Raw genomic sequence first — 72,089 nt, 5'->3', positions numbered from 1 at the left:
TGGAGAGGTTGATGATTGTGCCATTTCTCTACCGACTCTTGTGCTTTTTGCGGTGTGGATTGGGTCGGCCGGTGTGTTTTTTTTTTTGTATATTGTTTAATTGTTTGTTGTTGATTTAAGGTCCCCTTCTGTTTCATTTTTTCCCTACCTGGTGGGACTGTCGGAATATGACATGTATAATCATGGAAATTATAGCAGAAATATTCTATAAGTACATGTATAATCATGTAAGCAGAATACTTGCAAGGTCCTGGTTCCCTTGGCTCTCTCCCCCATCTCTCTCTCTCTAGCACAGCAGAGCACTCAAAGATCTTAATCAGTGACCATAAATACTCACACACACACGATGGCCTAATACAAAGGCACAGTCATTTTCCCAAGACGCAGAGTTGGAGCGAATAGCTTTAACTCAATTAATTTGACACGAAATGCCACAAGTAACTAAATTATGACTTGACTAAGATTACCCCGCGATTAGGGGACGGGGCCAGGTAGAGTTTAAGTACCAACGATAAGACACATATCAATAAATCTTTTTCCCTCCCTTTCACACCAACACACACTACACACCAGCACACACACACTCTAGCACACACACCACACACACACACACTCTAGCACACACACACACACACCCACACACACTCACACACACACACACTCTAGCACACACACACACACCAACACACACTACACACCAGCACACACACACACTCTAGCACACACACCACACACACACACACTCTAGCACACACACACACACACCCACACACACTCACACACACACACTCTAGCACACACACACACACCAACACACACACACACTCTAGCACACACACCAATTATATGACGTGCCATGGAGAGGGGTGAAAAGGGATCGGAGGAGGGGAGCCAGAACACTTCTTTTTTCTTTGAGGAGCACACTCTGTGGCCGGCCGGTCATATCACTCTGTGTTCAAACTACTAGTATTATTGTTTATTCCACTTTTTATATCTTATCTACTTTTATACCTTGTTCATTCATTTTTATATAATAAAACTACCTCAAAAGTGTTTCATTCTTTACTTATTTTTGTAATCTTATTACCGATCGGGTTCTCAAAGGCTCCAGACCCGACATTATGTTTCGCGTTTTTAACAACCAACTACCAGATTCACTCGTGTATAAACAAAGCCCATACAGTTATGAAATGCGCTGAACTAGAAACCGTAACGTTATTATGTTTCGCGTTTTTAACAACCAACTACCAGATTCACTCGTGTATAAACAAAGCCCATACAGTTATGAAATGCGCTGAACTAGAAAGCGTAACGTTATTATGTTTCGCGTTCCATTGATTAACGCCATTACCTGCTGTGCTGTAGGAAGCAGAGGTACAGTAAGTTACAGTAGGTGTAGGTTACATGTTTAATCAAAGCCCATACAATTTTTTAGATGAATGATTGTGGATATAATATAGAAAACACATCATTATGATATTGTCAGATGGCGCAAAATACAATGGTGAGTGAGAAATATATCTCCAGTGATAAAACCCAGTGCTCTATGTCTCTATGATACACAGCGTGGATGGGCTTTCAGATGGAGAGGCATGACTTCGCGACAGCCATATTAGACACTCACTGTACATCAGTGTGGAACTGTAACGTTATATGTTATTTCGCCCGTGGAGGCTGCTGAGCCTGAAGCGCCAGCGGGGCGACGCGGTGGTTTATCCCCGGCTTCCGTGCGCCGCCCGCGGCTTGACTCGGTTCAGCTCCAGCAGCAGCAGCGGCCGTTCCTCCGTTGTAGAAGCCCTTCAATGACAGCGCTCTCATATTTTGCGAATGCATAAACTATATCTTAAATTATGGCTATGTGTCTAATATGGCTGTCGCTTATCAATGACTTCGCGACAGCCATATTAGACACATCGCCATAATTTAAGATATAGTTTATGCATTCGCAAATATGAGAGCTCTGTCATTGAAGTGGGTGGTGGCAGCATTACTAACAGTAGCGATTTTTATTGTTTTGTCATGACCAAACATAATCCCAACATAGATAGGAGGTGTACTGTATGTCAAATGTCGGTCATGTGGTGGAAGAGTTTAGTACAGTCACACAACAGAACACCGCTGTAGTACAGTCACACAACAGAACACCGCTGGTTCGACCAGCGCTTCTGCCGCGTCTCTCTTGCCGCAAGGGCGTGTGGTGGATTGATTGATTGGCCGTGTGGCCAATCAGAGAAACGCTGAACGAAAAGCTGAACACAAGTTGGTTGCCTTTAATATTCACGCTGCCGGGCCAGTAAGAAACTAGTCCATAGGAGGCTTTAGATATGTACAGTCTTTTACAGACGTGTGCACAGGGGCAGTGTTTGTTTACTTTCTTAAAGCAAAGAGTGACACACTCCAGGCCACGGAAACATTCCTGGCAGACATAGCCCCTTATGGTAACGTAAGATGTTTGAGGTCCGACAACGGAACCGAATTCACAAACAGAGAGTTCCAATCACTGTTGAGGAGGAACAGGATAAGACACGAGACGTCATGTCCATATTCCCCACACCAGAACGGAGTGGCAGAGAGGGAATGGCGCACTCTTTTCGAGATGGCTAGGTGTAAGCTAGTAGATAGTAACTTACCTAAGAGCCTATGGCACTATGCGGTGCAAGAAGCCGCTTACACCAGAAACAGGTGCTTTAATAAGCACACAGGCACCACCCCGTATACAGCACTGATAGGAAAGAAGTGTAATCAGGGCGGCTAGGTGGTGTAGTGGGCAAGGCACTCGCCACCAGTGTGGAGACGCTAGGATTCGCGTGTTCGAATCCAGCTCTCCACATTGTTTTCAGTTTAGCTGGTCGTCCGCAGTAATACACATTGGCCGTATTACGGGGAGGGAAAACTGAAGGGTGGGGATCGAATGTTGTGAACAAGCGACTCCTACAAGTCGGTTGGTGCGCCTGCGCAGTAGAATCAGGAAGTGTCGGGGGCAGCGTGAGCCTCCCACGCGTTACTCCTCGACACTGAGAGATCGAGCTGCGCAGGTGAAAAGATGCGACTGCTGTTACCTCAAGTACCGGAGGGGACTTGTGCTATGTATGACTTAGTCCACATTGCAGCTGGCTTGTGGGAGGCAAGAAACAGCGTTCGTGACAGGGGAGGGTTGAATTGGATGATACGAAATTGGGATGGGAGAAAATATAGAAAAATGGGAGAAAAAGTGGATAAAAAAAAAAGGAAAGAAGTGTAATCTAGCCAGAATGCACCGATTTGGATCAGTGTGTTATGCGTACCTGCAGGACAGAGGAAAGCTCGAGTCCAGATGTGAAAAAGGACTCTTTGTAGGGCATGACGAGGGAAGCCCCGCTTTCCTGGTTTATTATCCCGGTAAAGGGGGAGTGCAGAAACACAGGCTAGTCAAGTTTGTCACAAAGACAACGTGTGAGGGCGAGACACAGACAGAGGAGCCAGAGCTGGACTCCAGAGTAAGGTGTGTAGAAACAAAGACACGTCAGCCCAGTGTACTTAGCACAGTCGTGCAGGCAGACAGTCAGCCACCCCCAGAGGGCGATGACGAGGAGCACCCGAGGGTGACGTCGAGTGCCCCAAGCAGTGGGAGATATCCTTCAAGGGAACACAAACCCCCAAAGTATCTGACAGACTATGCCCGGAAAGGGAGGGACGAGGAGGACAGTACACCCACTACCGTTGATTACTGCTACAGGGTAGTTAGTGGGGTACCTCAGACCTTTAAAGAGGCCATAGTGTCCCCTGAATCAAGTAAATGGGAGAGAGCAATGGATGAGGAAATGAGGTCCCTAGAGGACAACCACACCTTCACTCTAACCAAGTTACCAGAGGGCAGGCAGACAGTGGGAGGGAAATGGGTGTATTCAATCAAGGAGGGTATTGAAGGACACGACAAATACAAAGCGAGGTTTGTAGCTAAGGGTTACAGTCAGAGGGAGGGGATAGACTATGGCGAAACGTTCTCCCCCACAGCCAATCTGACCAGTATAAGGGTAGTGGTGCAGAAAGCAGCTGAGGACAATTTAATTTGACATCAGATGGATGTGAAAACAGCATATCTGCACGCACCCATAGATAGGGAGATATATATGGAATAGGGCTGTCCCCGACTAAGGATTTGGATGGTCAACTAGGATTGGCCAAAATTTGCCGTTAGTCGACTATTGGTTGACTAAAAAAATATATATATATATATATATATATTTTTTTTTTATTCCATTTGGGCTGTGGGGGTGCTTAATGTCTGAAGGAGTCGACTGAAGGCTTCTTGTCCTCTGCAAAAGCATGCAATTGGTCCACTGATGGATACATCTTGATATTTGTCTAGTCTAGTGTGTTCATTAGATGGGTGAAATTCTCTTTCAGTGCCTCTGTGCCTGTTTTCGTAGGCAGTTAGCCTCTGGTATGCATGCCATTAGCGTTAGCCACGCTTCTAGGCCTCTTGTCTTTTGGAAAGAATGATAAAAAAAATTAAAATAAAATAAAAAATTAATAATATTTTTTTTATTATATTCAAGAGGTTGGCCAGTCGACTACGGCTCCTTTCGACCGATTAGTCGACTAATCGACTCATAGGGGTCAGCCCTAATATGGAACAACCTGAGGGTTACGAAAAGAAAGGAGAGAAACTAGTGTGTAAGCTGGACAAATCCATTTACGGCCTGAAACAGTCTGGGCGAAATTGGAACGAGATGCTTCATACATGTCTCATCGAAGATCACTTCCTACAGAACCCAGTAGACCCCTGTGTTTACTCGAGGGAGTCAAAGGATTCAGGAAAAGTGATCATCGTCATTTGGGTGGATGATTTGATCATAGCAACAGACAACACTAGAAGCCTAGCACAGGTGAAAGAGATGCTCTCCACCAGATTCAAAATGAAAGACCTTGGGAGGTTAAAGCATTTTCTAGGTATGGACTTTGAACAGTCTGCCAATTGTGTAAAAATATCCCAGAAGAGATATGTGGAAAAGATCCTGAAACGTTTTGACATGCAAGAGTGTAGACCAAGGGAAACACCATGTGATCAAAAACTAGACTATCAGGAGGATGCCCAGAAACGGACAGATGTAAAAATGTACAGAGAAGCTGTGGGTAGCCTCATTTATTTAACAACATGTACCCGCCCTGACCTATGTTTTGTAGTGAGTAAACTGTCACAGCATTTCGCTGACCCCACAGAGGAGCATTGGATTACAGCAAAACATGTCTTTCGTTATCTTAAAGGTACAGCAGACAAACAACTGTGTTTCAGAAAGAGCAGCGAGGGTCTAGGACTTAAAGCCTACAGTGATGGGGACTGGGCAGCTGATACCACAGATAGAAGGAGTACCACAGGATATTGTGTGAGTTTGAACACAGACAGCTCACTGGTTTCGTGGAAAACAAAGAAGCAGCCCACAGTGGCACTATCAACTTGTGAAGCCGAATATATGGCTCTAGCTATGACCATACAGGAGTGTATTTATCTGGAACAACGGCTCGAAGGGATGGATACCTATGTGTATAAGAAGACTGTTGTTTACGAGGACAACCAGGGAACCATTGCGATTGCTAGAAACCCTGTGTGCCGACAGAGATGTAAACATGTCGATATAAAATATAATTTCATCAGATCTGTCATCAGAGAAGAAAGGATGACACTGACTTATTGTCCAACGGACGACATTGTAGCAGACGCTATGACGAAACCTGCCTCCAAATTGAAGAGATTTGCAGAGGTCATGTTTGGCATGTAGATATTGACTGCCATATTCTTTTGATGTTTTTGGATTCTATTATTTCCTTTGTAAAATGTTTTTCGATGAAGTTACCCAGTATGCTAATACAAGCCTAAGTGGGAGTGTTGAAGTCAGAGGTTCTAGGTAGGATTGTTATTAACTGTCTAACTGCATATATAACTGTTTCCACTAGAGGGGGCTCTAGGCGGAGCCACTCAGGAACACCACCAGGTGGCGAGTATAAATATAGATGTCTCCTCCCACTCTTTCTCTCTCCCTCACCTACCTCTCACAGAGAAGGACTCATACAGTATGTTACTGCTCATACCATGTGAATAAATAAACCACGCCAGTTAAAGGCTGAAGATAGAAACCATGGGCCCTCATTCATCAACGTGTTCTACGCACAGATCTGTGCTTACCCTGTGCGTACGATCATTTCTAAGCAAAGAGTGGGATTCATCAATTTCGATTTGAACTTGACTCCGTGCTTACATCTACGCACAGGTCAGACCAGGCGTACCTGGCGCCCAGTGGTAGAATATATTATTACAACAAGGAAATGAGCTTCTGTGCATAATAACACTGGCATGTTCTGTACGAACCGTAGTTCATTGTAAAATAGCAACAGTAGTGTAATTATGGTCAAAACCCTATAAATAGCATTTGGAATAATAGATCTTTCTCTCAGAATGAATGCAGCATGGTTTATATAGCGTTATCGGAATATACGGGGTGTAGGCTACTGACTGACTGCGCTCCGCGTAGCTTGATTGATTGATTGATTGATTGAAAAGTTTATTAACAGATTGCAGAATGGGTACAGTACAGTACAGCTCAGTACATACAATTGTTAATTGGGGATGCAGACCAGAGAAAGACTTTCGTATTGTTTACATCAGGGTCCCCCATTTTCAATTCATCATAAATCATAAAGCTCAACTCGTTATTATTTTGCGCAGACCGCAGAAACACAGGAACGTTTTGATTATATTTAAAAGGCTTTACGTTAAACGAAACAAGTGGAATTTCGAAGCTGTAAGCAGAATACAAGTCATATGAATATAGTGTTCTTCCCCCTTTTTACTGTATAAGAAAGAATAGAAAACGCATTGCAATGACACCAGATAGTGGACAGACTATGTATATGATGGGATTCAAGTTCGCGTTTTTGTTGATCATAGGCATGCTGTCAGAGTATGATATCAGAACATTTGTCGTCACAGATCATGTCCTAATAGAACATAGGCTATGGCATGGATCGTGATATTGTGTGGACTGTTATTATTACTGTCTGTACCGGTACCACCCATTGTGACAACAGCCTTGTGAGTCCCGCACACAAACATGATGGAATTCAAGTTCATGTATTGAAAGGCAGGCTACATCATACATGCAGTGAGATTCATTGCTACCCAATACTGACATCAAAATAGATTGTAGTATGCCTCTAGAAATCATATGCAGCAGGTAGAAAATTGACGGGAGATCCAACGCGATTTGGAATAAAATTGAGGAGAACTTTAATCCCTGGGTATTAATCAAACAACACGGGAAAAGGCAGTCATATTCCAGCGCGGTATTTATTAGTGTTTGCGCTGCCCAGGCAGCAATGGTTAATAGATATCATATCCGACATCACCGTAAGTGTACACGTCTGTCAGCCTGTCTCATGACACGCTTCCCTCGGCTTAGTCCATTTTTCCACATTTCATGGGTGTATTCCATTACCGTATATGGTTAATCGGGGCGTTTCTGGTATGCAAATACGTGAAAGCGTGCACGAGCCGCGGCGCAGAGCCAAGGTGGGATTCATCATGACAGGTGTGCGTAGAGCCTGCGTACGCACGTGTGATGAATCCCGACTTCCCTGTGCGTACACTAGTTCTACATTCCGTGCTTACGCGTGGAAATAGAACATGTTCTACGCACACATTGATGAATGAGGGCCCATGTCTCTTGACCACATTATTGTCACCCTATAGCCTGATTCTGTCAACATGTTATCACCCCATTTTAGAGGTTTGACAGTCTGCCGGGGAATGCCACCCATTTCAAGAATTCACATGTTTTCCTGTGCCCCAGGACAGTTCAGTCAGTATTTGTGAACACACGCCGCTCTCAGATGCAGTTTTATTGATGCATGACATCTTTGTCATATTTCTCATACAAAAAGAGCTAAATTCTTGGGTCTTGCCCCCTCGACCTACAGCATGGCAATAAAATACACAAAACAATACAAACCAGTATATAAAAAGTGCAACAGTAGAATAAAATGTACGTAAAGTACTTAAAAATACTTAAAATACTAAATACATAAATACACACAATAAAATCATAATTGCTAGATAGTGTTGATGAGTCTGATGGCTTGATGGTAGTATGAGTCCTTGATGCTGCTGGACCTGGCTCTGAGGCTGCGGTAACGCCTCCCGGAAGGCAGCAATTGGATCAAGCTGTTGTTGGGATGGCTGGGGTCTTTTATGATTTTCCGGGCCTTAATTGCTGATGCACCGGCTGTTATAGATGTCCTGTATGCAGGGGAGCTCTCACAGCCGCAGATTTTCTGAGCTGTCTTAACTACTCTCTGTATTGCTCTGCGCCGGCTGCGAGCAGTGCAGTTCCCGTACCAAGCTGTGATGCAGCCGGTAAGGACACTCTCTGTGGTGCCCCTGTAAAAAGCATGCAGGATGCTAGGCCCCATGCCAAACTTTTTGAGTCTTCTCAGGTGGAAGAGGCGTTGTTGGGCCTGTAGAAAAGATGAGAGGTAGGCAGGTGAGCATAGATGGTGATTTAATATAGGTAGCTTTCAGGGGATGACACGATACAGACTAGTCGTATTGCTGCTATCCTGACCGGTGTTTACTTCCTGAGTGACGTCAGAGTAGTACGGAGGCCGTCACGTATCAAGCTTGTGTATCGGACTAACACAATGCTCTACATCCTTCCTCTTATGTTGTGCTCCAATGCAAATACTAACAATACTCTACAGGCTAGTAGGCTATAACAAATTAAGCAATGAAAGTGATTACTACTAATATCTAGCATGTGGCTATTTGAACAAACCACAGGTTAACTGTACTTCAAAGTGGTAATACACAACAGGTGTATAGTATGAACATCATTACTCTTTCTTTTTTTTTCTTTTTCTGAACAGTCCTTGTGACAACCACTACACATATCTACTGTTTGGCATGCAGACGCGGCCTGCCCGTGAGATGTGCGGAGACTGAGTGAGTGTTTTGAACAGTCTTTTGTACTCAGGCGTGTTGTTGAGTGTCTGCCTCCTCGGTGACGGGGTGACTGTTGCCTTCGGGTTGGCCAGTCGGAGGTTGGAGAGTGATGTTGGGGTCGCAGGGGTCGCTGAGGTCACCCTGTGGCGGTTCCGAGACGGGAAGAAGGTGTCTCCGGTTCCTTCTGTACTCTCCTCCTTCTGACTCCACGACGTAGGACCTTGGTTCCTTACAGATGCTCTTGATTTTGCCCATCCCGGGCTGTACAGTGCAAGATATATATCGCACGTGCTACAGCAACATCGGTCTGTGCGATGAATGGATTTACTTCAGTAGCACTGGTGCGATAGGCATTCGGTTCATGTCGATACTCTTATTTTGAAAATCCTGTAGCGGGTCTCATTTCCGCCTAAGCGCAGCTCCACCTATAATAACTATGGCTCCGGCAGCTAGTAACGCTCAGTTCATATCGATACTCTTATTTTTTAAATCCGTGGTGTCGTGACTCATATCCGCTCTACAGCACACAGCAGTACTTGTCTCAGTAGTAGCAGTAGCGTCTGGAACACGCACATTGCAACATAGCAAGGCTAGTGTGCCTATTTCGCGACCCAAAACAAATCCCTGCTGTTTTATTCCGCAACGGGTCAAATGCAGACCTACTCCTATCCAAGCTCCGGGAGGGTCATCAAAGAGAAGTCGCCTATTCTCAGTCCTTGCCCCACAATGGTGGAATGAACTACCCACCCCAGTTAGGACAGCCGAAACACGTCCAATCTTTCGCCGTCGACTAAAGACGCACTTCAACCATTATCTGAATAAAAAAAAAAATAAAAAAAAAATTATCTAACCCTAACTAACCGCGTTTTCCTTAATGCCAAGCAAGCAGTGCAAAAATGCTTCCGCATTCGTCACCGCACGCCAGTGCGGTAAAGCGCCCTTCTTTTCAGACAAATGCTACCGTGCGTGCACCGGCGGCGGCGTGCTCGCTCAGGTGCGTGCGTGCGCCGGCGTGCTCGCGCGAGGTGCCCGCGCATGCGCATGAGATCCCGCCTTGGTTCGACACGAGCGGAGCTCAATATATATAAGTCACCGCCCCTTATTCAGTATCTAGCAATAGCTCAATTGGCAAGGCCACATGGCTGTGGATCCTATGGCTCGTTTGCTGGCGAGTTCGAATCCCATCGAAAATATTTTTTAACGTGATTTTTTTTTAACGTGTATTCTTTCGCCGGTTAAGGTTAGGCATGGTTAAGGTTAAGGTTAAGGTTAGGCATTGTTTCGGAGTTGGTTAAGGTTAGAACGGTTAAGTTTAGGCGCTGTTAAGGAGCTGGTTAAGGTTAGAGTTTGTCAAAGAGAATGGCAATATAATTTCTATGGTTAAGGTTAGGCATGGTTAAGGTTAAGGTTAAGGTTAGGCATTGTTTCGGAGTTGGTTAAGGTTAGAACGGTTAAGTTTAGGCGTTGTTAAGGAGCTGGTTAAGGTTAGAGTTTGTCAAAGAGAATGGCAATAGACAGCCTATTTCCGCGCGACCTGGGCGCTGGGCGGCGGAAAATGAAAGGCGCATTACTGCACGCCACTACGGTAAATTTTTGCACTGCTTGCTTGGCATAAAGCTACACGCTAACTAACCATACTGTCATGCACTTGTCCTAATAAACTAACCTACACTGTAGCACTCAACACTTTGACGAACATTGTTACTCAGCTGATAGAGTTGTGCCCTTCCTGATGGCTTGTCGTACAGAACTTGTAAGTCGCTTTGGATAAAAGCGTCAGCTAAATGACTAAATGTAAATGTAAATGTATATAACATGCTTTGCAATCCTCGCCATTCCTTTATGACCACGTCATGTTTTTTTTTTTTTTATCCACTTTTTCTCCCATTTTCTATATTTTTCTCCCATCCCAATTTCATATCATCCAATTCAACCCTCACCTGTCACGAACGCTGTTTCTTGCCTCCCACAAGCCGGCTGCAATGTGGACTAAGTCATACATAGCACAAGTCCCCTCCGGTACTTGAGGTAACAGCAGTCGCATCTTTTCACCTGCGCAGCTCGATCTCTCAGTGGCGAGGAGTAACGCGTGGGAGGCTCACGCTGCCCCCGACACTTCCTGATTCTACTGCACAGGCGCACCAACCGACCTGTAGGAGTCGCTGTCCACAACGCCCGATCCCCACCCATCAGTTTCCCACCCCCTAATACGGCCAATGTGTATTAGTATGAACGAGCAGCTAAACTGAAAGCAATGTGGAGCGCTGGGCTCGAACAGGCAAGCCCAGCGTCTCCGTCATTCGTGGCGAGCGCCTTGCCCACTACGCCACGTAGCCGCCGATGACCACTTCATGTTTAAGACTGGAATTAACGTTACGTTAGCATAAGCTAACAACAAGCTAAAGCCCTGTTCAGAGCGATAGAGAACAGCAGAGTGGGGACTGGGAAGGAGGGGGGGGCATTCTCCCTTCTGTGTGTGTGCGTTTGAAAATATATGAAGTCAGACGAGTATATTATATTGATAGTAAATGTACTGAGGGTGGACAGATAATGTTGATATTTAAACATAAAAAATACAATACATAATAAATGTGTGCATGATCATCATGCAACATAAAACAATTGCAGGAACGGTTTGGGAGAGGAAGGGGTTTTAGGTTGCGTGTTCCAAAAATAATTACTTAAAGGGGCTATGCACTGCTATTCCTAGCACTATTTGGGCAACTTTACACAATTCCTGTTAGTCTATTGAAGACATTTGTAAGGTTTTTTTCAAAAAAATTCATTGTTTTATATTTCTAATCAAGTACTCGAAACCATCATTTTTCAGCCTCAAGAAATCAGGCTGTTATGGCCTGGCTCCGCCCATAAGCACTTTGAGTGACAGTCAGACCACAGTCTGCACTGGTAGAGGGAGGGAGGGAGGGGGGGGAAGAGAGAGAGAGTTCAGTTCAGTTCAGAGTTTTTATTTGCCACATGGAATAATACAATCATAGTTTCTTCATTAAAAAATCATAAATAGTCATTCCATGGACAAAAGGAGCAGGAAGAAGAATAAATCTTATAGTTACCTCACCTGCCCCTTATTCCTAAACTAACATGTATTTTCTTAATGGTCGGCGTATAACCTTATTTACACAAATAATCATTTATACCATGAGAGAGAGAGAGAGAGAGAGAGAGAGAGAGAGAGAGAGAGAGAGAGAGAGAGAGGCTCTCTCTTGCTTTTTTTTCTTTCTTTCAATCTCCCGTGTGGCGCGCGGCCGGCAGGTACCCCCCCCCCCCCCAAGTGCCCCCTCTCTCTCCCTCCCTCCTTCTCTCTTCATTTCTCTCCTTTCTCTCCCACTCGGCTCTCGCTGATGAGACGGGGCAACTTTTTTCTTTTCTTTCTTTCAATCTCCCGTGTGGCGCGCGGCCGGCAGGTACCCCCCCCCCCCCCCCCCCAAGTGCCCCCTCTCTCTCCCTCCCTCCCTCTCTCTTCCTTTCTCTCGGCTCCCTCTCGGCTCTCTCTTCCTCTCGGCCCCGCAGCCCCACTCGCTGTCTAGTCTAGGTAGAATGGGGGCGGGCATTAGCTCCAACCACAGAGCCAATCGCATCACTGTGCGCCTAATGACGTGACTCAGGACTTCAAATCAAAATGACCCGATTTACTAGAGCACGAGAGGGGCTGGGCTGAATCGGAGCAATCCGCCAATATGGTATTTAGACCCTAAAACACATTGATACGAACTCCTATTACTATAATACAATGCTAGAGACTGAAAAATGACATTTATAATGCATGGGACCTTTAAAGTTTAAAGCTCAATATATCAAAACGTGGCACTTTATAGTGAACAGGAGGTCTATTTGTATTAAAAACAATAGTTTTTCATTTAAATGTCTGGAAGAGCTAAAAAAAAATTCTCCAAATTATATTTGTTACCTTTTTTGAGTTGATCTAAATGTTACTGATTGTGTTAAATGGGCTTATGATATCATCTCATATCGATTGCAGGCACCTGCATTGTATCGTATCGTGGCAGATATCGGCAAATATCGTATCGTTGTCCAAAGAATCGATATCGTATCGTGATGAAACTTGTGATTCCCACCCCTAGTAGAGTCCATACACCCAACACCAAATCCCATAATTCCTTACACGTAACGTGTCTGGCTGTGTGACGTCAACTTGTCAGCATGAAAATGACAGCCAAACATGGCACTGCAACTAAATAACACAAATACAATAGGCACATTTGTGACTGTTACAAATATAACACGTTTTATACTTGTGCTACAAGATTTTGGCCTGTGCTACAAAACTATCAACCTCTGTAGCACCAGTGCCATGTGCAAAAAAAGTTAACGTACAGCCCCATCCGGTCGAATCCATGTGGAGTCTGCAACCTCACTACATGTCCCTGGGCCAGTGGCTGGAGGGGCCTGCTTGATCTGTCATAGCACGACTTCTGAACGCTGCGTTTCTTCTCGAGCTGTGCTTTGATCATCTTGTTGTCCTTCGCCTTAGGAACCAGTAGTGTCTTGCAGATGGGTAGGGTGGTACGTGTCTGTCTTGACATGAGCCGTTCAGCCGGTGACCCAAGTGACTGGTCACGTGGAACGTTACGGAGGTTGAGCAGAGCGTCTGTTCCGTCCCGTCTGGACCTCTCCATGAGTTGCTTCGCGCTGTGCACAGCTCTCTCCGCTAATCCATTCGCCTGCGGGAACTCCGGGCTACTGGTCACATGGTCGAAGTCCCAGGCCGAGGCGAACTCCTTGAAGTGCTGGCTTGTGAACTGGGCCCCGTTGTCCGATATCACTTTGTGTGGGGTTCCATGCACAGCGAAGTGTCTTTTCAGTTTTGTTATCACTGTGTTGGATGTGATGTCACGCAGCAGGTCCACCTCGAACCAACCTGAGTATGCATCGACCAGCACCAGGTGGTGACGTCCATTCCACTCGAAGATGTCAGTCGCCACGGTTGACAACGGTAAGTCTGGAATGGGATGCAGCTTGAGTGGCTCCCTTTGTTGGTGTTGTTTTGTGCTGTTGCAGACGTGGCATGATGCCGTTTTCTCCTCGATATCCTTTGCCATGGCAGGCCAAAACACAATGTCCCTCGCCCTGCACTTGGTTGACTCTGTGCCAGGGTGGCCTCTATGCAGGATCGTGTAGTCCATCGTGAGGGCCCGCCAGAGCGTGCAAACGAGTTCAACTCGTTTTTCAACCGCTTTGACCAGAGTGGCCTCCCCACACCCCTCCCCCCACCCATCGACACCAGCACCAGATCACACCTACAAAGCAGCCCCCCCACCCCCCACCCACCCACACCCATCAGCAACGGCACCCCACCCCCAACACCAGCAGACTGCCCACCACCCCCAACCCTGACGATCACAACCAGTCAGGTCAGTAGGCAGCTCTCCAGAATTAATGTAAACAAGGCCAGAGGACCGGACAACACCAATCCCAGGGTGCTCAAGGTATGTGCAGAGCAGCTGGCAGCACCGCTCCAGCATCTTTTCAACCTCTCCCTGAGGCTGGAGAGGGTGCCCCAGCTCTGGAAGACCTCCTGCATTGTCCCGGTGCCCAAGAAGGGACGTCCCAGCACCCCCAACGACTACAGGCCAGTCGCTCTGACGTCACACGTCATGAAGACGTTTGAGAGACTGGTCCTGCAACACCTCAAGCCCCTGGTGCGTGACTCCCTCGACCCCCTGCAGTTTGCATACCAGGCAAACATCGGGGTGGAGGATGCCATCATCTACATGCTCCACAGAGCGTACACGCACCTGGAGAAGCCGCGCAGCTCAGTGAGGATTATGTTCTTTGATTTCTCCAGCTCCTTCAACACCATCCAGCCGTCACTGCTAGCGGAGAAGCTCTCTGCGATGCAGCTGGAGCACGGCTTGGTGGCCTGGATCAAGGACTATCTCACTGAGAGGCCACAGTACGTCAGACTAAAGGACAGTCAGTCTGACGTACTGGTGAGCAACACCGGCGCCCCCCAGGGAACTGTGCTGTCACCCTTCCTCTTCACCCTCTACACCTCAGACTTCTGCCGCAACTCCAGCGGGTGCCACCTGCAGAAGTTCTCAGACGACTCCTCCATCGTAAGCTACATCACCGACGATGATGAGGAGGAGTACAGAGCCCTGGTGGAGAGCTTCGTGGGGTGGAGCGACAGCAACCACCTCCAACTCAACACCAGTAAGACCAAGGAGCTGGTGGTGGACTTCCGGAGGGGCAAGAAGAGGCCCCCCCCGATTCCCATCTCCATCCGAGGGGTGGATGTGGAGATGGTGGACTCATACAAGTTCCTTGGGGTACACCTGAACAATAAACTGGACTGGTCGGACAACACAGAGGCCCTCTACAGGAAGGGACAGAGCAGGCTGTTCTTCCTGAGGAGACTCAGGTCCTTCAATGTGTGCAACAAACTGCTGCAGTCTTTTTACCAGTCTGTTGTGGCCAGCATCCTCTTCTATGCTGTGGCATGCTGGGGAGGCTACATCAACTCAAGGGACACCAACAAGCTCAACAAGCTGGTGAGGAAGGCTAGCTCCGTGGTGGGAGTCGAGCTACCTAGACTTGAGGTGATGGTAGAGAGGGGGATGATAAGGAAGCTGGATGCCATCATGGAGAACCCCTACCACCCCCTCTACGACGAGCTAGTCAAGATGAGAAGCTCGTTCAGCCACAGACTCATTCCCCCCCGACACTCAACTAACCGCCTCGGACAGTCCTTCATACCAGCGGCCATCAGGCTCCACAACAGTGGGCAGCGACTAGCAGCCTCCACAACAGGGGGCAGCGACAGCGACTGCTACCAGACATTGACCTGGGACTTATAGGAACCCAAGGGGGACAACCTACACTACCCTGGTACTTTGATTAATGTATACTCAGTAGATAGTAAATTATAACACTACCTCATGCATACTGCACCTTATGTGACACTGTGAATAATGTGAATATTCCTCAGCTAGTCAGATAGTAAATTATATTGACCATATTGATCAAATTGTTTACACTGCCTGTGTTGTCTTTTACTACCTGTATACTGTGTTGTTTTACTACCTGTACCCCTCCCCCCTCCCCCCATGCTGCTATGATGCCTGAATTTCCCCAAGGGGATCAATAAAGGAATATCTTATCTTATCTTATTTGCAGCGATTTGGGAATGACGGCTCTTGAGCCCTTCATGATGACGCCATCGTCGATTGTGAGCTCATCTCTGAATGCAAAGTATTGGCGAGCCTCTGCTGGCAGCGTCGACTCCCTTGCAGGCCATCCGTGGTTGATGATTTTGCATATTTTCTGCAGGGTTGGGTCCCTTTCTGTGTGTTCCTTGAGCTCGTTCAGGCGTGATGAGGAAATGTGTCTCACTGCCATGACCTCAAAGTCTGTCTTTTCACCACTAAGCCGGTCTGTGGTTTGTCTGGGAGCACGTGACAACGTGTCCGCGAGATACATGTCCTTTCCCTTCTTGTACCTCAGCTCGAAATTGTACCTTTGGAGTCTAAGCATCATACGCTGCAGTCTGGCTGGAGCTGTGTGTAGGGGCTTTGACAGGATGGTGACCAGCGGTTGATGATCCGTTTCGATTTTGGATGTGCTTTCCGTATATGTAGTCGTTGAACTTGGAGCATGCGAACACCACTGCGAGAAGCTCCTTCTCAATCTGTGCGTATCGCCTTTCTGTCTCCGTCAAGGTGCGGGATGCATAAGCGACTGGGACACCGTCCTGTAGACATGCCGCGCCTAGGCCATACTGGGAAGCGTCACACATGAGTGTGACAGGCTTGCGGACGTCGTAGTACATCAGCGTGGGCGGGTTTGAGAGACACTGTTTCAGCGCATTGAATGCATCTTGGTGCTGCTTGTACCAACACCATTCCATGTCATGGTGCTGTTGTATCACTTAATGATACAATACTGTACAATGTACTAGCGTTGTTGTCAGATCAGCACTATACTCTTGTGAAGAATGGGATGTCCAGACATGCGCTCCTGACTTTCTTGCAAGTTTATTAACAAAAGCACACAATGACTGCTTCTTAAAAACACTTGCTGTCTCTCAAAAACACTGGATGTTTACAATAATTCAAGGTTTGCATCGGCGTTCTCCAAACTAATCTAACAAGAATGTCCGGTGATCGTATCTCGTCCTTGGCAACGTAGATATAGCTTATCCTTCATCATTGGGGCAGTCCATCCGACGTAATTTTCTTCTTTTTCATCATCATCTTCTTCTCTTTCAACCCTCCTCTAGTGTCTTGGTGGCCCTGTATTTGTAGCAGGCCAGGGTCCAGCTAATGACATCACAGCTAGTGACATCATAACAGGTTTTCCTCCAATCCACAAGCAATTCGTTTTCAGTTTGAAAATGTAGGCGTGGCTTATCCCTAACTCCCGAGCTAAAGACAGTAATTCTTTACAACTCATTTTAAGACTAAAACATTGTTACTATTACATTTATAACACATGATATACAAATATTAAGGTACTTCTCTCAAAGACACATATTTCAACATAACACATTAACTGTTTTGTCCCAGAGTAAATCACAAAGCTCACATTCACAGGAGTTATTTTCAGTTCAGAGTATCTATACGGTATTTCATATTATTTGACTTATTCAACTTGTTTACCTAGATTCATTAAAGTCTTAAACCATGCTTTTCTAAATAATCACCTTAAATGATATTAATTCAATCAGTTATCATGAATACTCAACTTAATAAGTTTACACCATATTCTTGTACCTTAGTAAAATAATCCTGTACATTTGGCTATAAACCACTCCATGTTTACTATCAAATGTTTCCTAGGTTAAACACATCATTCCAGTAATAATTGTACTTTAGTCTGGTTTAAATTGAATATGGAAAAATACATTTCTAATGTAAGCATTATCTCCTCCTGTGGTCTCTGTGCCACAGCAGAAATAGGTGTCTCATACCTCTGTGAGAAACAGCTGATGAGCCTGCTTCTATGCAAATGTGTTTGTCTCCCTTCTTCAGTTACACTTACTGCATATTCTGATAAATTGCATTAGTTAAAAAATAAGTTATTCTTAAAAGATATATACTTTATCCCACATAATACTTTGGAGATGTATTATTTTAAGTTACTTCTTTAAAAAGGCTTGATCCAACCAGAAGCTTTTATTTTCTTATTATATTTTAAGTAATTTTCCAAAGCAGCATAGCTACTCACACAAACACTGTTGATACAGCTGTTTATCATGTATACATGTGATTTGAATGTTATCACCTGTTTCTGGCCAAATCATTGTGTTTAGTCTTCAGGGGTGAATCACCCCTTCTGTGGGTTGCTTTGAAGCTCATTGAGGTGTTATGTATACAAAACTGGTTTCTGTGAGACTTCCTGGCTCCCGTGATCTGGGACAGCTGGTAAGGTCACAGGAAAATTTTCTCTAAATAACTTCCTCCGGTATTCCCACTTAGAGACAATAGCCATTTAAGAATATGTGTGCGTTACAGTGCGTTAGGTGTCGCAAGGGGGCTGAGATTTCACTGAAGTTTGGGACGAACCTGGCCAAGTAATTTACCATGCCGAGGAACCGCTGCAGAGCCGTTACATCTTCTGGTGCAGGCAGTTCGCTGATCGCTTGCGTTTTTGATGGGTCTGGCTTTAGACCCTGACTTGTGAACAGGTGTCCAACATAGCTGACTTCCTTCAGTCTGAACCTGCATTTCTTGGAGTTGAGCCGTAGGTTGACTTCACATGCTCTGTCGAGGACTTTCTTGAGATTTTCGTCATGCTCTTTCTCGCTGCTTCCTCCAACGATGATGTCATCGACTATCACAGCACAGGGGTATCCTGTGAAGATTTGCTCCATTGTGTGTTGGAAGACTTCACTGGCACTGCTTATGCCAAAGGGCATTCTGAGGAAACGGAATCGTCCGAATGGCGAGCTGAATGTGGTCAGTAGCGATGATTTGTGATCCAGTGGTATTTGCCAAAAGGAACTCTTGGCATCCAGTGTTGAGAACACGGGTGAGTTTGGCATATGCGCTGCTACTTCCTCCACGGTGCGCATTGGGTGATGTGGGCGTTACACATAAAGTCAGAACCTGATCGGTCGTCTACGGAGAAGCCCAGTTTTACATTCCAGTTACACCATCAATTTGAAGGTTCTCTTTGATTACTTGCTGTGGTGTCATTTCATTTCAAACCTTTATTTATACAGGTAGAAATCTCATTGAGACAGTCTCATTTACAAGAGCGACCCGAACCACCAAACACATAAAACAAGTTAAAGACAAGTAACTCAACAAAAAAATCGAAGAGGCTAAAATCTAGATAAATTAAATTAAGAGCAAGGACAAGAACAGGCGCCCATGGATGCCCTCTCAATATTGCGTATATTCGGGAGCCTCAGTTCCTTTTGCAATAAGTTCCACGTAGATGGGGCAGAATAGGAAAAGGAAAATGGTAGAGTTAAACGTTCCTGTGACCACAGGCCAGAATGACTGTTTCTGCACCATGAGGGATGATATGTAAGAGGGGAACACAGACCCGAGGAGAGATTTATAGATGAATCTGTACCAGTGGAGAGTCCTACGCAAGTGTAGAGATGACCAACCTAGAAGTGAGTAGAGGGTACAATGATGTGTGTTCACAAATACTGACTGGACCGTCCCAGGGCACAGGAAGAACATACTGTATGTGAATTCTTAAAATGGGTGTCCTTCCCCTTCATGATAAAGCTACGTTCTGAAGTTAACCAAAGAAAAGAACACTTGAGGCAATAATGACCAATTCTGATCATTCAAAGGGAGGGGGGAAAAACACAGATGCAGTAGTTTCATATCATTAGTTTATTCCACAGTGATATTTACAAAGTACGACAAAAGAAAAATATATTAGAGGGAAAATAACAGTTTTTGCATTTAAAACGTAACCCTGGGCGTTATCTTTGCATCAGCCCTGAGCGCTGTAGTAGAATCACCCCCCCCCCCCCCAGTTATAATAAACATGCGTAATCAACAGCTCCCGTCAGCTTTGAGGTAAATCTAGTCTCTTTTCAGCGTGTGGCTCGTTTAATCCTCTCACAATACACACTAGCCGCGCGGCCGTGGATGGCGAGCCGGTGGCCTCGCCGCCTGTATGCTAGCTCTCTCCCCATTGTATCCGTAGAGCTATCGGTGTGTTTACCGTTTTTCACACAGCCCGTTGGTGAAGGCCATAGGGCTGGGGGAAGGGGGAGGATGGGGGGAAGGGGGGGAAGGCGGGCAAAACTTCGGTAGAGTGCCACAGGGTAAAAAAAATAAAGAGAAAACAAATCTAAATATTCAATGTGACACCGGACAATATTTAGAAATGCAACTACTACACGTGGCTCTTCAGTCTTGTGTCAAGTCATTTATTATATAAGCCTTATAATGAGTGAGTTATTTTCAATATCTCTCTTCAAAATATTATTCAACTGCATCAAAATAGAATATCTTAAATCACTTTCTGAAACACAATGCCAGCCCCGGTTTGAGGATGGACACATTATCAACACTCAAAAAACTAAAAAGGGGCGAATCCCCAAAAGCCTGTCAGGTGTTCTACTTTCCTCGTAGGACTCACCCACAGCGTAGGACTCGAGCCACACTTTCTCTGCACTGCAGAACAGTGGCACAGGGCACAGCGCTTACTTTTGCAGTCATTCTAATTCTACGGATCACTGTACCCACAGCAAAGGCATCTGGGAATCGTAATGATTTACACGTCACTTCAAATCAACGCTTGGATTAGACAGTAAAACACAGGGTCATGTGACACTAGTTGGCTGATACAGGTGCTGTGGGGATTCATCTCGAGGCTTTTCAAACCTCAAATCAATATCATCATTAAATCACGAGAAGTTTGAGAGTCTAAAATGTATAGAAGCGGAGGTGTGCGTATGTTTATTTATGAAAGATACAACTACCCCCCCCCTCCCTTACTTTTCTTTCTCATATTATTTTAAACTTCACGTCTTATTAAAATAAAAATCCTCTGAGGTGCTTGGCTGAAAGTTAAGCAGCATCTTCACTTTGCTACAAGACCTGTAACAATAATGATATAAATTCTGAACCGTTTTGCAAAAGGCACCGTGTTATTTTTTGTAGCTCTACCTGTGTAGCGGTTCAGCCGATATTACCACACGGATTAAACCGTCAATTTAAAAAAACAACAACAAAGTGAGTATTCTCGCACCAAAAGGTAAACGCCGCTCAAATCAAAACGGATCGACTTGAGATGCGAGAGCTGCTGATGAACTAGAGCGGAGTTGTTAAGAAAAATAAACAAGTCGCCAGTGACGTATTATTGAGTGACTTTTACAGACACGAAAAGGAATATGTGGACCACGTTGGTTTCGGCGACGCGTCTCCCGTGTGTCCTCGTCTAAGGAGACTCGTCCCCTCCCTCCCTCCCGGGGGAGAGCGGCGTCAACAGTCTTTTTCTCTTCCTGTCCTCGCCGAGGTCCTCCTTCACCTCCCGGACGGACAGACGCCGACTTTTCCAGATGCACCTGATGAAACAGAGAGGCCCACCGCCGGGTCACATGACGGAGCACTGCTCTGCCGCGCCCGCCCCGCCGCCGGCCATGCCCGGCAGGTTCAGCGACTCCATGTCGAAGTTGAGGCCAGGCGGCTGAGTAAAAAAAAATAAATAAAAAATGAAGACATTGTTGTCACCCGTTCATGTCTCTTCAGTGATTAAAGGAACGCGGCAACATTTTGGGAAATTAGCTTACAGTCTTCTCCAGAGAGAGACAAGAGGATGGATACCAGTTTCCTCTCCGTGTTCAGTAGAAAGCTATCTGGCTGCACGTTAGCCTAGCTTAGCACAATGAATGGCATTGTCCAACTAACACCGCTAGAAAACCAGATAGCTTTCTACTGAACGCACAGAGAGGAAACTGGCATCTATCTTCTTGTCTCTCTCTGGAGAAGACGGTAAGCTAATTTCTCCAAATGTTGGCGTGTTCTTTTAAACTACATTTGAGGCTAAAGAAGCAATGGTACAACTCACCGCGTCGCCGGCTAGCTCTTTAGGTGGCTGCCCCAAGTCTTGTAGCTGTAAACAATAACACCATAATCCACAGTAAGTTCCATTGACTTGGTCAGAGTACGGAGCGTTCGAATAGACACACATCTTCTTAAAGCAGCAGTAGGCAACTTTTGGAGAAATTGTGTTGCACGTAAAATGGGCTTGAAAAGTGATGCGGAACTTGCTCCATTTCTGCTGAGCAGGTAAACTCACTCAATGCAAATTCCTCAGAAGTTGCTCACTGCAGCTTTAACCCTTTCATTGATTGATTGAACATTTTATTAACAGATTGCAGAATGGGTACAATACAGTACAGCTCAATACACACAATTGTTAACACATTGTGCGCCAAAAACGAGTATACTCGTTATTGCCCGCCATGCGTTGTGCACCAGAAACGAGTTAACTCGTTTTTGGGATCAACATTAAATTTTTTCACATTGGCATTCATAATTCATCCAGCCTCCCTCCGGGACGCAGCTGGACCCTGTTCTGATATTGCAACGCCTCAATACCGCCGCCTGGTGGATTTCGGGCGAGTTACACTCCACGCCAAACCGGAAGTGGCGTTCTGTGCATCTGGGAGAATCCTCCGGTAGTAATATCTTGTAACATGGATCAAGAGACACAATCGAGTGCATTGGGATCGCTTTCGAAACGCAATAATCAATATGATTTCGGCGTTTATTGCGTCATACAAACGTCAAATAATTGGAATATTTTTCCTCCAGTCTCATCGGCGAACGGTAAGAGGAATCTAACGTTATTTTCAGCCCGATTGTTTATTTATTTCACTGCAATCCATCTGATCAACGTATCAACCCATAGTAAAAAAAGACGCTACTGACAATCAAGGAATTATAAACGACCCCCCCCCCCCCCTTTCCTTCACACACGATGAAGCATAACGTATACCGATCATATACATTAAATTTTTTTAATATAGCGTGTATAGGAAAGAAACGCCAATTGATAATCTATCATATGTGTCAGGGCCTATAACTCGCATTTTAGGAATTACTGCAGGAAAACTTTAAAAACATACTTATATTCACGACGGTATTAACACGACAATGTATGAATGAAAAAATATAACGTTACCACATCCGGAACGATAGATGTTGAATGGGCCATAGTAATGTCGATATAGCTATAATATTAAAAAAGTTATAGCCCTGCAAAGAAGGTAAACATCTCCACAGCGTTACAGCTAGGGATGGGTACCGAATTCGGTACTTTTAAAAAGGTACTTACCGAAACACGTCGGTACTACAGAGTATCGATTCACGTGAGATACAGTTTAAAAATATATATATATTATTTTCTTTTTTTAACACTTTTTTCTTTTCATGTCAACGTTCACACGCACAATACAAGCTTACCTAGGATTTGACTTGATTCAACAACAAAGCAGTCGGGGCAATGGCAAGCCGAAAACTGTCGAAAATGTGGTTATTTGAAGTTTGGATTTTTTTTCTTCACAACTGAGATTACATTTTTAGAGACTAATGCCTCTTTTCCATTGCATGGTACCTACTCGACTCTACCCTACTCTACTCTACTCTACTCGCTTTAGGTACCTGGTACTTCGTTCCTTTTCCACTGCAGGTACTAAGTACTCAGTTTGTCTCCGTGTGGGGAGGCGGGCCGCTGGTGTACAGCATGAGAGCTCCAGCATAGCTATGTCCGTGAGGGCTTGGCGCAAGCCAGAGTAAAACACAGTTTTCAATCAATATATTGATCACGCTATGTACGATAGCCATGCTAAAACGCTAGCACATTAGCACCTAAGCACAACAAGCACAACAAGCTTAACAAATCAGCGATGTTTTTTTGTGAGACTAAACTCTCCGCTCTGTGGCAAATTGTGTTGATGTCGGTTTTGTTTCATCAATAAATGAGGCAGAATACAGTGACCGTATCCTTTTTTGTTTATTGCACTTGTTCCTGCTGCAAACATAATGAAATCCTATGAGAGGCTAAATAAAGATGGCGGCTTTCTGTTTTTGTGCAGACGCTCCAACGAGTGACACGTCTCTCTTCTGACCAATCAGTGGTATGCAGTGTTTCACGTGACTTTTCTGGTACCACTTCTACCTGCTTGGAACCTCGACAGAGCAGGGACAAAAAAAGTACCCAAAAAGTACCTGGTATCAGGTACTTGGTAATGGAAAACCGAAAATGCAGAGTAGAGTAGAGTCGAGTAGGTACCGTACCATGCAGTGGAAAAGGGGCATAAAGTACAGAAAAAAGGTACCGGTATCGATTCACAGGTACTGGTACCGTATCGGTTCAAATGTGAACGGTACCCATCCCTAGTTACAGCACTCGCAGACTGGGCCCAAGGATGGGTACAATGCATGGCGGACAATGTGTTAAGGGCATGCAGACCAGAGAAAGACTTTCGTACATCAGGGTCCCCCATTTTCAATTCATCATAACATATGACATACATGACATACAGGTAGACAGTAGGGATGGGTACCTTTCACATTTGAACCGATACCGGTACCTGTGAATCGATACCGGTACCCAACGGTACCTTTTTTCGGTACTTTAGTCTCAAGAAATTTCATTTACCTACCTCAGTCGTAAAAAAAAAATCCAAACTTCAAATAACTACAATTGACAGTTTTTGGCTCGTCATTGCTCCGACTGCTTTGTTGTTGAATCAAGTCAAATCCTAGGTAAGCATATATTGTGCGTGTGAACGTTGACATGAAAAGAAAAAAGTAAAAAAAAAAAAAAAAAAAAAAAAGTAAAAAAAAAAAATGTATAATTTTTTTTCTTCTTTTTTTTCCGGTTTCTCACTTGATTCGATACTCGGTAGTACCGACGTGTTTCGGTTCGGTACCTCAAAAGTACCGAATTCGGTACCCATCCCTAGTAGACAGTACCAGTACGAGTTCACTGCCGCACTACCAAACGGTTAACCCTTTCACTGCGACAATACACAGACGGTTAACCCTTTCACTGCCACACAACATCAGGTTAACCCTTTCACTGCCACACTACAGGTTAACCCTTTACTATCACACTATAGTAAAGGGTTAACCTTCTGTAGTGTGGCAGTGAAAGGGTTAAGGACGTTTTAATCCACAACGTTGTGGTTGACGCCAAGTAAAAGAAGGGGAAGAGGAGGTCAGGGTGTGTGGCTCCACCTCCAGTCACAACTACACGTTCCTTATCAAAACAACCACGAGCAGTCAAAGTAAGACGTCTCACCTGTTGCATTAGTTCCAAGATGCTTTCGAACGTATTCTCCTTGTCCCCATCCCCCTCCTCCTCCTTCTCAAAGTTCTTGCAGATGTCTCCCATGACTTTGGCCTGCTGCTCATAGCGCTTGTACTCGTCCGGTGAGAGGGTGGGCTTGTTGGCGTCTAACCACTCAGGGTACTGCGAAAGGGTGATTGACAATCAATGATCCAATTGGAAACAGGAGACCGATGGGTAAAAGAAAGAGATTAATCAGCACACACACACATATCCGTACCTTGGCGGTGATCTCTTTGAGTGACGGGTAAAGCACATCCTTGGAGAGAAGGTTCTGCATGATGGACTGCATGATGGGAAGGATGTTTCCATCATCCCCGCCCCCTTCCCCGCCGCCCTCATCCAATCCCATGCCTTCCAAAGCCTTGACAAGGTCCTCTCCAGCCAATCCTGTGCTCTGTAACATAGCAGGAGTAAAAATTTTGAGCTTTCATTGTGCAATTACACAAGAACCCTGGGCCCTCATTTATCAATAATGCGTAGAAAGGGTTCTATTTTCGGTCCTACGAATGGAATTTAGAATGTCTCTACGCACAGAAAAATCGGGATTTATCAACCGTGCGTACACAGGTCATACGCACACTCTGTGTTGATAAATACCAATTGTTCTTACCGTCTATGCTCGTGCATTATTATCCATATATGGTAATGAAACACCCCCATGGGATGTGGAAAAATGGACTAAGCCGAGCAAACTCTGAGAAACTTCACTGAGAGCGAGATTGATCACGGAGGTCTAAACAACTAATTTAACGCACTGTCGAACCAAGAAGACACAACGCGTGTTACGGGAGAAATACGCGACAGGCTGACGGACTTGTACAGGGTGATGTTGGATATCAACGACTCCCTAAAGACCCTTGTTGCCTGGGCAGCGCAAAATACTAATAAAGACCGTTAACCTGTTTGGCGTTGGTGTCATAATAACAATGCTGGAATATGAATGCCTTTTTTCGTTTCGTTCTTTTAAAGTTCGATTGGCTACCTGGTATAATATGATTTGTAGAGGCATACAATCTATTTTGATGTCGGTATTAGGTAGCCTATATAAATGATATATAATAGCATATACATTATGGAACAGTAAGTAACTTGCGCATATATAATGCATGGCACATACAGACAGAGCCCTGCGAGGCCTGCATACAGTAAACTAACTTGATCATTAATCTAACTGTTGTCCTTGTATCTTTACGCTTATGAAAACATTAAATAATATGTATAGGCTATAGGCCCTCGTTTGGCCATAACCTATTCTCAAATGGCTATCCGCTGTGCTGGGCTATATCCTCGCTGACGGACCAGTAGCCTTTATCATATCATATTCCTATGTCTCCAAGGAATTGTGGGGCTCTGGGGAAGAAAGGTTGGGAACCCCTGCTTAGCCTATCCTTTATAATGTTATAGGCTATTTTATTTACAGTAGTATATTTATTTTTTTGGTTTTGATCCACTTTTTCCTCCCCATTTTTATTGTTCTCCCATCCCAAAAGTTACAGTATGTAGATGGTGACAGTCAGTAAACCGTTGTAAAAAGTACCAGTTTATTGAATTGAAAACGTAAAAGCAAACTGGCAATAGAAAAGATGTTCAAAATAATCTAGTTCCCTTAAAACACTAACGCTATTAAATAAAAAAAATATATACAGTGGAGTTCTGCTTTAACCCCTGAATATCTTGCATGGGTAGATTTACATAAAACTGCTCTATTAGCTCTCGTCTGCATTGCTGTGGCGTTTTGGAGGTGGCTGTTCCACGTCTGACATGCGTCAGGTCTTGGGGGTTCCAGCAGCGGGATGCCATTTCTGATGGCCAGATTATGGAGCACACTGCAAGCCATGACGATATGGCAAACCTTTTCAGGCCGGTACTGCAGCGTGCCCTGCAGACAGGCAGAGCCATCGACCTTTCAGCAGGCAAATTGCATGCTCCACAGTGACTCTTGTGTGCGAGTGTGCCCGGTTGTAGATGCGCTCCTGTTGGGGTTGATCAGAGGAGTCATCAGCCATGGCTTCAGTAGATAGCCCCGATCCCCTGCATTTAAGTGATGTTTAAATTACAGATACCCCAGTAATAACATTACAATTTAATGCGTTCCTCCCGGCTACCGGCAATGACTCATCAGCCAAATGCAACAATAAATAAATAAGATGCATTCATTTGGAAAGACCTAGTCCAAATGCTATTTATAGGGTTTGACAATAATTACACTAATGTCGCTATATTTTACAATTAACTATAATGAATTACGGGTCATAGCGAACACGCCAGTGTTGAAACTAATGCACGAAAGCTTATTTCCGTGTGCAGTCTTCATATTCTACCGCTGGGCGCCAGGAATGCACGGTCTGAGCTGTGCGTAGATATACGCACAATGTCAAGCACACGTTCAAATTGATAAGTCCCACACTTTGTTTAGAAATTATCGTACGCACGGTTTACGCACATATCTGTGCGTACGCACCATAAATGAGGGCCCTGGTTTCCTATATATATATAGACCTTTTCTACATCGTGTTCAGTCGCTAGAGCGGTGGAACTGGAGAGGTTAATAATGCGCGTGATTTTAAAAAAAATTGCCTTTATTTAACCAGGTTAGTCCAATTGAGACACAATGATCTCTTTTCCAAGGGAAGCCTGCCAAGACAGCAGCTTAATTTCGACAGTTAAAACAGACAATGCTAAATTTGTTACACAATAAAACAATACCAAATCAACAACAGATAGACAAGATACAATCTGGTCAGAGCAATAGAGTTAAATAATGGGCCTTTCTAGGGCTGGGTGATATGGCCAAACATGATATCACGATATCGATATCATATCACTCGATATCCATAATTATCAATATTGTTAAAAGTATTATTAAAAAAAATATATATATTTTCTTTTTTTAAACAACAGATGTGTTTATTTTGCAGCAATTCTTTGTCGTTGCCGCCATCTTTAGTGTTACATCCCCTCACACTCCAGTTCTCAGGCTGCAGCTGGTTTGAAAGCGAAAGTAAACCGGCTTCTCTGCTGGCTGTGGCTCCGGGGGAGTTGAATAGTTCTGGCTCTGCTAGTTTCTTTTCTATCTTTTGGCGCTCTTTTGGTGGACAAACCACCGCACATGTGCACCGTGACTCGCAACTGGAGACTAGCTCTGCTAGCACACATAGCTTACCGTGTACAGACGGTTTCAAACTGTATTTTAAATAAGAAAGCAAACTAAATAAATGGACAAGAGAAAAAGAAATCTCAATTTGGTCAGTCAGTATTGTCATTTGGACAAGCAAAGCCATTACTTTAAGTTGCAGGCAAGAAAGACAAGTCTGTCCACCGTCTCTGGTTTTAAAACTGCCCTGTTGCAGGTCACACAAAAAATAAAAAAAATAAAAATGTTAGATTTTTTTTTTATTATCAATCGATATCGATTATTAAAATATATCGCGATAATTATCGTTTTATCGCCCAGCCCTTTCATATAAAGCAGGAGCAAGAACGACATACGAGGCTGATTCCAAGTTACTCACAAGGTTTTTAAATGTTCTAAGAGAAATGAGCTCCTTCAGGTCCAGAGTGCTCTGTAGTGAATTCCAGGCAGCGGGTGAAAAGTGCATGAAGGAGTGCTTGCCGAATTCAGTGCGAACTTTGGGGATATGTAGCAGATAACAGTCGCTGGAACGTAAGGAGTAAGTACTCTGGGTTCTTAAAATATAACCACATAAATATTGGGGGAGTAGGCCTAAAATGGCTTTATATATAAAGGTGTGCCAGTGAGAGAGACGACATGCAGCCATTGAGGGCCACTCAACTCTGCCATATAAAAGGTACAGTGGTGAGTGAGGGCTTTGCAACATGTGACGAACCTCAGGGCACTGTGATTGCAAATATTTTGCAGGGGCGTGCATACAAAGAAGGTCGCCATAATCCAGAGGCGACAGTGAGGGAGGTAGAGCAGTCGTCTGGCAATCCGGAGGTTCCCAGTTTGATTCCCGCTCCTCCCGGGCAGCGTGTCGATGTGTCCTTGAGCAAGATACTTAACCCCTAATTGCTCCTGATGAGCAGTGTAAGAGCCAATTTACATGGTTGTATTGACATCTGTTATATTTTATGAATTTGTTTTGTATTTATGTATTTGTGTTGATTTCTGCCTGTAGACAGCCATGCCTGATATTGGGTTTATGGCATCAGTTCCCATTGCTCACCAGTAGGTGACTTACGTGGCTACTTAGTGGGTAATGGGACTGATGACGGTGAAGGATTTGGGGTGCTTTTTCAATGTATGTGATGTATAGATTGGGGGGAGGTGACCACAGCTAAAACGGTGAGATCGAAATGTGCATGGAAGACGGTGATAGAACGGTGACCAGTGGATTGAATACACTGCCAGCGAGGGTGTTTGTTGACATTCCTTGTAAGAACATCTGAGATAAGAGCGAGTGTCTCCCAGAGCAGGAGGGAGAGAGGTTCATCTTAATGAAACGTGAAATGTGTGTAAAGGTTATTAACGCAGTTGTCATGACAACACGTCGCATGACAACCAGAAGGCGGGGCCGTCGTTGCGACGACGAACATCTATAAGTCGAACGGTGTTTCCGGGTGTAGGGCAGACTAGAATCTGACCAAGAGCGAGTAGGACTGAGATCACACAGAAGACACTCTCTCCTCTCATCACAGAGAGGAGGGGGGGGGGGGGGGGGGGGGGAGAATGCCACATCATCATTAGCTTCGGCTAACGCGAGGAGGGTTAGGCTAAAGACCAGGCCTGACCACTATTGGACTGAATAACAAAAGGACGATAGACGAACACCCCGAAAGATCATTAGAATAGACTCTTCAAGGACAATACAATCTGTTAACATCTGAGCTGAGGTTTCTGTTTATAGCAATAAAACAACGCTTTTCCTCATAAGGTATTTCACGGTGTCGAAGTGTCGAATTCTTACGGAGGTGGAGAATTATTATGGTTTGCGGATTGTACTGACTGGGTGAGATAAGGATCTTATCAGCCAGTATCTGAGACGTCAGGACCATTAAAATGACACAACGCAGAGGAATTGGATGGAGGGCCAAACAGACAAAGACGTGATACTGGCCAGTTTGATCAGGATCTAACAGTTGATGCCGTTTGGACCCGGATTATTGCTTGCTTTGAAGTTGCTTGAAAGGAAGAGACTGTGTGCAGTGCCGAGGCGTGAAGGGGTAGCCATGGACGCGAGCCAAGCCAGCGAGCGAGCAAGGCCAGCGCCATGGACCCAGCGAGCGAGCCGAGCAAGGCCGGAGAGATAAACAGCGCCATGGACCAGAACAACTGACGGTGAAAAGATAAAGTGAGTCTCAACAACTTCACAAGCCAATAAGAAAACAAACAATAGTGTATCCGTAAACGTAATTAGTTTGACAGAGAGAATGCCAGCTCCATAGTGTGTTTCGGGACAGAGCAGAGTGGCACAGTTTTGTTTTGAAAATCGAAGGTGTTATCTGAAAGGGAACCAAACCAGTCATAGATGACGAAAGAAAGCAAAATAGGGCAGAAGGAGCCATAATGAGAGAGATGAGGAGGTGCTGAACCAGACTGAAATCTGTTATGGCGGGATTGTTATGACAAGACTGTCGCCTGAGACGGCCCACCTTAAACTGGTCGCTGTGGTCTCAAGACGGCCGGAATTTGTTTCGACGGGAGGAAAGTCGGTCGGGAATTTACCTTAAACTGTGTATTATGTCCGATAAGCAAGAGTTTAGTCCGGGAGAAGCGTCCCCTGATAGGAAAGAGAGGAAAAACAGCTGTGTTTTTAGGCCTTGGAAGGAAGGGCAGCGTTTGTTTGTTTGAGAGAGTAGCCATTATGAGCGAGACAAGATGGCCGCAAAAGGGGCCACGAGGAGGATGATACAAGATGGCCGTGAGCCACGAGGAGATAACAAATAAGAACCAGGAAGTGACATGTCAACTAAACCACCATAGAGGAGTAGGTCGCCACCTAGTGGCGGAGAGGGGGTAGTGCTGGGGAGTTTTCATTACCCATAGGGGAATATTTAGATATAGGCCTGTACTACCATCTAGTGGCGGAGTGATTAAATAGTGAATCTAATGAGCACAGAGAGTGGATTATTATTATAATAATAATAATAGATAGAGTTTAATTATACAATGGATTAAATAAGAATTGCACAGAAAGAAGGTGCAGTTATTTGAATGGGTTAATTATGGAATAAAGAGGGAGTTTGAATTCCAGTGGGGCCTTCTCACACCTGATAGATAGGCAGGGTCTTCAGAAGACATGTCACCAGAAGAACTGGCGCACGCTGGGGGTCAAACTGGGATGAAGAGTTGCGCGGAGTGGGTATCGGAAGCTGCAAGTGTCACGCCGGAAGACAACAAACAGGGAACCGCCCTGTAAGATGGATAATAGGTGTGGAGAAGGTGGTAGACTAATAGCAAAACAAGGGAAGTCGAATGAACAGACGACTGCTGGTGTTGTGTTTCTGCTTTCAGCGGGGGGAGACACAGACAGCGGTGGAGACGACCAGGAGACAGACTGGAGGAGGAGGAAGCAGCAGGGGCCAGGCACCGCAGCCTGGTACACAGATCATCCACGACGAGAGAGAGGAGACGGCGGCGGTGGAGGAGCAGATGTGGAGAGGACAGCCAGAGACACTGAGCAGTAGCAGACCAGGGGAGACATTTTTGCCTAGGGGACCACGCCTTGGAAGGGGGACCAGCTCAGGAAAGGAGCAGTCACTGAAAGGGGCCCTTGCCCTAGAAGACGAGACCGGCCCAAGATGGGAGGTGTACTGTAAGAGGGAAGGGAGCGCTCTGATTTGGACGTGGGGTACCTAATAGGGGGGCCGAAGGGTTTAGGTGTGTCGTCTGAAAAGTTGCAATCTGTGTTTTTCTCTGTCTCTCTCTCTCTCTCCTCCATGACCGTTGTTTATCCTTTCTGGTTTGGGTGTGATGCGGGTAATGGAAAACAAAAGGAAAACAGCAGACGGCGGGGCCCTAATTGTTATGAGTCTATTTTTTTGTATAATTAATTGAAAAACCAAGTTTGTTTGTTTGTTTGTTTGTTTATTTACACATATAAAAACAGTTACATATATAATACAATATAGTCCACAAGGGATGTGTAGGAGAATTGCCTAAAAACCCTCAAGGGGCTTGCATGTGGCATTCACCAGGAAGCAAAATTACATTATATCAAGATAAATATAAAATATAAAATAAAATCCCCCCCCCCCCCCCTCTGAACAAACAAACACACACAAGCAGGCCTACATAGACACCGAAGTAGGCACCCCATGCCATACGATTTCTGGTATAGAGAAAACAATCAATGACAGTAAGAATATATAATAAAACGAAAATACAATAACACAATACATCAAGCCATCAGACTACAGTTTGTAAAGGAAGTCCATATGGGAAATATTGGTGATCTAGGAGATGAGATTTCAGTGCTCTTTTGAATTTCAGAAAAGAAAATTCCAAAATATGTGGAGGCAAAGAGTTCCACAACATTGACCCTCGGTAGAGCAAACAAAACTGAGATTGGGAAGTGCGGGAAAAGGGTGGTCTAAGCAAACAGGAACTACGTGTGGGGTAATTATGAATTTGGTGATTGTGGGCAAACATGTCATGAAAAAAAGGGGGAAGGGCTCTGTTTAAAGAACTATGCACAAATAAACCAGTCTGAAGATGATTCACTTGATAAACACTGAGGATACCTAACTTATGGAATAGAGGCTGAGAAGAATGACTTCGATGTACACAGCTGATTATTTTTAGAGCTCGTTTCTACAGACGGTATATGGGCTCAAGTTTGGTCTGATGCGTACTACCCCAAACTAAATTACAGTAATTGATATATGGGTAAACCATAGAGTAATATAACATTGTGGCAACCTCGGTGCTCAGCAAGTGACGTGTTTTTCCAAGAATACCAATACTCTTGGCCATTTTTGTAGTTATGGCTGTGATATGAGGTTTCCATGATAGGGATTCATCAAGCAGAACACCAAGGAATCGTGTAAAACACACCCTAGCTATGGGGATGTCATTGATCACTACTTTAGATGAAGAGTTAAAAATCACAGATTTGAGACAAAAAAAAATGAAATTCGTTTTTTTAATGTTTAGTGATCATTTGTTGCATTTAAACCAAATTGATAGTTTGTTAAGTTCTTCATTTATGACCCTAATGATGGTATCAGGATCTTTATGTGAATAGAATACACACGTGTCATCTGCAAATAAAATTTTCAACAGCCTGTCTGAGACGTTAGGGAGGTCATTGATATATAACAAAAATAACAAAGGCCCAATAATTGAACCTTGGGGCAGACCGCAAAGTAAAGGAAGAAAAGGAGAATTTATCCCATTATAGGATACAGACTGACGTCTATCTTTAAGGTAACTGGTGAACCATAGCAGTGCATTGTTTTTTATTCCAAGATGTGAGAGCTTCTGCAGGAGGATATTGTGATTGACTGTATCAAATGCCTTTGATAAGTCTAAAAAAATACCTATAGTGTTTTCCTTTCTGTCTTTAGCTTTGTATATTTCATTAATTAGATGTGTTATTGCCATATATGTTGCATGTTTCTTTCTGAACCCGTACTGGTGAGTGTAAATAATATTGTGCTTATTAAGATGTTCAATTAATCTTTTATAGACCAGCTTTTCAAGTATTTTTGACAAGGTAGGAAGGATGGATATAGGTCTGTAATGGTTGAAGACGGCTGGGTCATCATCTTTATAAATAGGGATGATCTTAGCTATTTTAAGTTCCAGTGGGACGATTCCCTTCTCCAGTGATGTATTAAAAATATGACATAATGGCTTCACAATGGATTCTTGAATGGATATCAGTAATCTGCCTCCAATACCATCATAACCCGGAGAAGAGTCCCCCAGGTTGATCAAGATCTCCCGAACCTCATCCTCTGTAACCGGCAAGAAGTTAAAACTGTCATTGATTGGAGGATTCATAAACTGAAGGGGACTATGGTTACTAAATGGAATCTTTGCAGCCAGTGTTGGACCAACTTCTGAGAAAAAGTTATTAAAGTTATTGGCAATTAATTGCGGGTCAGTGATAATAACCCCATCAACCTTAAATTCATTAGGCAACTGATTACGTTTATTTTTTTTGTTGAGGATAGAGTTAATTGTTCTCCATAAGAGTCACGTTATTTTTGTTTTTAGATAATTCCATATTGTAGTAATGCTTTTTAGCTCCTCTGATAATGTGGTTTAATTTATTTCTATAGTTCCTAAATTGAGCAAGATAAAATGGAGTGGGATTGAGAAGATATTTTTTATACAATCTACGTTTAGTATTTAGGGATTTGATAATAGCTGGGGTTATCCATGGTTTGATCAGTTTATGATGAGGCTTGGGAGATGCCTGTACAAGGGGAAAACATAGGTCATACCTAATAGGGGGGCCGAAGGGTTTAGGTGTGTCGTCTAAAAAGTTGCAATCTGTGTTTTTCTCTGTCTCTCTCTCTCTCCCTCTCTCTCTCCTCCATGACCGTTGTTTATCCTTTCTGGTTTGGGTGTGATGCGGGTAATGGAAAACAAAAGGAAAACAGCAGACGGCGGGGCCCTAATTGTTATGAGTCTATTTTTGTGTATAATTAATTGAAAAACCAAGTAGTCTGTTGATTCTGAAGGTTGATTAAGAATCAAAGGGGGGAATGAAGGATTTGGGGTGCTTTTTCAATGTATGTGATGTATAGATTGGGGGGAGGTGACCACAGCTAAAACGGTGAGATCGAAATGTGCATGGAAGACGGTGATAGAACGGTGACCAGTGGATTGAATACACTGCCAGCGAGGGTGTTTGTTGACATTCCTTGTAAGAACATCTGAGATAAGAGCGAGTGTCTCCCAGAGCAGGAGGGAGAGAGGTTCATCTTAATGAAACGTGAAATGTGTGTAAAGGTTATTAACGCAGTTGTCATGACAACACGTCGCATGACAACCAGAAGGCGGGGCCGTCGTTGCGACGACGAACATCTATAAGTCGAACGGTGTTTCCGGGTGTAGGGCAGACTAGAATCTGACCAAGAGCGAGTAGGACTGAGATCACACAGAAGACACTCTCTCCTCTCACAGAGAGGAGGGGGAGGGGGAGAGGGAGAATGCCACATCATCATTAGCTTCGGCTAATGCGAGGAGGGTTAGGCTAAAGACCAGGCCTGACCACTATTGGACTGAATAACAAAAGGACGATAGACGAACACCCCGAAAGATCATTAGAATAGACTCTTCAAGGACAATACAATCTGTTAACATCTGAGCTGAGGTTTCTGTTTATAGCAATAAAACAACGCTTTTCCTCATAAGGTATTTCACGGTGTCGAAGTGTCGAATTCTTACGGAGGTGGAGAATTATTATGGTTTGCGGATTGTACTGACGGGGTGAGATAAGGATCTTATCAGCCAGTATCTGAGACGTCAGGACCATTAAAATGACACAACGCAGAGGAATTGGATGGAGGGCCAAACAGACAAAAACGTGATACTGGCCAGTTTGATCAGGATCTAACAGACGGCCAGGTGTGTTTAGTTACCGGCAGAGCCCAACAGTTTTTGACCGTCACATCACGTCGACACAGCACGTTGTTTGGTTTGATTGATTGATTGAATAGTTTATTGGTTTAGAATGGAAAATCACACATATACATTGGATCACAATATGAAAACAGGTATACATTTTCTCCATTTACCAATAGGATTTCATAAAACACAATAAAGCCATAGGCTTGTTTCCATTGTGGTCCTTCATCATTGGTGTCAGTGGATTTATGTACTGGTGTGTGGATGTGGGTGTTTGTAGTGTCTGTATGTCAGGATGTGTGGTATAAAAACAAAAAAATACATACAATAATATTCCATTTTATAGACAATAAAAGAATAAAAAAGGAACAACACATATTAAAACCCTTTGTTCACTACTCCCAGCTTCTGCTACTTATGATCCACCTCTTTATAGCTAATTTAAAAGTGGAGAAGGGGCTTATGGTCTTCAACTCCATTGGTAGGCTATTCCATTGTACTGCTGCTGAATATAGGAATGCGTTTTGGCCTATTTTCCTATTGCATATCACTGGGACGATATCTGTAGGGCTCCCCCTGGTGGCGTGTCCGTGTACATCCCTTACCATGTTAAAATATCCACTGAGGTACTGAGGGACAGTATTCCAGAGTATCCTATGTGTTATGTTGAGTTTTATTTGAGAGACCCTCTCCTCAACCCTGAGCCATTTGAGGCTGTTAAAATGTGTCTGTGTAAGGTGAGTCCTGGGATGGAGTTTTAAAATCATTCTAACTAATTTGTTCTGAGCTGTCTGTAGCCTACCTTTCAGTGCTACTGTGATGCCAGTGTACCAGGAGGAGCATGCATAGTCATAATGACATTGGATCAGTGCCCCTGCCAGGACTTCAAGTTCAAGTTCAAGTTCTTTAATAGTTGTCATACAGAAGTACAGAATACTTTCATACAAAATGCTTCTTACTGTTACGCTCCAGAGACTGTGCTAGACAAGATAGTATCAAATAACATAATAACATAATATAGCATGAATTTAGAAGAAGAAAATGAGGTCACAGTGTTCGGTATAGACATATGTACAATGTTCTGAGTTACCATATAATATACAATACACAATACTATGCAGTGTACTAATGTACAGTACTATCTAGTGCAAAGCAGAAATGGGATGAGGTACAATTTTAGGTACAATTTACAGTAAGGTGTACGAGTTGTAGTGCAATCCTTCATCCATAAATATAAAGTGTGGGGAGTGGGTGCTACAGTGTGTTTGTTTAAAGTGGGTGTGTGCTATAAAGTGTGTGGAGTGGGTGCTACAGTGTGTTTGTTTAAAGTGAGTGTGTGCGTGTGGATGTGTGTGCTATGTGCGTTTGGTGGTTGTTGTTGTGTAGTGTTCATTCATTGTTCGTTTAGCAGCCTGATGGCCTGGGGATAGAAGCTACTTCTGAGTCTTTCTGTGCTCGCCTTGAGACTCCGGTATCGCTTGCCTGACCGCAGCAGTTCAAAGAGGCAGTTGTTCGGGTGACTGGAGTCTTTAATGATTCTCTTAGCCTTGCCCTTGCAACGCTTGTAGTAAATGTTCTGGAGGGTGGGGAGCCCCCCTCCAATTGTGCGTTCGGCTGCACGTGTCACTCTTTGTAGTCTGCTTCGGTCTTTTGCAGTGCTATTCCCAAACCAGGAGGTGATGTTGCCGGTCAAGATGCTCTCTATTGTACATGAGTAGAAGTTCTTAAGGATCTTCTGGCTGACTTGGAACTTCCTTAGGCGCCTGAGGAAGTAGAGGCGTTGTCGTGCCTTCTTCACCACACTGTTAATGTGTGTGGTCCATGTCAAGTCCTCGGATATGTAGGCTCCGAGGTACTTGAAGCTGTTGACTCTCTCAACCGGTGCCCCGTCGATGCTGAGGGGGCTGTAGTCCTTGACCCCCGACCTCCTGAAGTCCACAATCATCTCCTTTGTTTTGCTGACGTTCAGGGAGAGGCTGTTTTCCTGGCACCATCCCGCCAGGACCTTGACCTCTTCCAGGTAGGCCCTCTCGTCGTTGGCAGAGATCAGGCCCACCACCACTGTGTCGTCAGCAAATTTGACGATTGTATTGCTACTCCGCTGAGCCACACAGTCGTGTGTGTACAGGGAGTAGAGGAGGGGACTCAGAACACAGCCCTGGGGGGCCCCTATGTTGAGGGTGATGGATGAGGAGGTGCAGTTGCCTGCTCTCACCACCTGGGGTCTGCCAGTCAGGAAGTCCAAGACCCACTGGCAGAGGTCATAGCCCAAGCCCAGGTCCCTGAGCTTGGCTATGAGTATGGAGGGGACTATGGTATTGAATGCCGAGCTGTAGTCGATGAATAGCATTCTCACATAGTTCCCCTGCCTCTTGTCCAGGTGTGATGCTGCTGTGTGCAGCACATGGGATATGGCGTCCTCCGTGGACCTGTTGGGGCGGTATGCAAATTGCAGGGGGTCCATGTTGATGGGGAGGGAGGAGCAGATGTAGCCCTTTACTAGCTTCTCAAAGCACTTCATGGCTATGGAGGTGAGAGCTACAGGGCGGTAGTCGTTGAGGCAGGCAGGCTTGGATTTTTTGGGTACAGGGATAATAGTGGACTTCTTCAGGCAGGTGGGGATGACAGCCTGACAGACTTCCATTGCTGACCTGTTAATATAGGTGGACACTCTACCGAGACATTTTATTCTCTGATTGATCTTTGTGACCACCTTTTGTGCCATGCTCACCCCTGATAAGGTGTTGTCCAAAATACATCCTAAGTATGTGACTTCCTCCTTTGCCGTTAACTCGATATCTCCTACCACTACCTTGAACCCAGGAGACCTCTTAAGTCGTATGGCCGAGCCAAAAAGGATAGCTTCGGTTTTACCCAGGTGTAGGGATAACCTGTTTTCGACCAGCCAATGACTGATCTTGACAAGCTCTAGACTGAGTGACCTCTCTACTTCTCTTTTGTCCTGATGGGAGACCATGAGTGCAGCATCGTCCGCAAATAAAAACAGTTTACAATCACATGCAGTTTTCATGTCATTGATATATAAAAGAAATAAAAGTGGTCCTAAAATACTTCCTTGCGGCACCCCGCACGTCTGTTGGAGTGAGGAGGATATGGTCCCATTCATTTCCACTACTTGTTTCCTGCCTCTCAGATAAGACTCCATCCACCTTAAGGATATACTGTTAAAACCCATAGCCTTCTGTTTATATAAAAGTATGTTGTGGTTAACAGTGTCGAAGGCTTTTTGGAAGTCTATTAAAACCATCCCACAGAATTGACCTTTGTCCACCTCTGTTCTAATTTGGTCTGTCGGATATAATAAACATGTGTCTGTGGAATATGATGTTCTAAATCCAGACTGGAGCTCGTACAACAGGTTGTTTGTAGAGAGGTATTCGTTTATTTGATCATTAATGATCCTTTCTATGACTTTGGATATGATGGTTATCGTTTTGTTTGTAGTGTATAGTGTTTGTTTGTTCTTTTGAAGGTATTAGCGTTTACTCATATCACATGCAAATTGTGCATATGGTAATTATGTGGTAAATAAACCCAGTTGGGGTGTTATTGGAACGGACCTTGTGGACATTCATCCTTTCACCAGACGATTACCCAGCACAAGCAACAGACGCGTCAACTATATGTTTTAGCCGGTATCAGCCTCCTCAGGGCTTTATAGATGTATTGTTTTTGTTTAGTCAAGTTAGGCCCTTACAAGCAGGTTGGCACCTTGCATGGTTGCCTCCGCCGTCGGTGTGTGAATGTGTGAGTGAAATGGGGTAAAATGTGAGGAACAAATTGTAAAGCGCTTTGGATAAAAGAGCTATATAAAAAAGCAGCCATTTAGCCATTATAATCCAATACAGGAAGAAAGGTGATGAAATCATCTTGGTTCATAGAAATGTATTGTTAAAACACAGTAAATCGAATACAATTTAGGTTAGGAGTTGGGTAGAGGACTTGACGTTCTCTGGCCAGGAGAATTGAGTCAAGCACCCCCCCCCTCTCTCTCTGCGGAGTCACCTTGTAAACTATTTGGGATGAAAGGGGGCGGGGAAGGTATGGCAGATAGAAACGTACGATCCCATATCAATGACATTTTTCTAAAGAAACTATAGAACTGGACACTGTCCACAAACTCCAGAGTACGGTGTAATTGTTTGTACACAATCTCTCACATTGATGAGAGAATTAGGACACTCAAGCTTGTTTACAATAAGCAGAAAGACCAACTACTGCTCTCAATTTCAGGGGTAGTTTATGGACCTTCAGGGTAATCTTTGCCCCGAGTCTCTGTTCATTTCCTAGCCTGACGGTACTATATGGCCAAAGATATGTGGACACCTGCTTGTCACCAACATCTCATTCCAAAATCATGGGTATTAATTAGGGCTGTACCTCATTTTTTAACATTCAAAGATTCTATTGAAGTATTCGAATGAAGCTTCGAATGTCTGTCATCATATTTTATGACATAATCAAAACAATTTTTTTTAATTTATCCTCAAACTAAATCCTCAATTTGAATAAAGTGATTAATCCGATTAAATGAGTAATTTATTTTATTAAATCAACTTTCTTTAACACATTGGGCGCCATGGGTTAAACCCATCAATATACCCAGTCTGCCACCACTGTGAGCCTATGGAGATGTTTACCTTCTTTGCAGGGCTATAACTTTTAAAATGTTATTGCTATATTGACATTACTATGGCCCATTCAACATCGATTATCTATCGTTCAGGATGTGGGAACGTTATATATTTTCATTCATACATTGTTGTGTTAATACAGTCTAGAATATAAGTATGTTTTTAACACATTCCCCGCCATCCACGCTGTACAGCGTTATTGCCCGCCATGCGTTGTCTGCCAGACCACGCTGTACAGCGATATTGAGATCAATATTAAATTTTTTCGCCATGGCATTCATAAGTCATACACCTCCGGCACTGCAGCTGAAACCTACGGCGAAATACAATGACGGCTCAATACCGCCGTCTGGTGGATGGTCGGGCGAGTTACACTCGAACAACAGGAAGTGGGAGGTGTGCGTCGATTAAATTCATCCGGCCGTCAGACATTGTTGCAAGGCTCCCGACAGATACTATAGTACATATGGATCGCTTTATAAACTTAATAATCGATATGATTTCGGCGTTTATTGCGACATACAAACCGGAAATGGACCTAGGCGATCCGACGTCCTATACTTGGGATATTTCACCGCCAGTCTCTTTGACGCACGGTAAGAGGACGCTAATGTTATTTTCAGCCCAATTGTTTATTCATTTCACTGCAAACCGATCTGATCAATATATCACCCATACTACATAAAGCATTTACTGACGATCACGGAATTATAAACGACCCCCCCCCCCTTTCCTCCACGCATGATGACGCATAACGTATAGGATCATATACAGTAAAACATTTTAATATAGCGTGTATCGGGAATAAACCGCAATCGATAATCTATATATGCGTTTAGGCCTATAACTCACGTTCTAGGAATTACTGCAGAAAACGATAAAAACATACTTATATTCTAGAAGGTATTTTTGTATGAAAGTTTGAATGAAAAAGTATAACGTTCCTACATCCTGAACGATAGATAATCGATGTTGAATGGGCCATAGTAATGTCAATTTAGCAATACAATTAAAAAAGTTATAGCCCTGCAAAGAAGGTGAACATCTCCATAGGCTTACAGTGGTGGCAGACTGGCTATATTGATGGATATAAGTTATGGCAGGGAATGTGTTAAGCTTTTCTGCTGTAATTCCAAAAACGAGAGTTATAGGCCCCGACGCATATGATAGATTATCGATTGGCGTTTCTTTCCTATACACGCTATATTAAACAATTCAAATGTATATGGGTATACATTATGCTTCATCATGCGTGAAGGAAAGGGGGGGGTCGTTTATAATTCCTTGATCGTCAGTAACGGCTTTATTTAGTATGGGTTGATATATTGATCAGATGGTTTGCAGTGAAATGAATAAACAATCGGGCTGAAAATAACGTTACTGTCCTCTTACCGTTCGCCGATGAGACTGGAGGAAAAAGATCCCAATTATTTGACGCCGATCTCCTAGATCCATTTCCGGTTTGTATGGCGCAATAAACGCCGAAATCATATTGATTATTACGTTTAGAAAGCGATCCAAATGCACTATAGTGTTTGTCTGGAGCCACGTAACAAGATATGACTGCCGGAGGGATTTCCTCGACGCACCGATCACCACTTCCAGTTTTGGCAAGAGTGTAACTCGCCCGACCATCCACCAGGCGGCGGTATTGAGGCGTTGCAATCTCATACAGGGTCCCGCTGCAGTCCGGAGGTTGGCTGGATGAATTATGAATGCCATGGCGAAAAAATTTAATATTGATCCAAAAAACAGCGTAAGTCATTCTTGGCGTTCAACGCATGGCGGGCAAAAAACGGCATAACTCGTTCTTGGCGACCAATGTGTTAATGAATATAACTCATCAGTTTCGTCAACATAAATAATCCAATAAGGGCACGGTTGGTACGAAAGTGATGGTGACGTCTTGATGGAGCGCCGAGTGCCAAGCGGATGCAGATAGGCTACATAATTTATGATAAATGTTTTATTTAAATCTTTATGACTAGTCATATACTATAATAGTATAATACTATAATATTAGCGTAGCCTAATCTTTATCTGCAACTGTGAAGAAAACCCCCATTGGTTTAAACAGAATGAACAGACACACACAAAAAAGATAAAATATATATATTTTTTTATTAAAAATAAAAAATTCGAATGTTGATTTAGAATTCGAAGCTTTGAAGCATTCGGTACAGCCCTAGTATTAATATGCTTTTTGGTTTCCCCTCTTGCTGCTATAACAGGCTATAAGTTCTGGGAAGACTTTCCACTAGATGTTGGAACATTGCTGCAGGGATTTTTCTATCATTCAGCCACAAGAGTGAGGTCGGGCACCAACGTGGGGTGATTATTAGACTGTTGACGGGCCGTTTCTGTGTGGACCTCGCTTTGTGCTCAGGGGGGCATTGTCATGTTGAACAGGAAAGGGCTTTCCCCAAACTGTTGCTACAAAGTTGGAAGCACAGAAGCACCTAGAACGTCATTGTATGCTGTAGTGTTAAGTTTCCCCCTTCACTGGTACCAAAGGGCCTGAACCATGAAACACAGCCCAGACCATTAAAGGAACACGCCAACATTTGGGAAATTAGCTTATCATCTTCTCCAGAGAGAGACAATAAGATAGATATCAGTTTCCTCTCGGCACGTTCAGTAGAAAGCTATCTGGCTGCATGTTAGCCTAGCTTAGCACAATGAAATGGAAGCAGACAGTGCCGGTTGAGGTGTTAGTTGGACAATGCCTAGGCTAACCGGCACTGTCCGCTTCCATTCATTGTGCTAAGCTAGGCTAACGTGCAGCCAGATAGCTTTCTACTGAACGCAGATAAGACAGTAAGCTCATTTCCTTATTTTTTTTTATCCACTTTTTCTCCTTATTTTTTTTTCTATTTTTCTCCCATCCCAATTTCGCCTTGCCAATTCTCCCTTCAATTCTCCCCTCCCCTGTCTCAAACATTGCTAGACTATGCCTCCCACTGGTCGGCTGCAGTGAGGACGAAGCCTTGTGTCCCCTCCGGTACATGAGGAGGCAGCAGTCGCATCTTTTCACCTGTACAGCGCGATCTCTCAGCGGCGAGGAGTAACGCGTGGGAGGCTCACGCTGCCCCGTTACTTCCTGATTCTGCTGTACAGGCGCACCAACCGACCTGTAGGAGTCGCTGTCCACAACGTCCAATCCCCACCCACCAGCTTTCCCACCCCTAACACTGCCAATTGTGTTAGTATGAACGGCCAGCCAAGCTGGTAGCAACGCCGAGAGCTGGGCTCGAACCCAGCCTCTCCTGCGTTAGTGGCGAGCGCCTTGCCCACTGCGCCACTTAGCCGCCCTACAGTAAGCTAATTTCCCAACATTTTGGCGTGTTCCTTAAAGTCTGCAGATACTTTCTGCCATGTAGCGTCAAATCATTTCCAAAACACAGCTGACCTACCTGGAGGGTGTCTGCGTTTTTGGCCAAGCCACTCAGGGTGTCTTTCAAACAGGAAGTGAACTCTTGTTGGGAGGCGACATCGGTGCCTGTTCAATATAAATACAGTTTAGGTTACGATATCAATAGACAGCATGAACACGCACACAAAACATAACGAGACCCAAAATAACTGACGCACCAGACAAAATATAACGGCACTTTGCCAGAACATGGTACCGGCTCGACCCAACTCACTTTTGGTACCGGGTTCTTTGATTTCCCCTGCAGATGGTACTCCAGTCAATGGGGGCGGGTTTTGACTTCCACTGCAGATGGTACCCCAGCCAATGGGGGCAGGGTTTGCAGGGATGACCGTCGCTGATTGACACAGTGCGGCTGCTTGTGTGTCTGTGTACCGTTTCATTCATAAAACAAGGAAACAAGTGTGCTGTCAAAACAGCCATATGTTGGCAGCTTAAAGGGGCACTTCACCAATTTATTTAGCACATAATCTCACACATGTGGGGCGGCGTGGCTCAGGGGTAGATCGGGTCGTCCAATGATCGAAGGGTTGGTGGTTCGAATCCCGCTCAAGCCCATGTCCATCCCACTGCCGTGCCGTTGTGTCCTTGGGCAAGACACTTAACCTACTTGCCTCGTATGAATGTGTATGCATGTGAATGAATGTTGGTGGTGGTCGGAGGGGCCGTAGGCGATGATTATTCGCCACGCTTCCGTGAGTCTGCCTCAGGGCAGCTCTGGCTGCAATTGTAGCTTACCACCACCGGTATGACTGTGTATGAACGAATAATGGACTCTGTAAGCGCTCTGGGGTCACTGGGGTGTCACGAAGAGCGCTATATAAATCCAATCCATTATTATTATTATTACATATCCCAAGGCTATAAACTGTTTTGTACACGTTAATTTAGTTTGACAATTATTGAGAGTTAATGAGTTTTAAATATCTCCTCCTGTGATGTCATCAGATGCTTGTGCTGTGTTAACACTTTGATTGCCTAAGGCTAAATTCATGATATACCATAGGCGGCACGGTGGTGTAGTGGTTAACACTGTCGCCTCACAGCAAGAAGGTCCAGGGTTCGATTCTCGCTTGGGGACCAGGTTTCCATGATGCCAGGTACCCAGGTGGGGTATCTCCCAGGCCTTTCTGTGTGGAGTTTGCATGTTCTCCCCGTGCTCGCAAGTGTTTCCCCCCCGATAAGATAAACCCAATGGAAAAACATGCACAACAACAGATCGCTAACGCTGTGGCGTCCTTGACGAAGACGGACAGGAGCACTTGGATTGGTCCCCTGGCGCGGCTCACGTTGACGCCTGTCTGCTCCCGGCTGCCCTTGGGGGGGAAGGACGACGGGATGGGTTAATCGCAGAGACAAATCGCATCGGCGATCCTAAAGAGACAATGCATGCGTGTGTGTTCCGGTGTGTGTGCTATCCTAACCACTGTGTGTACCACTAAAACATTGAGTGTCGTTGCATGCCGAATAAAGACCTCTGCAACAGGTCCTGCATTATTATTATTATTATTATAGGTTGCCAGCTCTATTTGTCTATGGAGAAGTTCCCCTTCTTTGCAGGGCTATAACTTTTTAAATTCTATTGCTAAATTGCCATTATTAGGGCCCATTCAATGTCCTATATGTATTGTTCAGGGTGTATGAACGTTAAACTTTTTCATTCACATATTCATACTAAAATATGATCTAAAGTATAAGTATGTTTTCATCTCTTTCTGCAGCTTTCTCCAGAACGTGATTTATAGCCCCAAATGCATTATATTGATGATCAAATACAGTTTGATAGCAATCGGCGAGATATAAAAAAATCCAACTGGACGGACTTCTGGAAGTTACTACACGTCATCTGATGTTGACCGGATGGGCGAGGGGGCGTTTATAATTCCGTGGGCAGCGTTATACCATTCATCTAATGTGAGTCAAATGTTCATCATAGCAGTTAGTGTCGAACACGGAAATATTACACGCTAAAACTCACCCCAGTCTCCGCGGGCCGTTGGGCGATCAGCGTGGGGTAGACAGTTTTCCATTATGGGATGTAAAAATATCCGGTCCATTTCCAGCTTGTATAATAGTATATACGTCCAAATCATGTTGTTTATCGAGTTATTGGCAACGGATCGCTATGTATTGTGACGAGCTAGAGTGCCGGAACCTATACCGAGTGCCCGGAAGTAATATGGGTGAACAGCACATCGTCCAAGTAACTTCCTGTTTGGCGATTGCGCTGATCGGCCACCAGATGGCGCTCTTGAACCGCTAGAGGGTTCAGTGGGGCTTTTTGGTGGGTCTCAGGCCAGCGGATGGGAAATATCACAGATCACAGATTTTTGAAATATTGATATCAAAGACGAGTTACGGCGTCTTCGGCAACTTGAGCATGGCGGGGAAGGACGCCTAAACTCGTCTTCTGGCAGTTAAAGTGTTAATTACAGCTCAGTGAAATTAAGTTAATCTAAATCATTTAATTGAGCTGTAATTAACAGGGCTCTACAGTGCGACCATATTGCTCGCATATGCCCCTAGAAATATGTTTGTGCGAACCGGAAAAATCAATTACTTGCACGGTGTGCGAGTGAAGATTACAGCCTCAGTCGTGCTTTTTTTCTCCCTCCGCTGATAAATAGTTAAAAAACTACAAGTCCCACATTGCACTCAAGCCAACGGTCCAATCACAGTAGAGTGACGTGACTGGTTTCAAGGGAAATAAAGCAAATGACCAATCGGAAGCTCTCATTTGCTTGTTTACTTCCTGAAAGTCCGCCATTGCGCTATGCAAGACTTTCCCGAGACAGTAACATTAAGTTTTATGTAACTTATTCTAGTCTTACCAATAGCAATAGATTTTAGAACATCTAGATTTATCGATAGCAATAGTAATATAACGTTAATGCAACAAAACGAATGCCTTGCTTTGTTAATCATAACGTTGATGCAGTAGCGTATGTCGTTGTGTTGACTGTAACGGACATGATAATAACATTTTCAAATCGATGCAGTTGAATTTTCCCCTTAGGATCGATGCAGTGCGATGCATTGTTACACCCCTACACCAAAGTCACTGGCCCACTATGCGTGTGCTAACTTGGCTAGCGTTATCAACAGCAGAGGTGGATGCAGGCGGTGTGACGTAATTGGCAGAATCGACTGTCAATCAATGGTCTACCTGACACGCAAACTCATAAACAATGTTTCTGTACTGGAGGTGTACAGTATTTCAATAGGCAACCCTGAAAGGATTTATTTTCTAGAAGAGCAACACTAGCCAAAACATAGGCATTGTATGCATAAAAGGGGCAAAAGCTAAAGTTAAGTGACTGTTACTTTTGTAGCAGTAGTTTGATTTGATAGTTTATTTGATAGGGACAGCACATGTTAATGAACATCAAGTACAAAATACAAAATGTAAACATGCAGGGTTGTAGCAAGAGCTAATTTACACCAGGAGACCGCAAAACTCATTCAATAAATAAATAAATAGCCTGCTTAGGGTAAAAGCATTGTGACAATCAATGATAAAAACAATAAAAACAAGAAACAAGTTACATAAACTAAATCAGATAAAAAATTATCACAGTTCTGGTTTGCCTTAAGATGCAGTTTAAGATGAGTCTTGAACATGGAGTATGTGGGGCACTCTCTAATCACAACTGGTAGGCTATTCCAGTAGTTACCACCTTTAACCCTTTCAGTGCCACGGACGACATATCTCATTTTATCAGCCCCCCCATTGAGTGCCCACGACGACAAATATCGTTTTATTTTTTTATTAGCGATCTGAATTCATATTTCATCAACCGAGTCTCCCGTTGGTACACCAGCCCCTACAGGAGCTCAGATTGAAAAGAAGCGCCCCCTATCGTCTATCCCTGTGTAACTGCAGGTCAGTTGCTTAGACTGACCTGGGATCTGTAGATCTCTGGGGGGGAGCCAACTGGCTCCTTGTGCTGGCGAGCAGTCTGCTCAAAAGGGATCTGCTCGCGGGACGGAAATCAGCCTGGAATATATATTTACAGCAGCCAATAATCAATCAATAAGCATGATCGATATTTGGAATGGCGATCAGGAATTGGAATACTTTTTGGAGAACATCTGATCTAAGGTAAGGAGTCTATGTTACCAGTCTTGGGGTAATCAGAGCTGTATTCGCGGAGATATCAGCGTGTCCCCTATGTGTGATGTGGCTGTTTGGCTGTGATCGCTGATGAGGAAATCGATTTTTCAGCTCGCGTCTATAGCGTGTATACGTACACATATACTATCGATAATCTAGCGTTTATTTGAAAACGATTCATAAATAGGCCGAAAAATTACAACGTTTGTGTATTCTAGAATATTCCAGTAAATGTCTTTTATCATGGAATCTTTATATTTTCCTTGAAAACGAGGGCTTTTCAAAATGCTATAAAACGAAAATGAACCGATAAAAAACAATCCGTTTCGACAATGTTGACAAACGAGTCATTGATAAGCGACGGGCAGATTAGACACATAGCCATAATTTAAAACATAGATTAGGCGTTTTTAACGCTAACATTGAAGTGGATGGTGGCATTCAACGGGGTAAATCAACAGATGAGGCGTTTTTAACGCTAACATTGAAGTGGATGGTGGCATTCAACGGGGTAAATCAACGTTAATCAAAGGCACTGAAAGTGTTAACAGAGAACACAGTTTTAGCAAAGGTAGTATACCGAAAAGGCACCTTACAGTCCCCTCTACTGATGGCCCTGGTGGTAATGCCAGTGTCTCCTTTTTGTTTAATGTCACTGCCTCTTTTTATTAGGCCTAGTTGATGGCTACAACTTTGCCACAGTAGGCATTAATCACTTAACCCATTCTCTGCCACCACTTTTGATCATCCTAAACCATCCTCTGCCAGCACTATTTGTCTATGGAGATGTTCACCTTCTTTGCAGGGCTATAACCTTTTTAATTGTATTGCTAAATTGACATTACTATGGCCCACTCAACATCAATTATCTATCGTTCAGGATGTAGGAATGTTTTACTTTTTCATTCACACATTCATACTAAAATACCGTCTAGAGTATAAATATGTTTTTATCGTTTTCTGCAGTATTTCATAGAACGTGAGATATAGGCATAAATGCATATATTAGATTATCAAATGCAGTTTGATACCGATCCATGCTATATAAAAAATGTCAACTGTACATGGTCCTAAACGTCATGACTGATCATCTGCGGGTGAACGGAGGGGGGGGGGGTATAAAGAAAAACGCTGAAACTCACGTCAGTCTCCTCATAGCGTTGGGCGATGAGAGTGGAGCAAACAGATCCCAATTATGTGATGTTGATCGATGCGATCCATTTCCGGTTTGTATATTACTAATACACATCCAAATCATGTTGATTATTGAGTTATGGCAAAGATCCATTATCCACGGTGTCTGTATTGAGCCCCGGGACGATAAACGAGTGGGCGGACGAAATTAGGGGACGGACCGAGCTCCAACGGGCACTTCCGGTTTGGCAACTCGCCGATCGGCCACCAGGTGGCGGTATTGAAGCGTTGCAGATTTGTGATGGCTCAGACAGCAACAGCCAAGACTCCGTGGGTGAAATATGAATACCATGACGAAAATATGAAATATTGATCTCAAACACGCCTTATGGTGTGATTGGCAGGCAACGCATGGCGGAGAAACCCGCCTTAACACGTGATTGGCGGAGAATGGGTTAATAGTTCAAATGTCTGTGTCCCATTCCCGTTTGCACACGCAGATACACACGCACACAGTGGGCCAGTGACTTTGGTGGTATGTGCTATTGCACAGATGCATGTCCCGTTCCCGTTTGCACATGCACGCACAGTACAAATATACATTTATTAAAAAAAAAAAAAAAAAAAAAATCGTTACTTGAAATATTTTCACTGTGCTCCTAAATATTTTTGTGTGCTCCTAAATTTATTTGTGTGCTCCTACATTTTTTCATTTAGGAGCACATGTGCTCCTTGGGAAAAAGGTTAGAGTAGAGACCTGATTAACATAAGAGTTGATGACATCACAGGAGGAGATATTCTTTTTTTTTTTTATCTACTTTTTCTCCCCATTTTCTATTTTTCTCCCATCCCAATTTCGTATTATCCAATTCTACCCTCCCCTGTCTCGAACGTTGTTAGACCATGCCTCTCACTGGTCGGCTGCAATATGGACCAAGCCTTGCATCAAGTCAAGTCAAGATTTTTATTTGTCACGGCATACAAGTATACAATGAAATGCGGGGGGTCTTGCCCGCAACGATTGTGCATAATACAATAATAATAATAATATAATAAGAATCCAATAGGATGAGAACGACATTTGTGCAATAATACAAGTAATCAAAGTAGGGCATATCGGTATATGTACATGAGTTTTTTCAAGAACATGGTAAGAAATGCTAGGTCCTGTGATAGTGCAATACACTGTTAGCTACGGATGAGGCACTGGGTCTTTATGTACACTGCTATACAATGCTATATTATACAATCTCAAGTTATACTATACTATTTTTAAAGTGACCTTTCCTTTTGTAAAGTGACCATAAGTGTGAGCGTGTGCCGCATGTGTGTGTGTGCGTTCATGTTAAAGTGACTGTTAGTGTGTGAGCGTATACAGTGTGTGTGTTGCAGGGTTAGAAATTAACATTTTTTTTCAAGGGCTTTTTTTGCCCCCCTTAATTGATTTTCGGGGGCTTTTTTGTATTTCGGGGGCACAATTTTTATAATGAAAATTAACATAAAGATTATAAAACATTGTTGACACTTTTTTTTACAGTCTTCGTCCCTATGTTTGATAACGTAATGTTAATGTCTCCATATATAGGGCTCTACGCTAACCTTTTTCCCAAGGAGCACATGTGCTCCTAAATAAAATGTTAATAAATCAAATCTAAATACAAATTTAGGAGCACACAAAGAAATTTAGGAGCACAGTGACAATTGTTCAAGTAACACACACACACACGATGTGTGACATGGCTTGGTTTCATGTTTTGAGGTACCTTCAATTATCTGTAAATAATATTACATACTCTATCTAAATAGATTAAATGATTGTCCCTGAGGGCAAGTTGTGTTGTTGTCTTGATATCTACAAATAGCAGACGAATAGCTGGTTGCCTCTGGATCAATGAATGTCTAATATTGAATAATATTATTAGCTATTTTATTTTTAACATCCCTAATTCCAACAATCAAGAGGCTTGTTTCAAATTGATACAGCACTGGAACGTTTGAGTATAGGCTCTGGCCAGAGTATCAATGAAATACGTTGCGCGCTCAGCGCTGTGGAATGAAGGAACTGCGCATCGGGATCGGATTTGGATGTTATTCTTTGAAGTTGTGTTACAAATGGAACGGTCTTTCCCCGCCGAACACAAGTTACTTAACGTTACACAGGTCGCGCTATGCAGATGCTTAGCTTGCTAACGTTAAGATAGCAGTGTAATGCTTATGCTTGATGAAAGCAGAGCTCTCCCCCTGTCTGTGTTCGCCCCTCTCAAAGCACCCTGTAACACGCAGCGGGCCCCGCCTCCCTCCCTCATTGCAACAAACCTGGCATTCCACCCAAAAACTGAATTTCAGTCCAGTTTCTCAACTATTAACAGCGGAGCTGTTTGTAATCTTCACTCGCACACTGCAAGTAAATGATTTTTCCGGTTCGCACACACACACATATTATTAGGGGCAAATACGAGGGAAATGCTCGCACTGTAGAGCATATATATAATTATATATATAATTAGTAAACTGTCGGGGGCTTTTATTGCCCCCCTTAACTGATTTTCGAGGGCATTTGGTCAATTTTCGAGGGCATTTTGCCCCAAGCCCCCGTTAATTTCGAACCCTGGTGTGTTGTGTGTGTGCTCATGTGTGCTTGTGTGTGGAGAGTTCAGTGTTCAAGACTCTGATGGCCTGGGGGAAGAAGCTGAGCCGAAGTCTCTCTGTCCTAGTTGCTGGTGTTCGCAGGCGTTTGCCTGACCGCAGCAGCTTGAACAGGCTGTTGTTGGGGTGGTGAGGGTCTTTCATTATTCTGCAGGCTCTGGATTTGCACCCCTTGTTATATAGGACCTGCAGGGGTGGTAGTGCAATACCCGTAGTACGCTCGGCTGAGCGTACCACTCCTTCTTGTCCTGTGCCGTGCTGTTTCCATACCAGGCAGTGATGTTTCCAGTCAAGATGCTCTCTACAGCTCCGGAGTAGAAGGACTGGAGTATCTTCCCTGATACTCTGAACTTCCTTAACTGTCTCAGGTGGTAGAGGCGCTGCTTCGCCTTTTTTACGACTGAGTCTATGTGTGTCGTCCATGTCAGATCCTCTGAGATGTGGACCCCCAGGTACTTGAAGCTGCTCACCCTGTCCACGGTAGCCCCGTTTTTCCTCAGTGGTGCGTGTGTCCCCTGCTGTTTTCTCCTAAAATCCACGATCAGCCCCTCCGGTACACGAGGAGGCAGCTGTCGCATCTTTTCACCTGTACAGCGCAATCTCTGTGGCGAGGAGTAACGCGTGGGAGGCTCACGCTGCCCCCGTTACTTCCTGATTCTGCTGTACAGGCGCACCAACCGACCTGTAGGAGTCGCTGTCGACAACGTCCGATCCCCACCCACCGGCTTTCCCACCCCCTAATACTGCCAATTGTATTAGTATGAACGACCAGCCAAGCCGGAAGCAACGCTGAGAGCTGGGCTCGATACCAGCATCTCATGCGTTAGTGGCGAGCGCCTTGCCCACTGCGCCACTTAGCCGCCCGCAGGAGGAGATATTCAACCTCATTAACTATCAATAACTGTAAAACTAAATGAATGTGTGCTAAACAGTTTAGAGCCTTGGGAATGGATATGTGCAAAATAAATCTGCATTGTTTTTCAGTCAAGTGCCCCTTTAACTCATTCAGCGCCATACATTATCCCCATCCTTGTAGTCAATGGGCCACGCTTTAAAAGATACGCATTTTCACTGTGCGTCACGATGTTTGCAGAGCTATATCTATATTCTATATTATAGCTATGGAGACAATACTATGGCTCATTTGACAGTCACCATCTCTTGTCCAACATGTAAAAAAAAGTTAATTTTTTCATGTATACGTTTGTGTGTTATCCCGTGGTGAATATTGTATAGTTTCAGAGTGATCCGGGCTAATTCCTGGAAGCTGAGTTATGGAGCGCTATGTGCATTTTGTGAAAGTCGTTTGCGTTGCTCGTCTGGACACGATATAAAGGGGGGTGGGGGGGGGTGTCCAGGTCGTTTTGTGATGCTCTGATCGTCAGCAACGGCATACGTTTTGAATACTACATACGTTGATCGTTGCGATCAATGTGAAATCATTGTAGGATAAAAGTAGGATTGATGTCATATAGTTATTACCTTTGCTAGGAGGTATTGCAAAAAGAATATTCCAATTGTCTGATCACGATTTCCAGTATTGATGTCCATCGGGTCCCTGTCAACCTGACATGAAATGGGACAAACTATGCATAAAGTGTGCTGGACGCATTCCAAGGGGCTCGACTGAAGCCTTTCACTTGCCTGGGTACCATTTCTCCACCATATATAATGTAACACACAGTGTCATATAAGGTTTCAAAGGGTAGGCGATACTGCCACCTAGCAGGATTCGGCCGGCATTGCAATCTCGGCATCTCAGAATGAGTCCCAATGATATACCGAGGTCAGCGAGACTGTATAGAATAAAAAAATCGAATAAAAGAAAAAAACGATGAAAGCGATCGAAAACCCGACTATACTCGGGTTCTGGCGCTCAACGCATGGCGAGATAACCCGACTATAGTCGTGGTTGGCCGTGAATGAGTTAAGTATTTAATGTAGTAATGTATTTAATGTAATCATGTAGAATAGTGTAGTGAGTCTGGCCAGAGCAGCAGTCTTGTTACGCCAAAAAGCGAAGATTGGCAATACTTCACCTTAACCCTTTCACTGCCACACTACAGAAGGTTAACCCTTTACTATCGCACGGAGGGTTAACCCTTTGTCGTGTGGCAGTGAAAGGTTAACCTTCTGTAGTGTCGCAGTGCAAGGGTTAACCATTTGGTAGTGCGGCAGTGAAAGGGTTAAATAAGTTGATATTGGAACAACGTTTTGTTTATGGTTCAATATTTTCCTATGCAGGCTCATTTAAGTGTTGTTATTTTATGATTCAAATTGTCGACTTTCAGGGGGCAGCCCTAAGAGATTCGCCGAAATAACTAATCTTGTTTATGCGTAGATCACTAGATTTATCAACTTCTAATGTGATTTTCATGTGAGCACATTTCCTGCTTGTTAGGAAGATGATGGTGCCGTCATTGGTGCTGTGTTACAACTAAGTGACGATTCTCTCGGACCAATCAGTGGTCTGCTGTGTTACAAGTGACGATTCTCTCTGTCCAATCAGTGGTCTGCTGTGTTACAAGTGACGATTATCTCTGACCAATCAGTGGACTGTTGTGTTACAAGTGACGATTCTCTCTGACCAATCAGTGGACTGTTACAAGTGACGATTCTCTCGGACCAATCAGTGGTCTGCTGTGTTACAAGTGACGATTCTCTCTGTCCAATCAGTGGTCTGCTGTGTTACAAGTGACGATTATCTCTGACCAATCAGTGGACTGTTGTGTTACAAGTGACGATTCTCTCTGACCAATCAGTGGACTGTTACAAGTGACGATTCTCTCTGACCAATCAGTGGTCTGCTGTGTTTTCATGTCACCGTTTGGCATCAACTCGGCTCACTTGGAATCGCGATGGTGGCGATACCAAAAGAAAGGTACCAGGCTCCAGGTTACTATCCACAACTTTTGCCCAATGGAAAACCAACAAAGGCAAGCAGAGTCGAGTCGGTTCCATGCAGTGGAAAACAAGTGACCTACTTACCGACTTTCCCTGCAGCCTCTGACAGTTTTTGAAAATGCTGTAGGAGCTCTGGCTCCTCCTGAGCTAGCTCGGCCATGGCTTTCTCCCACTCATCCTTGGCCTGGGTCGCCATGTCGCCCTCAAATAGAGTCTCAAAGAACTTGCTGTCCTCCAGCAGGGGGGGCTAGGGAGGCGAGACAAAAACAGGTAAACAAAGTATCTGGGTCTGGGGTGAGGAAGATCCAAGAGAAATATGGACCTTTGATTGATTGATTGATTGATTGATTGAAAAGTTTATTAACAGATTGCAGAATGGGTACAGTACAGTACAGCTCAATACATACAATTGTTAAGGGGATGCAGACCAGAGAAAGACTTTCGTCTTGTTTACATCAGGGTCCCCCATTTTCAATTCATCATAACATATATGACATACATGACATACAGATAGACAGTACTGCTACATCTATACATTTATGACATATCAGATTTGCAAATACAGTACTGTTTGTGATACAAAAGTGTCCAGAAAAAGAGTGTATATACATTTGGCGTAGAAACTGTACATTGGAGGAGGTTGGGTGGGTGGGGTGAGGGCTGTACATTGGAGGTGGGGGGGGGGGTTGGGTAGGGGACACACACACATTTTACACTGTACATTGGAATACTGACAAAGCCTTACTTGGTCATTTACTGTACAACTAGGTTAGGACATTTGTAGGGGCCAGTTTCGAATTCAACTTCGACCTTTCTTCAACTCCTAAGTGCTGAACTCTTAATACATCTCACAAGGAAAATAAACAAGACGTGGTCCCTTATATAGGTATAGTAAGAATGAAGAACAGCATGTTATAACCCCATTGAAACTTGACGTCCAAATTCAAAATCCAAATGTAAACAAAAGGGTAGCACCGCCAGTGAAAACCAAAATAAGATATTGAAGGATTTTCTTTTTTGTATATAAACTGAATGGCTGAAGTCTTGATACAAGGACTGACGGTACACAACAGCTAAACCTGAAACTGCACAGTGAATTGTATAGTTGTGCAAGCTTTATTTACATGCAAACATCAACTAGATTGGGGCTTTAAATAACCCGTGCTGTGGACAATGGACATACCTTCTCTGCACCACTCTTGGCTGAAGAGGAAGTAGCTTCAGCCTCGGGCGCCGAGGGGACTGATGTCTTGTCGAAATCATCAAGTGCACCTTTAATGAACACACTGCATTAACACACATGGCAACAAAAACATTTGGAAGAAATGGCAGGATGCGAATGGCAAACATGTATTCAGTTATTAATAAACGTATTCAAGTGTCTCGTAATTAATAGGCATCAACCAAAGTAGCAGACACGAATTGTTTGTACTGTCCTAGATACACGATTAGCTATCTCAGCTGTCAACCCGCCTTTCAGTATTTTTCCTATATTCATTTCAAGGGCAACAAGCATTTCTTAACGTTATCAAATGTGCTCACACTTAGCACCCAAAGGCCAAGCATAGCCATAACATTAGGCAACATACAAATGACGAATGAAGAGCTACAATATATTTCCTAAGTGGGCTAACGTTACAATAGCTAGCACAGAAGCAGAACTGTCAGCATTAACCTCAGGTTAACTGGAACAAGCCAGCAGGACCAGCCACATTCCTCCCTCCCATCGCTACTTTAGCCTCTTTTCCACCGCTAAATTACGACAGATTTTTTCCTGAACAACCATGGCATAGATAAATCAACCGCCATTGCGATGACAATGACCAAATGTCAGTCCTTACTGTCCAATAATTCATCCAATTCTGCATCTCGTCCATCGGACGACTCAACCGATCCTGACGCCATTTTCTCTTTTCTATATTATTTCTGGTCTCTCCGAAATGACGCTCCATCCATTGTGAAATTGTCGCAGACATTTACGTCACTATTAAATTATTCATTCGAGATTTAGCGCCATCTGGTGGTGATGTTAGAGTCATATTCTAGAATAGAATGGGATGGGAAAAGGTTTGGGCCTTATCTTCACAAACAAACCTCCAGAACAGAACATCGAACAGAAAGATTTGCCCAATAAATTCGTTTTTTTGCATTTTGTATTACTATACAAAGATGTGCTGTTTGTTTTTATGATGTCTGCAGTTCAGAACAAATACAGCATTATCTTGTAAATGTTTTTTATTATCTCAGCAAAATCTCACATTCACTAAAGTAAATTTTATAACAGAAAACCTTTATTTAAAATGTGTTTAGATTAAATGTAGACTATTGAGTCTACAAACCCCAACACCATAAAAACTCTTACTACGTGTAAATTATATAATAGAGGCCTTGCACAAAATGTTTGTGTAGTTATCTTTCTTCCAGCATGGCTGCCTATGTAACATAGCAACTTTAACTGCCACAAATATTGTATGGCATTGTTTCATGCATTTTCTTTGTTTATATATTTTATTATTTTTCCATAATTTACTTTCTTTCATTTTCATTTTGTTTGTTTGTGTTTATTTTAGTTTGTGTTGCACAGGGACATTTTAGTGCCGCAACCCCGGCTTGTACTGTGTGTGAGGGCTTGTACTGTGTGTTGTTTCCTGTAAAACCCGGAAGTAGTCAGTTTGTGCTGTTTATTTTTACAAGCAGTGAGGACTCGACAGACGACAGCATTTGCATTTCTGTGTTCCGTGTTGCGAGTTAGGGTTGCATCAATACTTTTACCAACTAACTTAAATTTTTCCGCGATCTGATTGGCCACTGACGTTTCTGGTCATGTGACATCTGCACCAATCGTGTGACGCCTGTTTCTATCACTGGTTAAGCTTAGGCACTCTTTCGAAGTTGGTTAAGGTTAGAGTTTGTCTTAGAGCAGGGAGATAGAACACCAGCCCTGATTCCAAACTCTAACCTTAACCAACTTCGAAAGAGTCGCCTAAGCTTAACCAGTGATATAACTAGGCGTTAGGTAGTTTGCAGGCTGTTAGAGGCGGAAATAGGCGTAGAAACAGGCGTCACGCGATTGGCGCACATGTCACATGACCAGAAACGTCAGTGTCCAATCAGATCGCAGAACGCGGAACTGGAAGTTTGTTGGTAAAAGTATAGACACGTTAGGGTTGCGTCAATACTTTTACCAACTAACTGTAACGTTCATCAGTTTTTTTCATGCAGACGTCTGTTGGAGCCAAAATGCCTTTCTGTGTTTATTTTAGGGCTGACCTTCGAATTTTTTTTGGCAATCGAAGCTTCGGGGCCGAGCTTCGATTAAAAAAGAATTAATTAATTAATTTTTATTTTTTTTATATTTTTTATTTTATTTATTTTGTATCTTATGTTGTGGGACTTGTACAGCACTTTGGTAAACTTTGTTGTTTTTAAATGTGCTCTATAAATAAAGTGGATTGGATTAATGAATTAAGTAGCCCCTTTCGTGACTGTGACGCAGCCAACACGGCTGTGTGATTTAATTCAAGGTGGATCGCTGTTGTCGTTTGAACAACTTCAGATTTCATGGAAACTACCAATCCCCCAAATCAAGAATGTTTAAGATGAATGAAGTAAGATTTTGATTATTTGAAATATGGCCTGTGTAGACTAAACTATGCACAGAATTATGTCAGTCTACAAGGTCCGGATTCTACATGGTCCGGCAATGTAGACCTTGTAGACTCCACTACAGACCAATTATCAGTGAATGTTCATGCATTTTTAAGAAGGGCTACTTCCACAAAAAAACAAAGAACTCACCAAAACATCTCAGTAGCACCTTATCTAAATGTTCTATTTCATATATGGAGATTCATATTTATTTATGTATTGCATGCATTTCTACATTTTATTTCCTATTTTGTTTATTCATCCCAGTATCTTTCTTTCTTATGTGTGGAATTCTACAAGGCATTTACATTCACATTTACATTTAGTCATTTAGCTGACGCTTTTATCCAAAGCGACTTACAAGTTCTGTACGACAGGTCATCAGGAAGGATACAACTCTATCAGCTGAGTAACAATATTCATCAAAGTGTTGCGTGTTACAGTGTAGGTTAGTTTATTAGGACAAGTGCATGACAGTAAGGTTAGTTAGGGTTAGATTTATTTAATTTTATTTATTTAATTTGATTTCAGATAATGGTTGAAGAAGTGCATCTTTAGTCGACGGCGAAAGATTGGATGGGATTTGGCTATCCTAACTGGGGTGGGTAGTTCATTCCACCATTGTGGGGCAAGGACTGAGAATAGGCGTGTAGGTGGTGTATATGTGTTTGAGGATGATATCCTTCAAACAGGCAATAGTGATGATATAATTTGGGCAGTGCTGAGCTGGGTTACTTTCCTCCAGTGTATTTGTCCCCCGGCCCCACCCAATGGCCCCATGCACACACACACACACACACACACACACGCACACGCACACGCACACGCACACACACACACGCACACACACACACACACACACACACACACACACATACACACACACACACACCGAAGTAAAAAAAAAAAAAAAAAAAAAAATTGAATTTTATTTTATTTAATTTTTTTAACTTCGATTTTTTTTTAATGTTCGAAGCTTGTGCCATCGAACGAAGCTTCGAAGCTTCGAAGTATTTAAGACAGCCCTTATTTCGTTTTATTTTAACTCACAGTGCAGAGGTGTGGCATTATCAGTCACCATGGCATACATGGTTACCCATTTATACTGATCAGTGGGTGACGAGCCCCAGGTGTGCAAGGGGAATAGCCAAACAGTTTTTGACCATGTTCGTGTTGATGTGCCGTATAGGTCGGCGTTCAGTGTTATTAGTTAAAGAGTTTTTGTATATATTACTTGGTGGATAATGGTCAATAAATGGTTTGGCATATCCAAAATGATACGAGCACTCTGGACATTGAATTCTTCAGGCGCGCGTCTAACACAAGCCAGCCCACTTGCCCCTTACAGTAGGCTTATACTAGGTAAAGGCTCTACATTAGTAAAAAACTAAGGCTCTTCGTTTGAAATGGACAATTGAAACCTTTGTTATTTATTGGAAGACGAGGATAATCGCGCTCGGCGCTCAAGATTCAACAGCTGATCAGTGAGACAGCGTTTTGATTTATGAGGTTGCTGAAAGACACTAATTAGTGACAACTGTTTGGTTCACCGTTTCGCTTGGAATTGCGCGGAACGTGGACAATCTGGACCAAGACACGCCAGTACTTGGGCACGGCGTTCGGACAATCGCACGGCCAGGCGGCCTGCACCGTTTGGACGAGCGGACGGACAAGGAGCTGCCCTGCACCGTTTGGAGTTGATCGTTCGTTTGGATGGACCAGGAGCTGTCCTGCACGCAAACAGTTTATTGAATAGCACTCGGACAGGGAGCGCTGTTTGAAGTCTTTTCGAAGTTCAAAGAACAAAGTCAAACGAACCCGACAGCGCTGCGCAACGAACAGGTATGTAAATAAGAACGATATTCCATTTGTTCCATCCAGTTTAATAAAGGAAGATAACAATATACAAACAAGTCTCGGACAACTGCAGGTGTATTTACAAATGGCGTCTCAGCTTCCTGTTCCGGTCGCTGCGCTACTGTGCAGGACCGTCTGTTATAGAGGCGCTGTCTAGATATTCTCTATCTCCCCCAGAGTCTTTAACATACTGTGTAAAGGCTGAGAAAAAAATAAACAAACGAACACACAAAAATGCATGTATAACCCACACCCAGGTTATGTGATTATAAATCATGTGTCCATTATGTGACTAGCCCATGGAATAGTCCCTGTGCCAGGAAGGCGCTTTGGTTGCCCTGGTGGATCGGCGTAATTCCGCCCTCTGTGCAGGGCGCGACACAGTGGGCCCCGGTGGGGGATCGGCTCCTGGGTCCAAAGGGGCCGGTGGTGACGCCCGAAGGATCATGTGCGAAGCTGGCGGCATCCCACACCGGGGTTGGCTTGCCAACGTGAGTACCGGTGGCGATGTGGGGGTCACAGGGTCGCAGTAGAGGTCAGGCAGACGTTGTGTCACGAGTGCTGGTACGGTGACACGGGTCGCCAGGTTGTCGTAAATTGATCGAGGAGGTGGAAGGTTGTTGCGAACAGGGCTGAACTTGCGTAGGAACCTTCTGTTCCGAAGTGTGACTCTGCCCGAGCCGTCGATCTTGACCACGTATTGGTCATGCTGGCGTACCTCCACAACACTGCCTGTCCTGTCCCATTTATTGGGGTAGGGCCCTGTCTGGTTCTGTACACGGACCATGTCCCCTACCGTGAGTGGCGGGAGGCGTTTTGTGTGCTCCGCCCAGGCATCAGCTGTGCGGATGTGCCGTTTGCGGAGGGCCTCCTCCCTTGCCGTCAGTGTCTCACGCCATGTCTCGTGTGGCCTGTACTTCCCAGGTACAACCGGGATGAAGTCACGTATCGGGCGGCCGAAGACACACATTGCCGGAGATATCTTTGTGTCAGGGTCAGGTGTCACGATATTGCAGGATCGCTCTCTGCACAGCATCCGTGTCAAGCTCCCCCTTTGGGCCAGTGTTGTCGGTGATAAGGCGTTTCATTGTCTTCACCCCAATCTCAGTGCGGCAGTTGCTGTGGGGGAAGGCCACAGACGAGAGGCGGTAGTGTACGCCCCATCTGTATAGAAATGACCTGGTCTCAGTGGAGGTGAACTCTGGGCCCCCGTCCGATGTGAGCTCTTCTGGCGTCCCGTACGTCACGAAGGCCCGACGTAGGTGATTTATAAGGCCGGCTGCGCCCCCCGTCGACTTCGAGATGATCGGCCAGTTTGAGTACTAGTCCACGGTCGTGCATGCCCCTGTGCATAAAGAAGTCCGAGCACACCGCCTGAAAGGGGTAAACGGCTGGGATAGGCGGAGTTGGCGGCGCTCCAGGCTGTGAAGGTGCCATCCGGTGGCAGTGCTCGCAGTTCCTCCGAGTGGCGCTGATGTCAGCCGACATGCCTGGCCAGAACACGGAGGATTCTGCACGGGCGGTCATCATCGATACGCCCTGGTGGGCAGCATGTAGGGCGCTCAGCACTTCTCTGCGGAGTGAGGGTGGTATAATTACTCTGTCCTTGTACAGGACCACCCTGTCAGTTGATGTGATGTTCTCACGGTACTGGTGGAAGTCAGGGATCGTTTTCGGCATCTCGAACTTTGAGTCGGGGATGCCGACGGTGTGCATCACACCGTCGCTGCTGGTGGCCTCCCTGACACGGTCCCATGTCACTGACTGTAATGAGTCGAGGCCCGCAGCGCACCATGCCAGGTCGTCCTCCTCAGTGTCGTCGTCATTCCCTGGCTCGGTCTGGCGTAGGAAAGACAATACATCAGTGTGCGTACTGGGTTGGAGGTGGGCCACTACGGCATTGTCATCCGGAAGGTCCATAAGTGATGGCCATGTGGTGCCAACTGGCCTACGTGACCAGGGGCGGACCTTCCTACAGGCGATATAGGCGGTCGCCTAGAGCGCCACCCAGAGGGGGGCACCAAATTTTTTTATTTATTTATTTTTTTTTTCTGTGCAGTTTTGGCGCCCCCCTCTATATCGGCAACCATTAGTTTTACATAAAAAAAATTCTAACATAAGGGAAAATGAGCCAAAAATCTAAAACGGTCGGTCGGTCTGAGCCTCAGCTTTAGGTGTTCACAGTCAGAACATGCTAGAGCGCTGTGCATTGATGGGTATCGGTCAAGTGTTTATAGAATTGAGCGTTGAGGAAAGAAAGACTAACGTTAGAGAACTATGAAGAGGCAAAAGCCATAAAAAAAATTAAAATTAAAATGCAGTGGTGAATCTCGCCTAGGGCGCCAAATGTGCTAGGTCCGCCCCTGTACGTGACATGGCATCTGCCGCCTTGTTCCTCATGCCCGGGACATGCACAATGCGGAAACGATAACGCAAGGTCTTCTTCTTGAGGTTCCGGAGGCGGGGGTTTGGTATGTCATTGAGCATGTCTGCAAGGAGTTTCAGCAGCGGCTTATGGTCTACCGCCACGATCAAGTCCTCGCATCCCAACACAAAGTAGCGTGCCTTGTCCAATGCGTCCGCGACCGCAAGAGCCTCGCCCTCTATGGGCGCGTATCTGGACTCCGCCGCATGCGTGAATCTGCTGCCAACCAGGGTTACCTTCCAACCATCGGTGCAGCAGAATGGTCTGACTGGCGTACATCGGCAGTGTTTCTGGAATAACCAGAATCCAATGCCCTCCTTTGACCAGTCCGTGGTGATACATGTTGGCTTGGTTTTGTAAAAAATGCGGACGCCACGCTCAATTTCTTGGATGATCACATCCTTTGACTCACGGAATATCTCTCCCAACTCCGTGGACCACTCGAAGCATTCCCCACTCTTCAGGAGCTTCCGGAATGGCTGCATACGCTCGGCCATGCTGAAGGCGTAGGCCACCTGGTTGACCAGCCCAAACCACGACCTGATGTCCGTAATGTTACGTGGTTGTGGGAAGTCGTGTATCGCCTCCAGGTAGCGACTGCATGGTCGCACGTCAGTCATGGTGATTGTGAAGCCCGCGAAGTCCACCGTGAATGCGCTAAAGACGAACTTCTCTGGGTTGAGGACTATTCCATTCCGGCCGCATATGTCCAGCCATTGGACCGCCTGGAAGTAGCTCTCCTCGATCGTGTCCGACCATAGTAACGTGTCGTCTTAGTTTTGTTGCCTATGTCCTCATCGTACCGTCGCAAGTAACCGTCCCCTGATGCCATGTACCCCTGTGGGGCCGACAGGTACCGGTAGCGCCCCCATGGAGTGATGAATGTTGTCTTGAGGCGATCGTCCTCGTGTAGTGGGACGCTGTGGTAACCGTTCCAGGCATCGAACACAGTCTTGAGTTTCCCGTTAGGCACACATCTCGCTTGGTGGAATGGCGATTGGGTGTGGTGGGTCTCGCGGAGTGCATACCTGTTTAGGGCCTGGAAGTCGACAGTGCGTCTTCTTCGCACAGATCACCATGCGATGACACCACGTCACCGGTGTACCGATAGGTACTTCCTCCAACACGCCGAGGCGTACGTCCTGGTCGAGGCCTGCCTTTACCTCCTCTTGCCAGTGTAGGGCCACGGGGATGGGGGTGTGACAGGCAACCGGTGTCGCATCCTCATTAAGCATGAGGCGGAGTGGTGGGCCGGTCATTTTCGGTAGTGTCTGGTGGGGGCATGTATTAAATGTGCTCTGGGCGTACAGTTCTAATAAGTGTCTCCGTAACGCCTTCCTGTTAGCCTCGATCGCCAACATGGGGAGTGTGGTTGGTCTGGTCGGCGGCTCTGCACGCCGCGGGCAGTCACACACTTCTGAGGTCGCCAGATTCACCTCCCCGAGTGTTGGGAACTGGGCGGAGATCATTCCCAGGTCCACGCAGGCTGCGCGGGAGAGAAATATGCGGTCTGAAGTGTCCGTCACATACGCGATTTGGCGCGTCTCTAACCTTCGAGCGTCACCACTGTTGCCGGCGAATCTGACTACCGCAGCCCTGAGGATCCTAATTCCCTTGTTGTTCGCAGCCTTCATGGTCATGGATACGGGGATGAGGTCCTCTGTGCTTAGGCCCATTTGTTGAGTGACTTTAACGCCGATCAGGCAGCTTTGGCCGTATCGGCCATGGCAGGCAGGGATACTGCGCGGGTGCATTTGAGGAGGTCAAAACCCAGAGCCTTGTAATCCTCGTGCTCGGTGGTGAGAGTGAGGTTGACGTATGGCTGCGGGCTGGACACACGTTTCATCCACTTGTCGCACATGTCATCGTACAGGTGGTGAGCGAGGGGAAGTGTGCGTAACTCGCCATCTGCGCTGACTGTACATAGCTCAACGAAGGCTGCTGTCTGCTCGTTACACATCTAGTCGGTCTCCTCGGGTGGGGGCCTAGTCGATCGGCCACCCAGGCAGGCCCTCTCGAGGTGATTCTGGCGGCCACACTTCCGTCACTTTTTACCATATTCGGGGCACTCGGCACGTCTGGCGTGCCACTGGGGTGTATTGCCGTGGCCCACCTTGCCGCAGTGGATGCATACCCCTTCGGGCTTGGCCTTCGGTTTCTCTAGCCTGGCTCCTCCTCTGGTGCGGGTGTCCTGTTGTCTCAACCGCCGGTACGAACTGCTGACCTTGTCTGCACTCTGAGGGTCGAGCAGGCGCGATGCCGATCACTTTCCAGACTCCTTAGCCTTGATATACTCGATCATGTCCTTCAGTGGCATGTTCTGGTTCTTCTCACCGAGCAGGTCGAGCTGTATTTCTGTGTCTGCGATGCCACGGGCAATCACGTCGCGTAGGATCTCTTCCGTGAAGTCGTTGATTTGGTTGCACCCTGTCCTAGTGCATTTCATCTGGTACTTGCATGTGTCCGCCTGCCCCTTGATGTGGGCGTGGAACGACCGGATGGGCTCTTCATATCCCTGCCGCATGTTAGACAGGGCTGCCCGAGCTACCATGGTGTCCTCTGCGCAAACGGCGAGTGCCTTCGTGGCAGCGAGGACGTCCTCCTCGCCGTTGCCCGCTAGGCTACTGCCCGCCGTGCGTGTGAGGTCCTTCCTCAGATCCTCCTCGCAGCACTCCAGTAGCTGTGAAACTATGTCGGGCCCGACCAGCTTGGTGCCTGTTTTGTTCTCACCCCAGCGGGTTACGAAGTATGACCAGGCCTCGTCCCTTCCGGCCAGTGCTATGGAGGGACGCTTTAGCTTCTCCATTTTAGCATTTGCGCCCCGCGCCCTCGCGGGGCTGCGATGTATAGTGGCATGTACACTTAACATGGCCGCCACCACCGCCGCCGCTGCATGCTCAGCTACATAGTCACAACCCTCAATAGGGCACTCTGCATTTATAAGCACCATTGTCAGTTATTTGGATGAATAATTATAATAGCTTGCGTCCAATGTATAAAAAATTACTTCAGACTACAGCTGTAGCTCCAAAAAAAAAAATCCCTTTTGGCATCTTCCGTTGTAGAGCTAATAATAAAAGTCCACTATAATCCAATGAAATGATCCTTTACATGAAAGTAAAAATCCATACCAATTGTCGACGTTAACAGTGTCCTGGTCCTTTAAGTCGACAAGGTGCCGTGTTTGCCGACGGCTCCGTTGACTATCCAACTTTCTCCGTGGTCTGTTTGCGCACCTCGTCGTCCTCCTCTGATCCACTGATCATATCCGTTGGACTACATCCAGATGTTTGTATATAAATAAGAACGATATTCCATTTGTTCCATCCAGTTTAATAAAGGAAGATAACAATATACAAACAAGTCTCGGACAACTGCAGGTGTATTTACAAATAGCGTCTCAGCTTCCTGTTCCGGTCGCTGCGCTACTGTGCAGGGCCGTCTATTATAGAGGCGCTGTCTAGATATTCTCTAGTATGTAGCGGTGCAGCGCGCTACTAGGTATACCTTATGGCCATATAAAAAACAATTGTGTGCACACAGGGTCACTTGAGAAAAATATAAAAAGGGAAAATTCCAATGCATTGGTGGTTTATGGTTGCGCAACCCGTTTGTGTGTGTGTGTGTGTCTATTAAGGTTTGGTTTTAACCATGTGATGATGATTAACTGTGGGTTTTGTTTAAGTGATTTAACCGAAAACACAAGCTATGCAACAGCAACAAACATCCATTCAACAACCACCACCCTGGCAAATACAACAACCTATGCACTTGATGCAGCCAACACCCATTCAACAGCCCCCATTTTGGCAAAGACAACAATCTATGCTGTTACAGCCAGGGGTGTAGCTCCAGATTCTGGGCCCCATGAAAGAATGTATTTGTAGGCCCCCAGTGACTGCGAGCGCGCGTAAGCGCGCGAGCGGAATTTTTTTTTGCCATTTTTTTATTGATGCAAACGCATAATATGGTTTTTACCTATACATTCGGATCAGCAGTTCAGCACCTGCACTGTTGGTGGGTGAGCCTAGTAAAGGATGTCGCATTGCGTTCATCTTCAATGAATGGACCAATGCAATAGTCTACCAAAGCCCCCCCTCTCTCTATATATATCTCACACACACACACACACACACACACACACACACACTTCAGAAACAAACATAGTATCAATGAGAGCATCAATAATACACCTGAGTGATGTCTAGTAAAAAAAAAAAAAAAAAAAAAAAATGTTTTGGGGCCCCCCCCAGTGCTGGGCCCCTGGAATCATCCTAAGCTACCCCCCCCCAGCTACGCCCCTGGTTACAGCCAACTCCCATTCAAATACAACCGCCATCTTTACAAAGACAACATGTGTCTTGGGATGGAGCACAGGACAATACAACTCACATGGACCCTCCTGTACAGCTAATGACCCCAACTGTAATTCATTTATTTATCATTTATTTATTCGTACATGGAATTACCACAGTCCAACAGTACATATTCATATAATTCACCAAATACCATGGCCGAAAGGAACAGGAAGAAGAAAAAATCTTATATATACCTGCCCCTACACACACACAACACACTGACAGACTTATTGTGTAAAACAAAAACAGAATATACCCATTTTGCAAAAAATGGAAACATCAACACAACCAAATTAAATCAACATAAATAAACCCATTTTGTGTATCTATCAGTCAAACTACATATTTAGGTTAATTAATTTACACACACACACACACACACGCACTCACGCACGCACGCACGCACGCACACACACACACACACACACACACACACACACACACACTTATATAATGTATTATACTTCTATATACTATCTAATTTCTATTTTATTATAATATAACTAAATCATACTATTTATTCTACACCATATTGGTACAGTATTATACAATATTTTAATATATTATTATTCTATGTTACGCTGCTATACTATATTATTATACTCATACTGGCCTACACTGCAACTCTATGCTACGTCATCCTGACACGCTAAACTGCAATATTATACTAAACTGTGCTATACTGTCTATGTATCTTTTCTTTGCACAACCTTTTGAAGTGAAATATATTAGTGGAACTCTTTTCATCGTTCTGCAAAGAGTTCCATAGTTTGATACCTATAACTGAGGTGCACCTTTGTTTTAAGGTTGTTCGTGCAAATTGGTGTTTAAAATTTTATTTCCTTCTGCTGTCATCTGGACAGGGAACGAACAACCTCTGTATATTTGCTGGTAATACTCTGCATTTTGCTCTAAACAAAACTAATAAAGTCTGTATTTCAGCTAACTCTTTAAGTTTCAATAGTCTGGATTTAATAAATAATTCGTTGGTATGTTCTCTTGAATCTACATTGTGAACTATTCTTACTGCTCTCTTCTGTAATATAAATAATGGCTTTATGTTGCTTTCATACGTGTTACCCCACACTTCCACACAGTAACTCAAATATGGTAGGATGAGTGAACAATATAATATTCGCATAGAATTATAATCAAGCACATTCTTTACCTTGTTCAAAACAAAAACACTCTTGGCTACCTTCTTTTTTATGTACATTATATGTGGCTTCCATGTCAATTTCTCATCCAACATAACACCCAAAAATGTTAACTCAGATACTCTTTCAATATTAACTCCGTCAATACATAATGCCACATTGTCCTCCTTCTTTCGATTAGTAAATATCATAAATTTCGTTTTTTCCAAATTTAGGGATAGCTTATTGTTATCAAACCATATCTTAAGTTTACACATTTCATTTACAATGTCATCTGTAAATTCTTTAAGGTATTTTCCTGAACTGAAGAAATTTGTATCGTCAGCAAATAAAACAAATTGCAATATGTTTGACTCTTCACATATATCATTAATATATAAAATAAAAAGTTTGGGCCCCAGGACCGAACCTTGAGGGACACCACATTCAATATTCATACATTCAGATGTGTAACCAGAGAGTTGTACATATTGTTGTCTATTTTCAAGATAGCTACTTAACCAGTTCATCGCCACCCCTCTCACACCGTATGTTTGTAATTTAGAAATTAAAATGTGATGATCTATCGTATCAAATGCTTTTTTTTTTATTATTTTTTTTTTAAACTTTATTTTCTAGCGTTTATCGCTTTTCTGGTCAAGCATGATCGACAGATACAGGGTGAAACGGGATACAGAGCAGGGGAAGACATTCTGGCAAATGACGGCGGGTCCGGGAATCGAACCCGGAGTCACCCAGATCCGTGACGCAGCACGGTTTTCCCCGACGCAGAAATAGCGCCGAGATATGCGGTGAGCTACTGGAGCTCCCCTCAAATGCTTTTTTTTAAGTCAATAAACACCCCTATTGTGTAATTCCTCTCATCTACTGCTGTGGTTATTTCTTCATATATATTCATTAAGGCTAAGGCTGTTGATCGATTTGCCCTGAATACTGACTCTCACTCAGCAGGTTATTCTTTTCAATAAAACTATCTAATTTATGAGCAAACACTTTTTCAAGAATCTTGGAAAATTGTGAAAGCAAAGACACTGGTCTGTAGTTGGTAAAGCTGTGTTTGTCCCCAGATTTAAATAGAGGAATAACCTTTGCTATTTTCATTCTGTCTGGAAAGTTGCCTGTTTGAAAGGAAAGATAAAAAATATGACACAGGGTTAATTATACAATCAATGGTCTTCTTCACAATTATCATGTCAATTCCATCACTGTCAGTTGATGTCTTATTTTTTGAATTTAAAGCTATTTCTATAATTTGTCTTTCACTCACATGTCCTAGAAACATAGACTGCAACACTTTACTTTCCCCTGTCCAGTCTTTATTTGCTTTCCCTTCATTATGACTTTTGATATTCTTAGCAAGGTTTGGGCCTACATTTACAAAAAATGTATTAAATTCATTTACCACTTCATTCACGTTTTTAATAACCGTATTGTTGTCATTAATGAAGTAATTGGGTCTGCAGATACAGCTTTGCTTCCAATGACATTTCGTAAAATCTTCCAAGTTTCTTTGATATTATTTATATTTTCCTTTAAGACATTATTATAGTGTTCTTTCTTTGCATTTCTAATAGTAGTTTATCTATTTTTGTAAGCTTTATATAGATTTTCAGCCTTTTTTGTTCTTAATTTGATAAAATCTCCATAGAGTTTGTTTTTCTTTTTACTTGCATTTTGTAAGCCCTTTGTCATCCAGGGTTTTATTTTATAATTACATTTTTGCTTCCGTACTACCATTGGACAGTGTTCTTCATACAGCGACAAGTAAATGTCCAAAAATGCCTCATATGCAGCATTTACTTCTTTCACATAAACCCCTTTCCACTCCTCATTAACCAGATCATTCCTGAACTTGGCTATTGTGTCATCAGTTCTTACCATGTGTATCTAAGGGAGTTTTCTTCTTTCTTTGTCTTAATTTGACAGTCATATATTACAAATATAGGTAAGTGGTCACTAATATCATTTATCACAAGTCCGCTTTTAATATTGTTCTCCAAGTGTTTATAAAAATATTGTCAATTAATGTAGCACAAGTTGAGGTTACTCTACTGGGTTTTGTGATCAGTGGGTAGAACCCTCTGCCATATAGAGCATCCACAAAATCTGACGTGCAGTGATTAGATTGCTTTAAGAGATCAATGTTAAAGTCTCCACAAATCAGACATGTTTTGCTCTCATTTAACCCATTCAATAACCCTTCCAAACTGTCTTTAAATGATTCTATGCTTGACCCTGGTGTTCTGTATACACAAGTAACCAGGGTGCGAATCATGGGGGAGCTGGGGCAGCCATGGCTCCCCTAGATCAGACATCAGCTCCCCTGAAAACATAATTTGTGAATTTTTGGGGGGTCTCTAAATTACTGAAAATAAATGCTATTTTTGCCATGCATTTCAAATTTTTCTGTAATTTTCTGTATCATCATCGTGTATAATAATAAAATTATGCTATTTTGATGTATGATTAATGATTTGCGCACTAATTCACTGTAATAGACAATAGCATAAATCTGCACTGCAGATATACCCTATATCGGCACTGCAGATATACCCTACTCGTAATAGATGGCAACATGCTATTCTTGCGTTTACCATTCGGAGCGTGGCGGCGCTGCAGCCTGCAGGCACAAATCAAACTTCATCAAACAAGCGTAATGTCGAAAGTTAAATGAAATATCAAAGAAGTAAGCCTTCTAACCAATTTTGGTTTTACAAAGAATGCGAAGCAGCCTGCTGCGGGGACTACTTCTGTCACATGCAGATTTTGAGAATTGGGCAAATCTTCACCATCAGGTCAGTGGCGATAATGTTGCATTTGCCTACTACTATAATAATGTTAGACTCGATGTGTTTGGTCGTGGACTTGTTGTTCGGTATTGGTTCATCCGTGTGTTTATGTGTAAATAGGACTGTTGTGTGTGAATTTTAGTGTTGGATCAGAGGGGTTAATCTGAGCATGTGTATTTTAATATGTGCGTCTTCATCATGCCTGCAGACCTGTGTGGTGTGGACTATGTGTGGTTCTGTAACGTTACTCATACCCAGTGTTGGGACTAACGCGTTACAGAAACGAAGTTACTTTTTGCCGCAACTAGTACGCTAACGCATTACTTTTGAAATTCAGTAACGCTACTTACGTTACTGAATGGTTTGTTAGTTCGTTACTGCGTTCTTTTTATGTAGATTCATAGCGAGCGTCCTTATTTCGCCTGCGTTTGTTTTGTTTACTGTAGACTGAAAGGCGCTATATAAAACGAAGTATTATTATTATTATTATTTCTTTCCGTAGCCTCATTCTGGTTTCGCACTTCTGATTGGCCACTGACGTTCTGAAAGAAATAGGCGCTCTCTACAGTAAACAACAAGAGGACGCTCGCTATGAATCTACATAATAAGAACGCAGTAATAATAACGAACTAACAAACCATTTAGCAACTACTTGGAGAGATAATTAATATACAACATGGAAACGAGATAAAGAACATGTTTGAAGGGCTGCTGGAGTCAACTGGACTAACGTTACATCTCGACCACCGCAGACTGGTGACGGTGAGTGCAATGTGTTCACTGAAACTCAAGATCAACGGATTTTGACTGTACGAAATCTGCCAGGGAATCTCATAATACTAATCAAACAATATAAATATAGTCCTTTCATGCACAATTGATATCCTAACTATTCTAACGTTGCAATGCTTTGATAACAACGCTGCAAGATGGTTATGAATGAATTAATGAATGGATGAATGAATGAATGAATGAAAACTTTATTTAACAGATTGCAGAATGGGTACAATACAGTACGGCTCAATACATACAATTGTTAAGGGGATGCAGACCTGAGAAAGACGTTTGTCTTGTTTCCATCAGGGTCCCCCATTTTCAATTCATATAGACATTTATGACATACACAACATGCATGACA

The 72,089-nt window shown here is 44.1% G+C and overlaps 1 protein-coding gene across 2 annotated transcripts; it reads right to left on the bottom strand.

The window, feature by feature from the left end:
- Nucleotides 1–19,818: 19,818 nt before the first annotated feature.
- On the bottom strand, nt 19,819–56,663 carry pex19 (peroxisomal biogenesis factor 19). 2 transcript variants are annotated; one of them, XM_084327113.1, is made up of 9 exons: nt 56,559–56,663; nt 55,901–55,989; nt 54,802–54,964; nt 44,134–44,286; nt 43,900–43,985; nt 25,506–25,682; nt 25,238–25,408; nt 21,995–22,039; nt 19,819–21,613 (listed from the first exon to the last, which is right to left on the bottom strand). In XM_084327113.1, exons 1-9 carry the CDS (start codon nt 56,620–56,622, stop codon nt 21,521–21,523), a joined length of 1,041 nt encoding a protein of 346 aa, XP_084183239.1. In that variant the 5' UTR covers nt 56,623–56,663; the 3' UTR covers nt 19,819–21,520. The 2 variants fall into 2 exon arrangements, with proteins under 2 accessions (XP_084183239.1, XP_084183240.1); XM_084327114.1 differs by lacking the exon at nt 44,134–44,286.
- Nucleotides 56,664–72,089: the final 15,426 nt, after the last annotated feature.

The sequence above is a fragment of the Notolepis coatsorum genome (assembly GCF_963971535.1).
Source record: "Notolepis coatsorum genome assembly, chromosome: 13".
Classification (NCBI taxonomy): Eukaryota; Metazoa; Chordata; class Actinopteri; order Aulopiformes; family Paralepididae; genus Notolepis; species Notolepis coatsorum.
The sequence above is the reverse complement of the archived record's forward strand: the minus strand, read 5'-3'. Positions and strand labels throughout refer to the sequence as shown.

Excerpts from the sequence above, each read along its gene's own strand:
- pex19 (XM_084327113.1), bottom strand. The coding sequence starts at position 56,622 with ATGGCGTCAGGATCGGTTGAGTCGTCCGATGGACGAGATGCAGAATTG. Across the intron at positions 55,990-56,558 it reads ATTGGATGAATTATTGGACA|GTGCACTTGATGATTTCGAC; the intron begins GTAAGGACTGAC and ends TGTTCATTAAAG. Across the intron at positions 43,986-44,133 it reads CAAAGAACCCGGTACCAAAA|GCACCGATGTCGCCTCCCAA; the intron begins GTGAGTTGGGTC and ends TATATTGAACAG.